The 72,089-nt window shown below is 42.5% G+C and overlaps 1 protein-coding gene across 2 annotated transcripts; it reads left to right on the forward strand.

Annotated features, from left to right (window-relative positions):
- Positions 1 to 13,905: 13,905 nt before the first annotated feature.
- Positions 13,906 to 39,238, forward strand: LOC115171396 (SEC14-like protein 1). Of its 2 annotated transcripts, none has more exons than XM_029728168.1 (16): positions 13,906 to 14,071; positions 14,889 to 15,003; positions 26,696 to 26,845; positions 27,069 to 27,200; positions 30,769 to 30,897; positions 31,265 to 31,472; positions 31,666 to 31,775; positions 31,937 to 32,126; positions 33,538 to 33,626; positions 33,756 to 33,826; positions 33,913 to 34,084; positions 34,243 to 34,377; positions 34,570 to 34,704; positions 34,907 to 35,161; positions 38,206 to 38,384; positions 38,640 to 39,238. In XM_029728168.1, the coding sequence occupies exons 2-16, from the start codon at positions 14,941 to 14,943 to the stop codon at positions 38,743 to 38,745; spliced, it is 2,124 nt and encodes a 707-aa protein (XP_029584028.1). In that variant the 5' UTR covers positions 13,906 to 14,071; positions 14,889 to 14,940; the 3' UTR covers positions 38,746 to 39,238. The 2 variants fall into 2 exon arrangements, with proteins under 2 accessions (XP_029584028.1, XP_029584026.1); XM_029728166.1 differs by having other exon boundaries at positions 14,912 to 15,003.
- The last annotated feature ends 32,851 nt before the right edge of the window (positions 39,239 to 72,089 follow it).

Here is a 72,089-nt window from a genome sequence, read left to right on the forward strand (position 1 = left end):
TTTTCATCATCCTGATTGATCCAGAAGAGATTGAAGGAAGTTCCATTTTAATTTTGAGTTTAACAAATTCAAATCCATCTCGCCATTTGAAAACCAACACATTATGGATTTACTATTAATATATTCTGAGGCCATCAATGAAATTCAAACAGGCCATGGGCCTCATTTATCAATATTGTTAAAAGCTATTCTAAACCACTACGTACGAATGGAATTTAGAATGGTCGTACGCATAGAAAGTTATTTATCAAACAATCTTACATGCGTCATACACACACTGGTAGGCAATAACCATTGATAAATACCAATTGTTCTCAGCCTCAGTGGTCATACATGACCTTGGCTGTTTGCATTTTGAAACTCCCCTAATTAAACATATGGCCAAATCATCCATTTAAAGCCTGTGTGGAATATACAACACAGTACAATGAAATACAACAGCACAACCAAAAAAAGCAAATAGCTTTTTTACTTTTCTGAGACTGAAATGGAGGTGCTGGTGTCAGAGATTGAGTACAACCAAAATGTTTTAATTGGCTCCCTGCAGTTGTGGCTTGACCAGTAAAAATTAAAACATGGCTACAAAGAGGACCATTTGACGATTCAAGTTGCTTTAGCAATGGAAAATACACTTTAAATGAGAAGGCAACACTCACCAATAAGCCATCCATCCTCAACAGCTCCCTCCTGTAGGCCTATAGGCCAACATTGCTGTTCTGCAGAACAAGTTGGGCCACTTTGCCACCACATTCAGCAGTGTATTTTACGCATCGCATCACCTGCACATAAAAAGTGGAAGCCTTTTTTGTTCACATAGTTGAAACCGTTTTGGGATGGTATTTTTGTTTTGGGTGTGGGTGCCGTCTATTGCTCTGCTCGTATTTGGGAACACATGGCATCATGGCAAAGAAACCCCTCTTGACCAACCTGTTGTGCGATGGTGTATGGAAATTGTATGTGTTGCTGTTCCTTTTGCTGATGATTGCATCCAAAACATTGGCTCATCGAGGGCTGTGAGATGCCTATCGGCAAGATCCTACTGAAAAGTGCCGTTGCCAAAAAACAAAAACCTGGGGGTGGATAGTGCTTGGATGTGCACCGGAATGGCATGTGTTTGCCTTTTTTGTGTTTGTATTAAATCTCCGCAAAAAAACTAAAGATTGGTTTTTGGAAACAATATTTGCTGATCCAATCTGTACTTTTTGCAGAAAAAGTCCCACCTGTCTCTAAAAATGCACTCTCTGCTAAATGTAGAGTGTGTCAAATCTTCAAACAGAGCAAGATCAGATATCTCTCGGTCGATTTCTTCTTTAGGATTTGGTTGGCGGATCGCATCCAACTTTTAGGTGCATACACCGCCACCTACTGTACTGGTGTGTGAGGCCATTTATGGCCTACCTACATTAAATTCTTGATTCGGTAATACAAAATTGGGGGAGAAAAAAAATTGCCCTGCCAACTACTAGCCCTCTCTAAAAAAACACCACCCCATTCCACTATTTAACCCTATCTAATCCTACTTGAGACCAACGGTCTGAGAGGACAGAACACTACCATTCAAAACCCCCTGCAACTATTCTGCAGTAAATCCTCACAATTCCAAGTACTTCTCTTCCACCACAACCTCTATTTTCTGTGACTTCTGATCCACTTCTGCATTACAATTGACCACCATGGCTATGAATGCTAAAAAGCCCACCTTACTGAAGCACATATTCTTCCCATCTCTCTTGCTTGGTCTCTGCCTACTCACAGGAATCCTCTAAGTATCCCTCACCCTTCATCTACCACTCTCTTCACTGCTTCGGCATATGACACTTTCTGTACAACTCTAACCATGGCAAACTCATTCTGCCTTTCTCTCACCAAGCACCTCCAATCTCCAGCCCCATGGGCACCCCCACAGCTAACACACACAACTTTCTCCACCGAAACTACACATTCCTTCGTCTCATGACCTCCTTCACACTTCTCACATCTAAGAATCTCCCTCCTACACACACTGCAACATGCCCATGAACTTGACAACTAAAACACTGTAGTATTTTTTGAGCAATGCTCTCACGGGATAACGTACATAATATTGTTGGGCAAAGACTCTACATCAAAACTCAGCAGGACAGACAATGTCTTCTTCGCACACTCTCCATCGGATCTGTGTCGCACCAAACGGGCGGTATCACAGATACCAAGAATTTCTTACATTTCAACTGATCCTCCTTAATGCCACCCCAATATTACTCCTTTCAATGGCGCCGTGCTCCAAAGAGCAAACCAAGACATTTATTTTCCCCAATCACGTGATCCAGAGTGCCCACTCCCTCTGGACGGAAGAAACATGATAAATCATCACTATTCCACTCCCGAGTTACACTCACCACTCAACAGTCCCCAGCCTCTTCACCCAATATGGATCAGCCAAAATGCAAGGACCCACAAATCTCACTCCCACTGGGCCAGAATCATCCTTTTCATCTTCGGGATGAGGTCCAAACTCGGCAGGCCTCATCGCATATACTACCTCCATACTCTCTTCAGGTTCCATCTCTGAGCTACTAGAGCAGGTATCCTACTTTTTGCACTTGAAGCCAACCTTCCCTCAGCTCCTTCTCGGCAGTCATCACTGCACCTGCCACTACAATTAATTCACCCTCACTCGTCACGTTCACTTTCCTTCTCTAGCTTTTCCAAAAGTTCTGTGCGATCCTCCATTCCATATTCCCTCTAAACATATTCCACTTTTTTCCTTATCCGCTATCTTCTTTTTTACCAGATCTTCCAGAAGGCTTGTGCAATCCCCACTCCATATTTATTCATAATATGTTCCACTTTCATCCTTTTTTCCTTGTCCGCCATCTTCTCCACCAAGCAGGCCTCCCTTGAGCTCTCAACTCATTCGATTTTCCATTATCTCAGTCTTTTATTTTATTTCAACAATGGTTTCACTTTCACACATACTTGTCATTTAACAAATTACTGTACTTTATATGGATTTATCGTAACAAATGCACTGATGTAGTCAAATTACATACTGTAGCTTGTCAAGATATGTTGCATGAATTCACAATGAAATGGAAAAATGATTTAATTATTACTCTCACAATTTCACACATTTTCACCATATATTTGACCCATTCTACACTTGACAAGCAGTTCCTTATTCCACCAATTTGTTCGCATGGTCATGGTGGTGCGTAAATGTACGCAAACTCTCAAGCAAACATTCATATTGATAAATCTTACACTTTGCGTTGAAATGATCCCCCGCATGGTTTACGGCACAGATTTGTGCCTATGCATGATTAATGAGGCCCCAGGGCCCACAATGTACCGTTACTGTAAATATGTAGCGAAATTTCACATCACATCCATTATTTCCTAAACAGTGTAAATGTATTGGTACTTTGGACTCCATGTTGTTTGGCTAATATCACCCATGTCTTCTAAGTCTCCTCCTGTACCCACACACACACAGTAAATGCCCCCCCCCTCCCAGACCACTTATCCACCCTGACCTTTTTAAGTGGGTATCAGTCTTAATGTAGGCTTATACACATCAATAACTTAATTAGTTATTAAGCAATTAGAATTTATGTAAGTGTTCATTCTTGGCCTCTTTCTTCTTGTGCAGAAATTATTTTCCCATCAGACATCACTTCAGATTAGACTCCTGACTGCTGTTGGAACATCATGTTGCATGTATAGTAAGAGGTTAGTGTGGGGGTGGCACTGACTGAGGGAATAAATAATCCCGCTTAAAAACAGTATCCGTACTGCAGCCATAAATGTATTATGTTAATGAATCATCCATGGAGGAATTATAATATATGATTATTTCTGTAAGTGATTTCTGGCCTCTTTAATATACAAGTAATGATAATAGATCATTAAAACTATTCCTTGAGAGACTGAACCTCCTGCACCCAGACAAGATAATTCTTAGGCTACAATCTGCCTCTGTCTTTGGCATCGTGCATTACTTTGAACACTGCTGCTGCGAGTCTGAAATAATCATAGTTTTGTTTACCAGTTTGCTGGGAGTGTGTGAGTCTGGGTTTGTGTGTCTGGCTGAGCAAATCTCCCAGATGGTAACTATGCAGTTTTTTTTGTCATTGACAAAGTACCTGCCTGGGAGTCCTAAATTGACAATCGGGTGAGGACCTCTAGTGGACTGTAGATTAACTACAGTCACTGTACAATAAACTAACCCTGAGTCAATCACCCAGTTGATCACCGATGGTGTGCTGTCTGTCTCACAGGGGACATGGAGGACGGACAGGGGGACAGCCATGCTATTGGTGTTTGGTCAGGCTGCTTTCACTGTCACCCCCCCATCAAACCAGCAGCTGAATGGAGAGATTAGCCCCATCTCTCACTCCTCTCTCACTCCTCTCACTCAGAAAAAGGCTGACCGGGTTTAAGGGACTGATAAATTGCTTCTGCTCATTCCTTCATATATCTTGACCTTTACTGCACACACACTGAAGTGTAATTTTCCTGACGCGCTAGCCCCTACATACTGTATATTGTTCATTATTACGGCTGAAATTGCTTTCATTAGAACTTCTCTCTTCATCATGGGTATTTGCATTGGGTGTAACCTTTACCTACTATGATCAGATGGCCTTTCCTCAATTATGAGTTCATCAGTGCGCACTACTGTAAAAATATTATTCTAAATGCTCTTGGACATAGCTTTAACCTGCAGTACTTTCTTCAATTAATCATTGGCTATTGGCACTAAATAGTAATTCCCTCACATTTGAACTAAAAAAGACCTCAGATAAGAAATCACATCTATGTAGAAGAAGCTGTTTCTGCAGAACAAAGAAGGGCTGGGCGGCACTAGTTAATTACCAGATTGAAGACTGAACGAAATTTAAAAGCAAGGGAAGCAAGCAATCAAACCAGAACCCCCAATCTCTTCGAAGTAATTACTAGATCCGTGCCTTCTACACCGAGCTGTCAATCACTCCACACAAACAGGCTCCAGCTTCATACTGAGGCAAATTAAAGGGATTGTAATGAGACAAAAACATTTTAGACTTTGTGTTTGTGTGTTTTAATTAGCTATTGATACAGATCAACTGGCTATCATCCTGAGTCAGTTCAGCCTCGGGCACACTTCTCTCACTCTGATGCCAATAGTACTTTTCATCTTGGACACACACACACACACACACACACACACACATTCTCTTTCTATAAGGGGATTTCCTGGGCTGTTTGTTGAGAGTGAGTGAGGGGGTATTTTAATTGGATTTTGAATGATCCATTCCACAGTGTGAGGCTTTTGGAACAAGTTTACTGTTGGTTCTGAAGTGAGTTAAATTCCTTCAAAGCCTTTTGTATTTTTCGTTTTCTGAGAGGGCTTTAGTTATAATTTCAACTGACTTCCCTTAGGATATCTTCCCCAAAACTACTATAGGAGAAACACAGAAAACTATACGGAGCTGAAAGAAAGCACAATGGTGACACTGAATCCCCAGGGGAAAGCCTTATCTACCACACTGACTCACTGCTGCTAATTAAAAAGAGGGAACATAAAGACTACAATAAGGGAGATGAAACAGGATGGTGTCACCCAGGACATGAACATCACTTGTTAAGGTTGCTATTGCCTAGATGTTCATGATCTCTCTGTTGACAATGGTAAAGATGAGGGAGAATTATAGATACAGACAAAGATGGGGACAACAAAATCTCTCTCTCTGTGTGTGTGTGTGTGTGTCTGTGTGTGTCTGTGTGTGTCTGTGAGAGAGATGTGACGCTCTGGATGTGTGTGAGATCTGGAGGTGGCGTACAGGGGAGGACAACATTCAATTAGAGCCAATTGCAGAATTACAGTTAATCAGACAGGAGAGATAATGTGTCTGTAATGAGGATGATAAGGTCAGGTTGGAGGGGAGAGAGGAGCTGAGTGTAATACTGCAGGTCTGGAACCTCCCTTTGGACAGGACTGTCTGCAGAGATGCTCACTGAGATGCTTTCAAAATGGGGATAGGAAACAATAACATCGATATAAAAGAGAACAAGGGATGGGGGCTATACCCATATGGGTGCAATGAAAGGGTTAATACAGGTGAATACAGTGAATACATCTATTGGTGCTGTGGCTACCTTAATGACATTTCTAGAGATATAGAGCTTTATTGTTTACTCAGACTGTCGTCTTTTAGTGATCATTATCCGTGTTGACAAGCACCAGCAGTTGTGGGAGTAATAGCAGAAAAATGCAGAAGCATACTTCAAATATTGGCATGGCCAGCACATTACAGGCTCCAGCTGTGCATTTCAGTGGTGTTTAAAAATAACATTTATGCATTGGTGTTTTATTAAACAGTCTGCCATTTTTGGAATTTTCTTTGAAATGACTAGGTCAAAATTATGATTATTATAATTACCTTTCGGTTTCTTTGGGATTCATGGAGAAAATAGCCCTCTGTATCATTTGGTAAATAACTGAATGTACAAACTGTTACTGTACCACGTGATTTGTGACTAAGTACCAGGTCAGTAGAGTCTGAAACAGGACTGTGAAATACATTGATACATTTTCCTCTGCTGTCCCAGCTGTTAAAAAACCTCCACTCATTTATTTTGTGCAGTATGTTGAAGGGAGGTTTGTCAACACACAAACCCAACCAGGATCCTCCTGAAAACCATGGCATATTGCCCCAGCTAGAACATTTGGTTTCTTGGAAGTTGTGTGAACATACGTTTGAGTTTTTTCATTAGTTCTGGAACGAAGCCATATGTTCCTGTCCAGTTTAACGGAACGTTTTTTTAAACGGTCTGAGAATGGAAGTGAACATTTCACCTGTTCTGGGAATGTACATTTTTAGGTTGCAGGGAGTTTGTGAGAATGTTTTACTGTGGTTCCCTTAAAGTTTTCCTGAAAGGTTTTATTCATTTCTGCTGAGAACGGAAATTATAGGTTACTTGAAGATAATTCAATTACTTTCTGAGAACATGTTTCAATAAGACTTTTATTAAAACTCCTAGCTTAGTTTGGATTAAACTCCAAGCACAGATGGGACACATGGAAATGAATTTGCTTAGGCATTAATCATGCAAACAATTAATTTTTTTAAATTGTAGATTCAAACCTATAATATTCTGTTCTCTATCCCATGGAATTAGTCCACTGCGCCTTCAGGATGGAGCTAGCATGATATGTTTTTTTTAACTCGTACAAAGTGGTTAATTTTAGTCTATTCAAGCAGACCGCATTTCAAAGGAATCAAGCACTCATTAGGATCAGGTGTGGCCAATTAGTGGGCGCAGCCAACAAACCTGAACATACTTAACAAGATAAAGGATAGAGTTTTGTTGATGCTGAGAAGAATAGAATGTGTATCTTTTTAAATAACATTCTTAGAACGTTACAAAAGTTTTGTGTTTTTTATGGAAAGTTTTCTTAACGTTCTAGGAACAATTTGAGAATATGACTTTAAATAGAACCATGAGGAAACGTTATGCTGAAGTACTGAAACTTCCACAGAAGGACATTATTCCTTAATGTTCGCTGAACTCTTTTAGAACATTCCAGTTGGACAAACTTCCTAGACCATTACCAAATTTAAATTAAATGTAACTATCTTTGAACTTTTAGGAAACGTTCTGTTAAAGTAATGAAATACCAAGAAAATAACCTTTTTTTGTCAAGTTCCTTAAATGTGCTGAGAATGTTCCAAAGCCACACAACTTTCCTTCACCATTCCCAGAAAGTTGTGGGAAGATTGTATGCAAAAGAACCATAGGACAAACACGCTCTCACCAAGCGCTAAGAAACGTATGGTTCTCAGAACATTATGTGCTAGCTGGGCGAGAAGTAATATTCTGCCTTTGTTTTGGCCATTTGTATTTTAAAGCATTCTTAACTGATGCCAAAGATGGCACAATTTCACTCAATTGATCTAAAACCAGGGGCTGTGTTATCAGATAAAAGCCCCTCAATGCCAAAACAGTGTTATGTTATAATGCAGTCTCTTTTTGTCTAGAAGATCTTTGGGAGGGCATAGTGGCACAAGATGGCATTATACACTAGGAAACTCTCTTCCAGTCAGCTCAAGTCTAACTGTTTTAACTCCATTCCCCCTTCCTGCCCCTGCTCTATGCAAATGATTTTTTAGCTTCTGCCAGAACATCTTTGATCCAGCAGCTTTGAATCCCTCTCCAGATGCTGCCTTATGAGCCATACTACTAACCAGAACCAGAGCCAGAACCAAGGCCACAGCCAGGCTGAGGCAAAGGATGTCCAGACACACACAGTTAAGACAGCTACCACCATAGCCATAAAAAAACGATGTACATTTTTGGTGAGCTCTCATTTTACAACTGAGTGCAATGTGATGATAAGGACTATTTTAAACAATGGGTTATATAATGCAATACATTATTGTGACAAACAACACAAACAACATTTGTTCAATAAAAGGGGTTTATTATTGAAAATCAAGGCAGATTTCGGACACAGTCTGACTGAGTATCCTCCACTACTATGACCATCTAGTTGAGTCGCTTGGCACAGACAAAGGCAAACAGGTTGGAACAGGTGAGATCATTCCATTGCATTCCACCGGGCCAGTTAGTGAGAACACAGTCTTCAGTGTCTTGATCATTATCTGGCTGCTCTCCGTTCCAGTGGGTGAAGTCCACCTGGGAGCCGTCAGACCACATCCACCTGCCCTCCTTGTGGGTGTCACTCAGTCCGATCCAGGTGGGACTCTCAGCAGGGTCGTAGCTCTTGATCAGGTTGTTTATAATGTAGTGTTCATCCAGGTATTGGACAGAGGCCAGGTTATCTTTCTGAGACACTCAGTGTGACTCTGCATTGGCCCAATCAACACGCATGGCAATGTACTTGTACCAGCCCATGGAGCAGGAGCCCTGGAAAAGCTTTCCATCCTGGCCAGACAGAACACCGACAGCAAGGCTCAGGAGACAGAAAAAAACAGTGGAGCACTGACATGGTGAAAAGGTGCTGGGATCTGCAGCTCTGCTCCTGTGTACGGGGCTGGTAGGCTGAGAGGTTCACTGTGCCAGGCTTTTATTTCATTTAGAAAGGATTGGACAAGGTTGGTTGCTAGGCGGGATATCACTGGTAGATCATTTCTGGACGTGGAACCCTCATCACCTCAAAATGAATGGTATGCAATGAACTATTGACCTATGTCATCTTTGAGGATGTTTAGTCAGTGTATTTGGCAAAAAAATACAGAGAAATACAGAGAAATCAGAGGTTTTAAGTGTATTTCTCTCTACCCTCACTAAGAGATATAAACAAGCTATAAAAGGCAGGACTACAAGATAAGTGCTATTGCCACATAAACCAGTTCTTATCTCTGCAGCTGGGCTCTTCCCATAATCTATGCCAAGTTAAGAAGGAAAGAAAATAAAGAAAATAAACCTAACAAAATACAAAATAAATCAACAACAGATTGGCTTCAACAGAAGAAAATACGCCTTCTGGAGTGGTCCAGTCAGAGTCCTGACCTCAACCCGATTGAGATGCTGTGGCATGACCTCAAGAGAGCAGTTCACACCAGACATCCCAAGAATATTGCTGAACTGAAACATTTTTATAAAGAGGAATGGTCCAAAATTCCTCCTGACCGTTGTGAAGGTCTGATCTGCAATTACAGAATACGTTTTTTATTTATTTAATTTTTTTTATTATTTATTTATTTATTTCACCTTTATTTAACCAGGTAGGCAAGTTGAGAACAAATTCTCATTTACAATTGCGACCTGGCCAAGATAAAGCAAAGCAGTTCGACAACATACAAAAACACAGAGTTACACATGGAGTAAAACAATATACAATCAATGATACAGTAGACAAAAATAAGACTATATACAATGTGAGCAAATGATGTGAGATAAGGGAGGTAAAGGCAAAAAAGGCCATGGTGGCAAAGTAAATAAAGTATAGCAAGTAAAACACTGGAATGGTAGATTTGTAGTTTGAAGAAAGTTCAAAGTTAAAATATAAATAATATGGTGCAAAGGAGCAAAATAATAAATAAAATAAATAAATACAGTAGGGGAAGAGGTAGTAGTTTGGGCTAAATTATAGATGGGCTATGTACAGGTGCAGTGATCTGGGAGCTGCTCTGACAGCTGGTGCTTAAAGCTAGTGAGGGAGATAAGTGTTTCCAGTTTCAGAGATTTTTGTAGTTCGTTCCAGTCCTTGGCAGCAGAGAACTGGAAGGAGAGACGACCAAAGGAGTTGGCTTTAGGGGTGACCAGAGAGATATACCTGCTGGAGCGCGTGCTACAGGTGGGTGCTGCTATGGTGACCAGTGAGCGGAGATAAGGGGGGACTTTACCTAGCAGGGTCTTGTAGATGACCTGGAGCCAATGTGTTTGGCGACGATTATGAAGTGAAGGCCAGCCAACGAGAGCGTACAGGTCGCAGTGGTGGGTAGTATATGGGGCTTTGGTGACAAAACGGATGGCACTGTGATAGACTGCATCCAGCTTGTTGAGTAGGGTATTGGAGGCTATTTTGTAAATGACATCGCCGAAGTCGAGGATTGGTAGGATGGTCAGTTTTACGAGGGTATGTTTGGCAGCATGAGTGAAGGATGCTTTGTTGCGAAATAGGAAGCCAATTCTAGATTTAACTTTGGATTGGAGATGATTGATGTGAGTCTGGAAGGAGAGTTTACAGTCTAACCAGACACCTAGGTATTTGTAGTTGTCCACAAATTCTAAGTCAGAACCGTCCAGAGAAGTGATGCTGGACAGGCGGGCAGGTGCAGGCAGCGATCGGTTGAAGAGCATGCATTTAGTTTTACTTGTATTTAGGAGCAGTTGGAGACCACGGAAGGAGAGTTGTATGGCATTGAAGCTCATCTGGAGGGTTGTTAACACAGTGTCCAAAGAAGGGCCAGAAGTATACAGAATGGTGTCGTCTGCGTAGAGGTGGATCAGAGATTCACCAGCAGCAAGAGCGACATCATTGATGTATACAGAGAAAAAAGTTGGCCCAAGAATTGAACCCTGTGGTACCCCCATAGAGACTGCCAGAGGTCCGGACAGCAGGCCCTCCGATTTGACACACTGAACTCTATCAGAGAAGTAGTTGGTGAACCAGGCGACGCAATCGTTTGAGAAACCAAGGCTACTGAGTCTGCCGATGAGGATGTGGTGATTAACAGAGTCAAAAGCTTTGGCCAGGTCAATGAATACGGCAGGTTGAGATTATTGTTATTAAATCCAAGGGTTCACATACTTTTTCCACCTTGCACTGTGAATGTTTACATGGTGTGTTCAATAAAGAACAGCAGATAGCCTAGTGGTAAGAGCACTGGACTTGTAACCGAAGGTTGCAAGATCGAGTCCCCAAACTGACAAGGTGAAAAATCTGCCGTTCTGCCCCTGTTCCTAGGCCATCATTGAAAATAAGAATATGTTCTTAACTGACTTGTCTAGTAAAATAAAAAATACATGGAAATGTATAATTGTTTGTGTTATTAGTTTAAGCAGACTGTGTTTGTCTATTGTTGTGACATAGATGAAGATCAGATCAGATTTTATGACCAATTTATGCAGAAATCCAGGTATTTCCAAAGGGTTCACATACTTCTTCTTGCCACTGTAGCTGATATGGCTGACTTGCTTAAACAAATGTGATTTCTACTGACAATTGAGATGTACAAACTATGACATGAGTGGATAAGAGGCAATCCGTAATTTCGATTAAGACATGAGCGAGCTAGGACGGACGTAGTCAGGAACTATTTGTTCAGCACCTTTGAAATGTACAGCGACAGAATTCAGAACATGGGTCGTTCTTACAGTAATCTCCCTGTACACCAAGTCAGAACCGTGGGATAAATAAAGGGGGCATATAAGCAGACAATGAAAGTTCTTACAATATTCAATGATTACATTTCTCTAAAACAGGCTACATGTGCCCCATCAAGTCAGAACAGCAGGGTAGGTTATGAGGGAAGAAATGGATCAAATTATTAGGGTTGGGTACATGGGCCACTAACAGCTTACTACACAACATACACTTAGTATTACTTTCTCCTTGGCATATTCCTTAATTTATGCAGCAGCATACAATATATTTTGGACTCACCTTGTTGTGCTGTGCTCCCCTGAACAGGAAGATGGCGTGGCGGTCCTTCTTGTGGGCTCTAGAAAGAGGGCAGAAATTCCGACTTGGAATTCTGAGTTGGATGACCATTCAAAATGATTTGTATTTAGTAAGTCTGCCAGATCAGAGGCAGTAGGGATGACCAGGGATGTTCTCTTGATAAGTGTGTGAATTTAACCATTTTCTGTCCTTCTAAGCATTCAAAATGTTATGAGTACCTTAGGGTGCCAGGGAAAATGTATGGAGTAAAAAGTACATTCTTTTTTTTTAGTAAAGTAAAAATAAAAGTTGTCAAAAATATAAATAGTAAAGTACAGATACGCAAAAAAACGACTTACGTAGTACTTTATAATATTTTTACTTAAGTACTTTACACCACTGCCAGTAGATTGCCAACATGATGCATGATGATTACTGCTTGTCTAGCTTGCTAGCTTTTGAAAGTATGACATGATCAACCCAATCAAAGTTACGGTAGATATAACTTGATTTGACGTAATTCTATCTATGGCCAATGACCTTGAGCCTTCTTGAGTGGGCACTTCTAATGTAAGTCTATGGCAGCACCCAGCACCCATTGTTTGCAAACTGATATGTGACGTGTATTAATGTCAAAATAACTGCCCCACCTGCTCTGAATTACGCAACGTCACTGTACCTCCTGTACCGCTTCAGGATCTTGTCAGGGTATCTCTGCATTGAAATTGCCATCGATAAAGTGCAGTTGTGTTTGTTGTCCGTAGCTTATTCCTGCCAATATCATAGCCCCACCGCCACCATGTGGCACTGTGTTCACAACGTTGACATCAGCAAACCGCTCGCCCACACAACGCCATACACGTGGTCTGCGGTTGTGAGGCCGGTTGGATGTACAGTGCTGCCAAACTCTCTAAAACGTCGTTGGAGGTGGATTATGGTATAGAGATGAACATTCCATTCTCTGGCATGGCAACAGCTCTGGTGTACATTCCTGCAGTCAGCATGCAAATTGCACGGTCCCTCAAAACTTGAGACATCTGTGGAAATGTGTTGCGTGCCAAAACTGCACATTTTAGAGTGGCCTTTTATTGTCCCCAGTACAAGGTGCCCCTGTATAATGATCATGCTGTTTAATCAGCTTCTTGATATGCCACACATTTAAGGTGGATGGATTATGGCAAATGAGAAATGCTCACTAACAGGGATATAAACACATTTGTGCACAAAATTGGAGAGAAATATTTTTGTTTATATGGAACATTTCTTGGATCTTTTATATCAGCTCATGAAACATGGGAAAAACACTTTATATGTTGCTGTTCATATTTTTGTTCAGTGTATTTTCTATGCAAACTTAAATGTTGACAAAAAAATCACTGGACAAGTTAATGGAAAAAGCTATACTGTCCTGATGTAGTGTTAATAGTGAATCTCTATCGCCATCTACAGACCATTTTCTTAAAATGTAACCAGTTCACACAGTATATTCCCTTGATCAAGTTACATTTCATCATATTTGAGTCACTATTATTTTACTATTACTTTAACTGTAACTAATTAAAAACAAAATACAACAAAAGCTGAAATTAAATTGATTAACATCAGTATATTTCCATACAAACACATGTATTTTTTAGGATATGCTACTATGATGGTTTCATTCATTCATGACAGCATATACAATGTTGCAACCTTTTATTTGACTGTCAATGGTTTCAACAATGTTACCTTAGCTTATTCCCAGTAATGTCTATCCTCAGTTGAAAACACATTGCTCCATGACAATGTTATACAATTATGTGACGTAGTCAAGAGAGGCGGAGTTAGCTACGCCGGTCGCTTGCCTGGATTCAACATCAAACACGTCTCAGAAAGTTGCTTTATTTACGTATTTGTTGGAGCGTACCATGGATTTAATATAAGTAGATCGTCTACTGACAAACTTTACTTGACTCATCTCCGAAAGTCATCGATCTGGTAAGTTTTAGGTCAATTTTTCGCCGTTTAGGCCTAGTCATTTCGCTAATGTCTGAGGGAGTAGAATTCGTTCTGAAAATGTCGACCATCTAAATATTATTTTTTTGCCGATTTGACTGTCATCAAAATGAAGTTGTCAAGAGACATAAATAACTTGCCGCTTTCGTATCGAGAAACAGGCTAGCTAGTGTTGTGGGTTGTAATAGTTATAGTTGGATATAACGTGTCAATTTCCTGAAAGTGTGATAATGTAGCCACTGTACTCTTGTAAATTTTTTGTTTTTGTAACTAGAAAGCTATGCCATCAAAACCACTCTTTATTTTGAAGTCCAAGTTACAGCTAGTCTACTGTACTGTATCTGTGTAAGCTGTTCACTGAATAAAATGGACTAACTTCATTACAAATAAGAAAATAACACAATGCCACTGAGTCCGTAGGCTTAGCCCAGATGCTAGATGACACTTCTCACATCCCAGCTAGGTAAATGATTTTGGTCTGGCTCAGTAGCTGATTGTATCATTATGGTCATCATCCTGTGATTACCGTTGATCTCAGCATGTTAACCGATCAATCAGCTACTACTGTTTATGACCTAAAGAATAGTGCCTTTGCAATTGAGGACAATCAAGCGTTTTGCATCAGGCCAGCTGTCTAGTTGGTTTTAGAGCTGATGATACAGCATTTCTCTTTGTTGTCTTTACAAATCCCATTCCTCTGACCTTTGCTTCATGATGATGTGAACTTGTGATGTGCAGAGGATGTTTTGTTAGTTACAGTTCTTCAGGGCTGTGTCAAGTGATCTCTAACTCACACTAGGGTTTGTCTATTGTACATTTCAGGGCAGAGCTCCAGAGGTTGAGCTACAGCCATGGTGCAACAATACCAGTCACCTGTAAGGGTCTACAAATACCCCTTTGAGCTGATAATGGCGGTAAGTTTTATACATTTGTGTGTTTAGGCTGCTGCTTTGTCTATGCGTATATGTGTGGGTGGGTAGTGTGGGAAGTTTGTGAGAGGTTGGAGTGCTCATGTGCAAATTAGACCCAGGCAGTCAGACTGCCAGTGTTTTGTGTTGCAGGAACAAAGTGTGGTTTGGCTGCATAGAAACCTATCTCATCTCATACAATATATCTCTAGACACTGTATTACAGTGTTCCTGGGCACTGTATTATGTCATGTTCTAGTGTTTTGTTGGTGAGATCATTGTTTATCCACCTTTTTGTTGTGGAAACACAGTCTGCAGTATTTCTGTTCACCCAACCTAATTAGTCGTGGCAGCAGATAACACAATATCATATTTATTATTGAGTATGAAACTGTAAGAGTACGATTTAATTAGTAACTTTTTGCCTTTAGTATTTTTGCAGGCACCTTGACTAAAGCGATACTCTCTGTTAAATGCAATACCATATATTAGCTTTTCCACTTGCCCTGATGTAATATGCATCATTCTTGATTTCAGTCACCGATCACCACTGCATAGATGTACTGTACTGATACAGCAGTAGTTCTGCAGATGGTTGCAAAAGTCATAGGAAATACACCAATCCACAATGTCATATACACTACTGTTCAAAAGTTTGGGGTCACTGAGAAATGTTCTTGATTTTGAAAGAAAAACACATTTTTTCCCCCATTTAAAATAACATCAAATTGATCAGAAATAAAGTGTAGACATTGTTAATGTTGTAAATGACTATTGTAGCTGGAAACGGCAGATTTAAAAAAAAAAAAATGGAATATCTACATATGTTGTGTTAGCTAATCCAAGTTTATCATTTTAAAAGGCTAATTGGTCATTAGAAAACCCTTTTGCAATTATGTTAGTACAGCTGAAAACTGTTGTTCTGATTTAACTTCTATGGGCTAGGTGGGACACCTGCAGGACACAGCCAGTTAAATATCAGGGCGGAAAATTTAAAAACAACAAAATGTCATAATTCAACTTTCTCAAACATACAACTATTTTACACCATTTTAAAGATAAACTTCTCGTTAATCTAACCACATTGTCCGATTTCAAAAAGGCTTTACAGCGAAAGCAAAACATTAGATTATGTTAGGAGAGTACATAGACAAAAATAATCACACAGCCATTTTCAAAGCAAGGACATGTCAATAAAACTCAAAACACAGCTAAATGAAGCACTAACCTTTGACGATCTTCATCAGATGACACTCCTATGACATTATGTTACACAATACATGTATGTTTTGTTCGATAAAGTTCATATTTATATCCAAAAACAGCATTTTACATTGGCGCGTGATGTTCAGAAAATGTATTCCCACCAAAACGCCAGTGAATGTGCACATCAATTTACAAAAATACTCATAAATGTTGACAAATATATAACAATTATTTTAAGAATTATAGATGGACTACTCCTGGATGCAACCGCTGTGTCAGATTTTAAAATAGCTTTACAGAGAAAGCACATTTTTCAATATTCTGAGTACATAGCTCAGCCATCACGGCGAGCTATTCAGACACCCGCCAAGTTCGGGGCAACCTAAACTCAGAATTAGTATTAGAAATATTCTCTTACCTTTGCTGATCTTCGTCAGAATGCACTCCCAGGACTGCTACTACTTGTTCGAAATAATCCATATTTATGTACATATACCGCGTTTTGTTCGTGCGTACAGATCACTTATCCAAAGGCATAACGCGCGAGCACGGAACGAGAGACAAAAAGTCAAAATGTTCCATTACCGTACTTAGAAGCATGTCAAACGCTGTTTAAAATCAATCTTTATGGTATTTTTTACGTAAAATTGCGATAATATTCCAACCGGACAATAGCATATTCATTCAAGAAGAAAAAGGAGGGGTGTGCTCGCAGGACCGAGCATATCCGATCCCTTTGTTACCAGGTAGTCCACTCAGAAACTGAGCTTCTATTATCTGCCCAGTGACAGGAAAATGCTCAAACCACTTTCTGAAGGCTTTAGACAGCCAATGGAAGCCTTAGGAAGTGCAACGTCCCCCACAGACACTGTAGTTTCGATAGAGAATCAAAAGAACTACAATTCTCAGACTTTCCACTTCCTGCTTGGAATTTTCTCAGGTTTTTGCCTGCCATATGAGTTCTGTTATACTCACAGACACCATTCAAACAGTTTTAGAAACTGCAGAGTGTTTTCTATCCAAATCTAATAATAATATGCATATTCTCGTTTCTGGGCCAGAGTAGTAACCTGTTTAAATTGGGTACGTTTTTCATCTGGCTGTGAAAATACTGCCCCCTAGCCCAGACAGGTTAAAGAAGCAATTCAACTGGCTTTCTTTAGACTAGTTATGTATTTGAAGCATCAGCATTTGTGGGTTCAATTACAGGCTCAAAATGGCCAGAAACAAATAACTTTCTTCTGAAACTCGTCAGTCTATTCTTGTTCTGAGAAATTAAGGCTATTCGATGCAAGAAATTGTCAAGAAACTGGAGATCTCGTACAACGCTGTGTACTACTCCCTTCACAGAACAGCGCAAACTGGCTCTAACCAGAATAGAAAGAGGAGTGGGAGGCCCCAGGGCACAACTGAGCAAGAGGACAAGTACATTAGAGTGTCTAGTTCGAGAAACAGATGCCTCACAAGTCCTCAACTGGCAACTACCCGCAAAACACCAGTCTCAACGTCAACAGTGAAGAGGCGACTCCGGGATGCTGGCCTTCTGTCATGAGAATTTTCAATCCCAATGATAATAACTATCAATCAATAAGCTTTGACCAATCCCCAAGGTTTGTAAGACACTGGGTTAATAATAATTAGTCAAAGACTCAGCTTCTGCAAAAGGTTCGTACAGTTTATTCAGAGAACATTTTGAAGTCCATAATACAAAGACATCCATTTTATAGTTCACTCCATTTCTGTCCCTCACATCTCTACCAAACCTTATTGGACTTACGTTTAGTACTTTAATTATACATGCTACATAACCTAATAATCACTAATAGTTAGGTTTCAGGGTAGAATTATTTAATCATTACCTTTAAACATATAAATTCCCTTATCACCTTCTAGGCAGAGTTGCAACGAAAAGGCCATATCTCAGACTGGCCAATAAAAAGAAAAGATTAAGATGGGCAAAAGAACACAGACACTGGACAGAGGAACTCTGCCTAGAAGGCAAGCATCCCGGAGTTGTCTCTTCACTGTTGATGTTGAGACTGGTGTTTTGCGGGTACTATTTAATTTAAACTTTTGAACAGTTGTGTGTGTGTGTATATATACAATCTATGTTTAACCATGATATTTATATTTATTAAGTATCCCCATTACTCTTCCTGGGGACCAGAAACATTAAGGCAGTTATATACTATTTAAAATATTACATGACATTACATTTCATAACACTTTTCACAACACATTAAGTGTGTTCCCTCAGGCCACTGCTCTACTACCACATATCTACAATATAAAATCCATGTGTACGTGCAGGTCTTATCATGTGTCTGTGCCTGTGTGTCTCTTCAGTCCACGTTGATCCATAAGGTGTATTTCTATCAGTTTAAAAAAAATCTGGTTCTACTGCTTGCATCAGTTACCTCCAGTTACCTGATGTGGAATAGAGTTCCATGTAGCCATGGCTCTATGCAGTTCTATGTGCCTCCCATAGTCTGCCCCTCTCTCACCACGCCACCAGCTGTCTGTCTCAGGATCATCTGTCAGAGGCCCCATCATGCTCTATGGGTTTTATGTTTAAGAGCATTGGTGTGGCTGCCTGGGAAGGTTATCTATTTTGGATGTACTAGTCTTCTCATTCTGATATGGGGTGCATTCTGGCTTGTGACACAGAACAAGCAGTACTCCAGTCGTCGCTCCTCCTCCCATATCATTTCTTCTCTCATTTCTATCTTCTCTCGTCTCTCCCCTGGGTCTAGTTGTACAGTACTGTCTGTGTCTGCTGCTCCCACTGTGACTTCCTGCTTAGCTGCGGCTGACTGGCTGCTCTCTGAACTAGGCCCTGGGTGTCATTAGGCCTCCCCTCGCTGTGCTTGGTCCCGTCTGCTGCCTGGCCTACCGCCACAGCTGGTCTGCCCTGTTAGGGCTGATAGGACTACTCCATCCGGGGGAAGTTGTGGCTTAGTACAGTTTCACTCAGACAGAACACGCTGTATGAAGGGTTGTTTATATCATATCAACCCCCACGTCTGTTCAGTGCACAGCCTCAGTGTTTTACGGTGAATAGCTTGGCCCAAAATCCATTCAAATGCAATCACTATATCTTATGATTTATATCCCCTTTTATTTTCGAAACTCTTGAATTTAAGCTCTTGGCTCTGTCTTGGCTCGGCATCTGTTTACCTTGTTTCTGCTCTGTTTGAGACGCTGTGCCACTTCCTGTTCTTTGGGGTTATCTATTAAGCCAGAAGCAAGTTACATTGTATAATAAGAAGGTCAGTGCTGGAAAAGGTCATTACTGAACAAAAGCTTAGCTCGTTAAAAACACTGAAATTGTTTATTTTGTAAGTGTCCTGTGTTACGCAACCTGATTACAGTGGAAGTCAGGTGCTCTGTTCTTTCTCTAACTGCAGCCGTGGCTCTGCTTCACCAAAAAACACCACCTTTGACCCCCAGGAGTTCTTATCTCAGTTCTAGTCTCGGCAACATCTGTTAAATGTCTGGTAATGTTTTGTTATACTTCCATTCACACACTGTCAGCGTGATTCAAAGCCACTTCAAAGATGGTCAGTTTATTTTAAGGTTGCGGGGCTGCCTGGCTGTAAAAAGGCTGTTCTAATGACAGCAGTTCACACTAGATAGAGGGCCATGCCAGACTAGAGGCTTCCTCTGTCCTCTGACTGACCGTCCCAGTGACTGATCCTTGGTTTGGCTCACTGACAGCCATTACAGTATCACTTCTGTCCTGACACCATCATCACACCAAACCTGGCATGTTGGTTTACCGCTTATCACTGCCGACAACATTCCTCCGTTCTCGGGAACGTTTATGTAAACAGACTTGTTTTTCATATTCAAATCAAAATCAAATAAAATTTTATTGGTCACCTTCACATGGTTAGTAGATGTTAATGCGAGTGTAGCGAAATGCTTGTGCTTCTAGTTCCAACCAGGCAATAATATCTAACAAGTAATCTAACAATTTCACAACAACTACCTTTTACACACAAGTGTAAAAGAATGAATAAGAATAAAACCCCAAAGATCAAGCAATGCAGATGTAGCACGGTGGCTAGGAAATACTCCCAGGAAAGGCTGGAACCTAGGAAGAAACCTAGAGAGGAACCAGGCTCTGAGGGGTGGCCGGTGCTGGAGAGAGAGGGTGGAAACAGCAGGTCCGGTTCAAGGTAGCATGACCAGCGAAAAGGTCAGGGTTCCATAGCCGCAGCAGAAACTGGATCAGCAGCACGACATGTTAGCACGTCTGGTGAACAGGTCAGGGTTCCGTAGATGGGTTAGCTGACAATGTCACAAAAACGTTGTGCGCGCTTCCATGGGGCAGAAGTCAGCGTGTTGTTGTGATTCTGGATGGCCAGATTTGTTAGCAAGAATGACAAACTTCCATGTGAGGAATCGTAAATGGCTAATTTCAGCTTGCTGTTGATACCATCTCTGATTTTGGGGAGGGGTGGCTTTAGAGGGATCATAGCTAAGATCACACAGTACACCAGATAGGACAGACTGACCCTAGCTTCTGGGCATATAGACTATTGCAGCATAGATACTGGAGACTGAGACAGGGGGGGTCAGGGGACACTGGCCACTTCCAAAGTTACTCCCGGACAGGTCCAACCAGGCAGGATATAACCCCACCCACTTTGCCAAAGCACAACCCCCACACCACCAAAGGTATATCAACAGACCACTAACTTACTACCCTGAGACAAGGCAGAGTATAGCCCACAAAGATCTCCCCCACCGCCCGAGCCTGAGGGGGCGCAAAACCGGATTAGTAACTGAACCCACTTAAGTAGGGTAGAGTGGAAAAAAGCCTGGCACAATGCACCCTTTCAAGGGACGGCATGGGAGAGAGCGACGAGCAAGCCAGTGACTCAGCCCCCGCAATAGAAGCAGAGAATCCCATTGGAGAGAGGGGGGCCAACCAGGCAGAGACAGCAAGGGTGGTTTGTCACTCCAGTGCCTTGCCGTTCACCTTCTCACCCCTGGGCCAGAGTACGCTCAATCATAAGGACCTACTGAAGAGATGAGTGTTCAGTAAAGACTTAAAGGTTGAAACCGAGTCTGCGTCTCTCACATGGATCTGTAGACCGTTCCATAAAAATGGAGCGCTATAGGAGAACGCCCTGCCTCCGGCTGTTTGCTTAGAACTTCTATGAACAATAAGGAGGCCTGTGTCTTGTGAATGTAGCGTATGTCTAGGTATGTACAACAGGACCAAATGGGTAGGAGCAGGTCCATGCAATGCATTGTAGGTTACCAGTAAAACCTTGAAATCAGCCCTAGCCTTAACAAGAAGCCAGTATTATTGACTAATGACACACAATCCAGACACAAAATAATGGGTATGTTTTATCTATCCTGAAGCAAGATTTAGGCCTAAATATTTAGAATATGCATGTAGGCTCAGAACGTCTGAGGCAGTTTGGTTTTCTGAATGCAGGCACTGTTAGAGACGATGGACAATGCACCCAACTATCTAACTGTAGGCTTCTTGGTTTATGCACTGAAGCCTATATATTAGTGTAGTGTTTTGGCTTGGTAATGGGGAAGAAGGAAATGGACTCCGTATCTTATGTTCCCAAGCATTGAAAGATAGTTGTTACATGTCTTGGTTGTGTAACTGTAGTCAACTGTATATCCTTCTGTCATGTTATTCAATCAATATTCACGGATGATGTCTTCGTGCCTCGTCATTCTATCGATCAGACTGCACACCAGCTTTGTTTGATCCATAAAGACTTGCACTGTCATTAACCATGTTGTGATGGAAACAGGAAGTACCGGTCCAATTTTATAAATGCCTCCAGGTCATTTGTTCGTTGGGATCTTTTTGTATCTGTAAAATTAATTATGTGAGAAATGGAGTAGGAAATTCCTTTTTATACGTAAATATTTATAAAATAAGCATCATATTGGAGCCATATTATGGTATTTGGTCCTCCCACTACGACTCGGGAAACCATGCACTTTATTAGGCTACAAATGAAATAAGTTATGATGAACTTCACAGGGTGGTGAAAGTGCACTGTGAGGAGATTGATACTTCTCTCCAATAAATATTGAGGGTTTTATTCTGCTGACGTGATCAGTGCTTGACTGCCATTTGACAAATACAAATATTCTCGGTCTTATCCATAATAATGTCATCATGTAGACTACCTTCGCTGTAACTGTGAGCTGTTCCCGAGATTACATGTGCAAAGACCAGAGTAGGCACATTTGCTATTTAATACAACAGTTTTTGTTACAAAACTATAGCCAGAGTAGAAAATGCGATGGAAACCCATTGAACTTTAGATTTTTATTTGGTACATTAAAACTTAAGCAAAACAATACATGTTGTGTGCACTACGTGATCACACACTGATCTTTATCAACAAGTCTGTTTGGTGGAAACGCCACTGGTGGGAAATGTTCTATTCTAATAATTGCATGAAAATCTGTCGCCAATTGGATGGAAACCTAGACAGTGACTCTGAAAAGGGTGGGTGTTTTTATGTGTGTAAGCAGATTGACCTCTGTGTACTCTGCACCATTGTGCTAATTTGGGGTTTCACCCTATCAGATTCCAGAAAAAATCAGCTTTTCGTTTATCTGACTTTCATTTATCTGCATGTCCAGCCCTTATATTTAACCTCACAGTCAAGTATTTTACCATTTTCTTTTCAGGACAACCAGGGATACAAGTAGAACACTAAACAATTTTAAGTAAACAGTTGCATTCATGAGTTTTATTGACAAATGTCAATAACAAAGCAACAGTAAACATGTTGTCCCCCACGAAAGATGCATTGTAAATGTTGCATCATCTCCATGGATTGATGATGAACTGGGTGAGGCTTTTTCTCAAAGAAATATGTTAAAAGTCTTAGCAGCCAAATCAAAATCAGAAATTGATGAACAGAATTATAGAACACTGCGTAATTATGCAGTTAAATTGAATCGAAGGGAAAAAAAGTTATTTTTCAACAATGCTTTTATTGACTGTAAAAATGATTCTAAAAAGGTATGGAATACAGTTAAGGGTTTACTTGGTACATCTATCTCATCATCATCTAGTGTGGAGGTTGACGGGAGAATAATAACAAAACCAGTTGATATTGCCAATCACTTTGCAGATTTTTTCACAAAGAAAATTAATTTACTGAGCAACAATGTAAACATACATTCTTCCAAACAAGCTATTATCCAATGGATTGATGATCATATTATGAGCAACAAGATCTGCTCTTTTAGTCTGCAAACGGTGTCAGTGGAGGAGGTGTTAAACCTTTTGAAGTCATTACCTGATGGGAAATCTACAGGTTATGATCTTATGGACAATTTTTTGCTTCGCTGTGCTGCTCCCCAGATTGCAGTTCCACTGAGATACATATTTAATTGGTCACTGGAAAAGGGGATGTTTGCAAATGTATGGAAGCATGCTAAACTTTGTCCTATTCCAAAAGACTGCAAAGAACCCGCTACTCCTGCCAATAGTCGACCAATTAGTCTACTCCCTACACTCAGTAAGATATTGGAGGGTATTGTGAGTAGACAAATATGGGAGTACATGGAAAATAATGATCTGATTACAGCCAATCAGCATGCTTATCGCAAAAATCATTCCACTACCATTGCATTGGTTGACATGACTGACCAGTGGCTCAATGCTATGGATAATGGCAAGTTTGTGGGGGTACTATTTTTAGATTTCAGTGCAGCATTTAATTTAGTGGATCATGAGATACTTTTGACAAAATTAATGCACTATGGTTTTAAGGAGGTAGCATTGAATTGGGTACAGTCATATCTAACTGACAGGAAACAGTCCACCTATATCAATGGTTCATTTTCTTCCCCTCATGCTTTAAACTGTGGAATACCGCAGGGCAGCTGCCTTGGGCCACTTCTTTATTTAATATATACCAACGACCTTTCCTATGCCCTAGCTGAAACTCAAGCTACTATATTTGCAGATGATACTACAATTTATGCAGCAGGACAATCGGTTCAACCGGTACAGCAAGCTTTACAAGGAGATTTGGAGAATATTAGGGAGTGGGTTTGCCAGAATAAACTTGTTTTAAACACCAAGAAAACCAAAGTTATGTTGGTCTGTTCCACTAGGAAAAGGCCAAAACAGCATGGGATACAATTAAGTATGGGAGGAGTACAAATTGAAGAAGTGGCAGAAACCAAACTATTAGGAGTGCAGCTAGACAACTGCTTATCATGGTCATCTCAAATAACTAATCTATGTAAAAAAATAAATATTAAAACAGCATGTATAATCAGAAGGATAGCTAAATATTTACCAGGAAAAATTCTTAAGCAAATAACACAAGCTTTAATTGAGAGTCAAGTGAACTACTGTTCTGTGGTCTGGGGAAATGCATCATCAAGTGAAGTTAGGAGGCTGCAGATTGCACAGAACAAAGCAGCAAGGATTGTTTTACGGTGGAGATATGGTTTTTCTGTTGCAGTCATACGCAATGTTCTTGGTTGGTCATCAATCGACAAGATAATTGAAAAAAACATGCTTATTTTATTTCATAATATACATCATTTAAAACGGCCAAGTACAATTCACAACGGTAATCAGTTGGCAAGAGACAGACATTCCGTAAATACTAGGAATAGATTGTCCACCATCTATGCGTTATCCAGACAGAAAAGAGAAATAGGCAAAATAACATTTCGATTTAGAGCAATAAAAAAATGGAATAAATTAACTGAGCAAACCAGAAACCTTTCAATATATAAATGTAAACATTATTTTAAAACAATTTAAATATAATACACAGAAATGTTGTGGGATCACAGTAGATGAAGAATCCATATTTTTTAGATTGATTATTTATTGGGTTTATTACGTTAGTATATTATGTATGTTTGTAATAGTGTGTTATATGTGAAAATGTGTTCGTATATATAAATAGTATTTTAATATTTAAGGACTCTTGGAAGATTAGTCCAAATGGGGACTAAAAGAGATCCAAATAAAATAAAATCAAGTCATTCACCCAAGTTTCGTCAACGTCGGGCCATTGCTGTGGAGATCGTGTGTGACTAACGTACGGACAGACGGCTGGACGGACAGAGACCGATCCAAAGTCCCCTCCCCGATTTCATCGTTGGGGACAATAAGGTCCGCCAAAACAAAAACCTCATCAAATGAATTTATACGAATGCTGTATGTACAGAAATTGTTTGCGCACTGAAATGAATATCCAACAAGTCACTGACAACTGTGTGGAGTTTGGAGTTGGACAGCAACACTGTGAGCTTATTATTATTTCATAGACACTATGTAGGCCCTGGGCTCCCGGGTGGCGCAGCGGTCTAAGGCACTGCATCTCAGTGCTGGAGGCGTCACTACAGACCCTGGTTCGATTCCAGGCTGTATCACATCCGGCCGTGATTGGGAGTCCCATACGGCGGCGCACAATTGGCCCAGTGTTGTCCGGGTTTGGTCGGTGTAGGCCGTTACTGTAAATAAGAATTTGTTCTTAACTGACTTGCCTAATTAATTAAAATAAATGTACTGGGATCTGCTATGTAGAAGAACCCTTTACCTTCTAACTACTCTTGTGCAGAGTCGGCAGGTTCTGTGTTTGTGAGAGTCTCAGATTTTCATATATAGTTTAGCTCAAACCAGCTCTACAGCCATTAATACAGCCCCCATTAATCATACAGACTAATGGTTGGTACCACAGACTAATGGTCAAATCCAATGGTACAACCCAGTAGTCTGTAGCTGAAACACATGTTTTAAAGGGGATAGAAGTCCAAAACGTGCCAGCGTTACAGTGGGACTCATTGAGTTAAGGGTAGAGTTCAGTTGAGAACCATCATGTGTCATCAACATGGGTGCTCTTTGTATTGGTCAGGTGTGGGGGGGTGACATAACTATCTCAGCTCTTGACATTGACTCTGGTTGGACTCTGTGGTTGTCACATGACCTACTAACTTATCTGGTGACCTTTGTCCAGAGGGAGTCCTCCAGGGGCCTTAGCAGCTTTATAAAGATATCACTCAGACCGGGGGCCAATCTTGACAGAGGAAGCCTGGTAGGTCTGTCTTGGCCTGATCGTCATATAAGCCATGAAATCAAAGAGAAAGCATACTTTAAAGAGCCAGATGACTGTTGGATTATCAGCACTTAAAGCTGGGATCCTTAATGGTGAAACTGCCACGTCTGTTTGCAATATTACAACAACGAAGACGTTTCTGCAAACAACGCAGACTGTTTTTCTGTCGGTCGTCATTGCAGGCGTGATAGAACAGCAGCATGTAATGCAATTTATTTTAGCTTGATGCGCAACGCTCCCCACCTCTGCTTCGCCATGGAAACAAAAACAGTAACAGTGGCCTTTTTTTGATCAAAGTAATTATAACCCAGAAAATACTTTCACTGTATGTCATGGATTGCGTTTTCTTTTCATCATGTGAGTAATATTGCATATTTTCTTCCTCCTTCCCTCTCTCCCATTAGGCCTATGTCCGGAGGTTTCCAAACTGCCCCCTGATCCCCATCTTTGTGGACAGTGAGGTGGTGAAGGAGGAGCACAGTGATGATGGTGCCACTGTGTTCATTGAGAGGCGGTGTAAGGTGGAGGCAGACGCCCCCCGGCTGTTCAAAAGGGTATCTTACCTTTTAACCTTTCACCTTTAACTTTTCCCTTGAGCAGTGAAGCTACTCAAGCTAGCAATGTATAATAGTGTCTGTTTGATTCTCTTATTTTCTTATGTGAAGGCTATTAGTGATTATTTCCCCTCAGACCTGAGTATCCTGGTAGGGACGTTGTGTTGAGGTTGTGTTAGTGTTGTCCAGAGTTGATTGACCGTGGTCTACTGTGTGTGTCTAGATGGCTGGTGTGGACTACCTGTACTTCATCCATAAGAACACTCTGGACCGCAGGGAGAGGGCGCTGCACATCGAGGTCGTCAACGAGACCTTCTCCAACAGAGTCATCGTCCATGAGATCTGCAACTACACGGTGTGTCCCACAACTATAATAATCGGTTACATGGGCTGCGTTTTACACAGGCAGCCTAATTCTGATCTTTTTTACACTCATTGGTCTTTTGACCAATCCCATCAGATCTTTGCACATGAGATCTTTTTCAGAGCTGATCTGATTGGTCAAAAGACTAGCAACATATAGAAGTCGTGTGTGTTTGACGCTCTTTATTTTCTTAAATGTGTGAAGGCTATTAGTGATTATAATATATTAGAATTGAGCTGCCTGTGTAAACGCAGCCATACTCTCTCTCTATCACTGCAACAGGATTTGTGGCCCTTTACACTCGTACCCATATATGGGTTGAAAAAGTCAGATTTGGGGACTGATAAGCACCTATTAATGACATCAGAGCTCAGGCTCTGAACTTCACAGCTCAGTATGGGTTTTGAACTTGAGCACAGCACTCGACAGGAAGTTGCCCCCATCCCTCCTTCTAATTGGACAACTTGTGCACATTTTTAGTTGTCTGAGTGAGGAACATGCTGTAAATGAAGACGACTCGATGTATTTTTAAGGATGAGACGTTGAAGATGGTAATAAATACCGCTTTGATGTCATACAAGCCAAACACCCGTGAGTCCATATCTGCACATCACATTTCCATATCATAAAACTCATGTCATATACAGTGTCAGTGCTTATGATCACTGTTTGATGTACAGTTACAAGATGACATGGCATCATACTAGAGGTTGACCGACTATGATTTTTCAACGCCGATACCGATTATTGGAGGACCCGAAAACGCCGACACTGATTAATCGGCCGTTTTTTATTTTTTTATATTTTTTTATATATATATATATATATATATATTTTTTGGTACTTTTTTTTTTTATTTGTAATAATGACAATTACAACAATACTGAATGAACACTTATTTTAACTTAATATAATACATCAATAAAATCAATTTAGCCTCAAATAAATAATGAAACATGTTCAATTTGGTTTAAATAATGCAAAAACAAAGTGTTGGAGAAAGTAAAAGTGCAATATGTGCCATGTAAGAAAGCTAACGTTTAAGTGCCTTGCTCAGAACATGAGAACATATGAAAGCTGGTGGTTCCTTTTAACATGAGTCTTCAATATTCCCAGGTAAGAAGTTTTAGGTTTTAGTGATTATAGGAATTATAGGACTATTTCTCTCTATAAGATTTGTATTTCATATACCTTTGATTATTGGATGTTCTTATAGGCACTTTAGTATTGCCAGTGTAACAGTATAGCTTCCGTCCCTCTCCTCGCTCCTACCTGGGCTCAAACCAGGAACACATCGACAACAGCCACCCTCAAAGCAGCGTTACCCATGCAGAGCAAGGGGAACAACTACACCAAGTCTCAGAGCGAGTGATGTTTGAAACGCTATTAGTGTGCACCCCGCTAACTAGCTAGCCATTTCACATCGGTTACACCAGCCAAATCTTGGGAGTTGATAGGCTTGAAGTCATAAACAGCGCAATGCTTGTAGCATTGCGAAGAGCTGCTGGCAAAACGCACAAAAGTGCTGTTTGAATGAATGCTTACGAGCCTGCTGGTGCCTACCCCCACTCAGTCAGACTGGTCTATCAAATTATAGACTTAATTATAATATAATAAACACACAGAAATACAAGCCTTAGGTCATTAATATGGTCGAATCCGGAAACTATCATCTCGAAAACAAAAGTTTTTTTCTTTCAGTGAAATACGGAACCATTCTGTATTTTATCTAACGGGTGGCATCCCTAAGTCTAAATATTCCTGTTACATTGCACAACCTTCAATGTTATGTCATAATTACGTAAAATTCTGGCAAATTAGTTCGCAACGAGCCAGGCGGCCCAAACTGTTGCATATACCCTGACTCTGTGTGCAATGAACGACTGACACAATTTCACCTGGTTAATATTGCCTGCTAACCTGGATTTCTTTTAGCTAAATATGCAGGTTTAAAAATATATACTTCTGTGTATTGATTTTAAGAAAGGCATTGATGTTTATGGTTAGGTACAGTCGTGCAACGATTGTGCTTTTTTCGCAAATGCGCTTTTGTTAAATCATCCCCCGTTTGGCGAAGTTGGCAGTCTTTGTTAGGAAGAAATAGTCTTCACACTGCATATACCCTGACTCTGTTGCAAGAGGTGACACATTTTCCCTAGTTAAAAGAAATTCATGTTAGCAGGCAATATTAACTAAATATGCAGGTTTAAAAAATATATACTTGTGTATTGATTTTAAGAAAGACATTGATGTTTATGGTTAGGTACATGTCGGAGCAAAGACAGTCCTTTTTCGCGAATGCGCACCGCATCGATTATATGCAACGCAGGACAGGCTAGATAAACTAGTAATATCATCAACCATGTGTAGTTAACTAGTGATTATGATTGATTGATTGTTTTTTATAAGATAAGTTTAATGCTATCTAGCAACTTACCTTGGCTTCTTACTTCATTCGCGTAACAGGCAGGCTCCTCGTGGAGTGCAATGTAAAGCAGGTGGTTAGAGCGTTGGACTAGTTAACCGTAAGGTTGCAAGATTGAATCCCCGAGCTGACAAGGTCAAAATCTGTCGTTCTGCCCCTGAACAAGGCAGTTAACCCACCGTTCCTAGGCCGTCATTGAAAATAAGAATGTGTTCTTAACTGACTTGCCTAGTTAAATAAAGGTGTAAAAAAATCTGCAAATCGGTGTCCAAAAATACAGATTGTTATGAAAACTTGAAATCGGCCCTAATTAATCGGCCATTCCAATTAATCGGTCGACCTCTACATCATGCCCTGGGTTGTTCTGAACAAAATGAGCATATGTTTGTCTGTTGTGAAGAAAAATCTCAGTGGAACGTGTACTTGAATGCATGCGTGACTCCTTTCTGTGCGCACCAACATTACGATCTGTTTCTTTGAATTACCCTGTGAAAGCCTAACACTGTAAAATCCTATTTAATAACTTAGCTTGTCATGGTGGCAATAGAGCAAGCTTTCAATCAATGCCCTCCTGACCCAGATTGCGATTTATAATGGGACATTTTTGGATTGTGTAAGCAACAACAGTAATTGTGATGGTAGGAATGCAGGGCTGTGTTCCTTACATAACAACTACAAGAGAGCCAAAATAAAGCACCTTAGCACTGTTATTTGTTTCTTAAGTGCATGGAAGTTACGTAGGAACTGCACACTTTGGAGAGATGTGTAGCTGCTTGGAGACACCAGTCCTCTCACTCAAACCCTTGTCATTTCTTTTCTCTTATGTTGCACCTACCCACATTTTCCAGGAATAGTCTCATCATGTTACTGAATGTATCCAGAGTATTTTCAGATCAACAAATGCGCCGAAAAATATAGTACATGTAAAATCATCAGTGTAATGTTTGTGGCCTAACAATTTTCCCATATTCTCCAAACTGTTCCCTTTCAATTGCTACCATGCTTATATGCTTTTCATGTTTCTTCTGTAAGAAACATTTCAATTTAGCCCTATCCATACAGGCCAATTCCCACCAGTGTAAAGGGTTCATCCATTTGGCGTCTGTTATGTGATGAGTTGTGCTTCCTCCACAGGTTCACCCAGAGAATGAGGAGTGGACGTGTTTCGAGCAGACAGCCAGTCTGGACATCAAGTCCTTCTTTGGCTTTGAGAACGCGGCCGAGAAGCTAGCCATGAAGCAGTATGCCAACAGTATTAAAAAGGTGTGTTCATGTGTCAGTACAGTATACATGTCCGTGTGGGGGATGGATGAGGCTATAGGATATACCATCATCATCCAGCATGCTGCTCCCCCATATAGACCCAGTGTTACATGAGCATGCTTGCGCAGTCTATTTCCAGGCCTTCTGTGATCCAGTCTGGCAGGTCTGTGTAAACTGTGTGTTAACCAGGATCTTCTCACATTTGCCCGTTGGGCCAAATATCCTGCTCAGCTTTGTCACACAATGGTGTTTGCTCGTCTGCGGACAGGCGCGTGTCTAAACAAACCTGCAGTATTTGCCCACAGTGTTTGCTCATTACACTAGCTACCTGTACTGTCCTTATGCAGTCACGTGCTCTGTCCTCCAGGGCAAAGAGATCATAGAGTATTACCTGAAGGAGTTGGAGGATGAGGGGGTGACCCACGTCCCCCGCTGGAGCCCCCCTCAGGCCCCCCCACCCACTGCCAGGCTCCAGCTGCCACTCACCAGTGCCCCTGCCAATGCCATCCCTGTGCCCACTGCCAAAGAGACCCCCTCTGCCAGCCCCACAGATCTACCGGCTGGCTCCCCAGATGGTCAGTGTTCCGAGTCAGAATCAACACAATAATAAACACACACAATCTGAAGGATCTGTCACGGCTGAAGTCCCAATCCCATTCCACTGGCTCTGAAAGCAAACATTCTGGCCTTGCCTTGGGCTGCATTGGGCTGGTAGACTGTGGGTATGCATTGGGGTATGTGTGTGAATTGACTGTGTTTCGGTTGCAGACAAGTTGGATGCAGACTACATCAGGCGTTACCTAGGAGACCTGACGCCGCTGCAGGAGAGCTGTCTTATAAGACTACGCCAGTGGCTGCAGGAGACCCACAAGGGAAAGGTGAGACGTGTATGAACACACCAAACACTCAAACTCTGACTCAAATAACTGCAAACAAGAGCAAAACTTGAATCCAAAGAACATAGATGTAAGTAAAAGTCACATCCGACTCACACACACCACAACATCTGAATAAACACAATCTCCTCTCCCTCCCCTAGATCCCTAAAGACCAGCACGTGCTGCGTTTCCTGCGGGCCCGGGACTTTAACCTGGAGAAGGCCAGGGAGATCCTGTGTCAGTCGCTCACCTGGAGGAAGCAGCACCAGGTGGACTTCCTGCTGGACTCCTGGGAGAGACCTCAGCTGCTACACGACTACTACACCGGGGGCTGGCACCACCACGACAGAGGTAGGTACCTCTCGGAGCAGGATAGGGTTTTAACGGCAGGGTTGTGTTCAATGGGCACAGACAGAAGATGAAAATATATTTTAAAATGGGAAATGAGTTCTTATTGCACAAATTCAGGAAGTACTGCACCACCACAGTTTCACAGTGTTTTCTTCCGTTTGGTTTCTAGTGAATGTGTCCCTAGCAGGCAACAATTGCCTGCTATGGTGCATTTCTGTTGAACTGTTTTGTGTTGATAAAAACAGCTGGACGTAATGACATCACACCTAAAAATAAAAGTTTTTTTGAAAAAACACATTTAATTGATTGAAGTGTTTTCATTATCCATTTTGGCAAATTGTGCATTAATACGCCTGTATGCCCACTCCCACCCACTCCCACCGATCCGTTTCATGTCTCAGGTAGCTTGCAAATGTCAGCATGGATAGAATGCAAGAAATGACTAATATTTCTCATGTGCCGATGTATGCCACGGACCGTGCCATGGTGAAACTTGCACTCCTCTAGCTCAGAAGTAGTTGGATGGTGAAACAACCAGAAAAGCAAGGCAAAGCAATTCAGGCATTCTTGAAATTCAGGACAATACTTGTCCTGCAAAGAACATTATTTGTATAGTTGAACATTTTGATTTAGCAAGCAGTAGGCATTTAGAATGAAGTGTTGAGTGGAGCTTTATAGTTACATGATCACGTCACGTGACCCGTGTACCGTCAAAATGATTGGGCAATCATTATTTATTCGAAAGCACCGTTTTGTCGCAATAAAGAATGTTGGACAAAATAAAAATCCACCCCTGTCAAACAGATACAATGTTGTTGATCTTTAGAACGTTTCTCCTACAGCTGCCGTTTCCATTACACTGCCACAAGGTTTTTATATTTGTATAAACCTGGGTCAATGGAAACCTGCCTATTATGTGTCAAGGGAAATCTCCCAGTCTGTGGGCATGAGTCAGACGGGTAGCTGTTGGTCGCGTTTTCCTGCTGTGTCATCAACTGACAGATTGCTATAGCATATGATGTGGTTAGCAGAGACGTAAAATACCTGTCCAGGCATTGTAAGATCCGGCATGTGTCAGAAACATCTGGGCAGAGGAAATTACCCATTATCTCCACTTAGCTGATAGCCAATCGGACATCTACGACCTCAGACCAGGAAGTGGCCCATAGTAACCATAATAACAATAACCCCCACCTAAAAGCAAATACAACTGGTAGTAAAACGCCTATATTTACATAAATGACTTTAATGTGAGTTATAAATGGATGATATACTGTAGATGTGATTATGGTCAACACAATCTAATTCTCTATTGATTTAACTGAATACTGTCCATTGCGTCATGATCATTACTGATCCTCTTGTAGCTTTAACAGTGAGGTCATGTGTTTGTGTCCATGTCTGTCTATAGATGGACGCCCTCTGTATATTCTGCGACTCGGTCAAATGGATACCAAGGGTTTAGTACGCGCCTTGGGCGAGGAGTCCCTTCTGAGACAAGTGAGTATGACACACACACACACACACACACACACATCCAGATGCTGGGTATAAACACACACATAAATACATAAACGCATACTATATGCAAATGCTCTCCCTTCCTCTCACCTCTTCACTCTCCCACAGGTCCTGTCCATCAACGAGGAAGGTCTGAGGCGCTGTGAAGAGAACACCAGAGTCTTTGGCCGACCCATCAGGTAGCTACCATTTCATACTCACTCCTCTTATGTCTCTCATCCCTGAATACAGTATGTCCAATAACCCTCCTGTCTCTATCTGTCAGCTGCTGGACGTGCCTGGTGGACCTGGAGGGGTTAAACATGCGTCACCTGTGGCGTCCGGGGGTTAAAGCCCTGCTGAGGATCATAGAGGTGGTGGAGGCTAACTACCCAGAGACCCTGGGATGTCTGCTCATTCTGAGGGCTCCACGGGTCTTCCCTGTGCTCTGGACCCTGGTGAGAGTTTTAACATCACACATTGTGGTGTACATTACATTGTACAGTGCTCTCTCTCTTTCTCTCCAACTTGATCATATTCAGTTGTATTCAATTGCATGTGCAGAGCAAACATATGAGACGTCCTTTGACCCTGAGTGTTTGTGCTCTGTTCTCAGGTCAGTCCATTCATTGACGAGAACACCAGGAAGAAGTTCCTGGTGTATGCTGCGAATGACTACCAGGGGCCTGGAGGTCTGGTGGACTACATCGATAGAGAGGTCATCCCTGACTTCCTGGGAGGAGACTGCCTGGTGAGTCTGTCTGTCTGGCAGACCAGAGTCTCATCTGGCTGTTGTATACAGTACCCTTCTACATGCATATGAATTCATAATGGCTAATGCTGCTAGTACATAATATAGTTACCATTTTCCTAGCTGTGTGTGCTGATAGAACTTGGGGCTGATTGTGTCTGTTTCTTGTGTCGTCTGTCATGTCATATCCAGTGTGAGATCCCTGAAGGAGGTATGGTCCCCAAATCTCTGTACAGAACAGCAGAGACGCTGGAAAGTGAGGAGCTGCGGCTGTGGACAGACACCATCTACAAGACTGCCAGTGTCTTCAAGGGGGCCCCACATGAGGTAACCTGATCTAAACAGTAACTACAGTATGTGTTTTCCAGCTTCTCAGTTGACTGTGCTTAAACAGTGGGTTGAGTTGCTCCCCCTAGTGGAGAAATACAACACACCAGCAAAAAGCTGTAAAAACCTATTACAGTGATTTAATGATCTTTTGTCTGTACTTTTGTCCTACTGTGTTCACTCACTACCAATCCTGTTCCAGCTGCTGATTGAAATCTCTGAGCCCTCTTCTGTGATCACCTGGGACTTTGACGTGTGTAAAGGGGACGTCATCTTCAACATCTACCACTCCAGGAGGGCCCCCCAGCCCCCCAAGAGGGACGTCCAGGGGGCCCACGGCAGCATCGTGTCGCCAGCCACCAACAACATGCAGCTGATTGACAGATCCTGGATTCTGGGGCAAGACTACAGTATGGTGGAGACAGCACTTACCTGCAAGGAGGGAGAGAGTGTTCAGGTAAGAGACTGAAACAGGCACCGTCACATCCACAGCTGGTACAGGTGGGTCTGATGATTGGTAGTACCTCATTTTGATTTGTGTAAGTGGGTGTGTTCAATTGGCTGTGTTTCTGAACGTTTCCGAATATATGTGTTCGTGATAACATGTACTGCTTTTTATTTGTATACATTTTTTTAACCTTTTACTTAACTAGGTAAGTCAGTTAAGAACAAATTCTTATTTTACAATGACGGCCTGCCCCGGCCAAACCCAGACGACGCTGGGCCAATTGTACGCCACCCTGTGGTACTCCCAATCACGGCCGGTTGTGATACAGCCTGGAAACGAACCAGGGTCTGTAGTGATGCCTCTAGCACTGAGATGCAGTGCCTTAGACCGCTGTGCCAATCGGGAGCCCCCAAAAAACATGTTTCTGCCCAGTTTCGAACCGGGGACTTTTCGCGTGTGAGGCGAACGTGATAACCACTACACTACGGAAACTAACCACTAACCTCAGGGCTGAATCCTAAGACGTGAGTGTAACTGAAACATCCACTGATGTCAATGGGAGTTCTGTGCTGTGCTCATATCTGGCCTCTTCATCCCTAGGCAGTATCTCTGACCAGTGTTTCTGTTAGCTGGTAATTGCTGGCTTTCGATGTTTTTTACATTTTGTTTATATACACTGCTCAAAAAAATAAAGGGAACACTTAAACAACACAATGTAACTCCAAGTCAATCACACTTCTGTGAAATCAAACTGTCCACTTAGGAAGCAACACTGATTGACAATACATTTCACATGCTGTTGTGTAAATGGAATAGACAACAGGTGGAAATTATAGGCAATTAGCAAGACACCCCCAATAAAGGAGTGGTTCTGCAGGTGGGGACCACAGACCACTTCTCAGTTCCTATGCTTCCTGGCTGATGTTTTGGTCACTTTTGAATGCTGGCGGTGCTTTCACTCTAGTGGTAGCATGAGATGGAGTCTACAACCCACACAAGTGGCTCAGGTAGTACAGCTCATCCAGGATGGCACATCAATGCGAGCTGTGGCAAGAAGGTTTGCTGTGTCTGTCAGCATAGTGTCCAGAGCACGGAGGCGCTACCAAGAGACAGGCCAGTACATCAGGAGACGTGGAGGAGGGCAACAACCCAGCAGCAGGACCGCTACCTCCGCCTTTGTGCAAGGAGGAGCAGGAGAAGCACTGCCAGAGCCCTGCAAAATGACCTCCAGCAGGCCACAAATGTGCACGTGTCTGCTCAAACGGTCAGAAACAGACTCCATGAGGGTGGTATGAGGGCCTGACGTCCACAGGTGGGGGTTGTGCTTACAGCCCAACACCGTGCAGGACGTTTGGCATTTGCCAGAGAACACCAAGATTGGCAAATTCGCCACTGGCGCCCTGTGCTCTTCACAGATGAAAGCAGGTTCACACTGAGCACGTGACAGACGTGACAGAGTCTGGAGACGCCGTGGAGAACGTTCTGCTGCCTGCAACATCCTCCAGCATGACCGGTTTGGTGGTGGGTCAGTCATGGTGTGGGGTGGCATTTCTTTGGGGGGCCGCACAGCCCTCCATGTGCTCGCCAGAGGTAGCCTGACTGCCATTAGGTACCGAGATGAGATCCTCAGACCCCTTGTGAGACCATATGCTGGTGCGGTTGGCCCTGGGTTCCTCCTAATGCAAGACAATGCTAGACCTCATGTGGCTGGAGTGTGTCGGCAGTTTCTGCAAGAGGAAGGCATTGATGCTATGCACTGGCCCGCCCGTTCCCCAGACCTGAATCCAATTGAGCACATCTGGGACATCATGTCTCGCTCCATCCACCAACGCCACGTTGCACCACAGACTGTCCAGGAGTTGGCGGATGCTTTAGTCCAGGTCTGGGAGGAGATCCCTCAGGAGACCATCCGCCACCTCATCAGGAGCATGCCCAGGCGTTGTAGGGAGGTCATACAGGCACGTGGAGGCCACACACACTGCTGAGCCTCATTTTGACTTGTTTTAAGGACATTACATCAAAGTTGGATCAGCCTGTAGTGTGGTTTTCCACTTTAATTTTGAGTGTGACTCCATATCCAGACCTCCATGGGTTGATAAATTGGATTTCCATTGATTATTTTTGTGTTATTTTGTTGTCAGCACATTCAGCTATGTAAAGAAAAAAGTATTTAATAAGATTATTTCTTTCATTCAGATCTAGGATGTTGTTTAAGTGTTCCCTTTATTTTTTTGAGCAGTGTGTGTGTCTATATATATATATATATATATATATATATATATATATATATATACATATATATATACATATATATACATACATACATACATACATACATACATACATACATACATACACACACACACACACACACACACACACACACACACACACACACACACACACACACACACACACACACACACACACACACACACGAAAGCTGACAAATAAAAACATTGCAATGCATGGAAGTTGGCTCAAGTTGTCTTTGAATCCCATCATCTGTCTACTCTGGCTGTCTGTCTTTAGTTCACACTCTCACTAGCAAACTTGCAACATTTTATCAACAAAGTTTCCTGTGCCAGTGAGTCTAACAGACAAAGCTGTGTGAATACAGAGGATAAATATTCAAGTATTTTATTACGTTTTGCTAGAATCTAAAAGACAATTTACAGAGATGTCATACAAGTCCACCAAGGAGGAGAATTTAGATGAAGTCATTTAGCCTCCCTCTTCTAGCCTCATGCCTGGTCGAGTAGCCAGAGGGACAGAGGGAGAAATGCAAGGAGCTGACGTTCAGTTGGTAGGCTATCCTTCCTTCCTCCTTGCGTAGCTCAATAATCATTACAGTCACTTCCATGTGGTGTCAATCGGCAGTGGGCACGCCTTCTGCCCACTGTATTTTCCTACATGTGAGGGAATTCTAATGGGTTTCTATTACATAAAGTCTGTCATTTAGATATTGAATGTGCTATTCGCTATAGCCGGCATTTGAATGGAAACGCTGCCTCTGACCCTCCACCTCACCTGTCCCCTCCTCCTCTCCCCAGGGCTCCCATGTGACGCGGTGGCCCGGGTTCTACATCCTCCAATGGCGGTTCCACTGCTCCCCGGCCTGCTCTACCTCCAGCCTGCCCCGGGTGGACGACGTGCTGGCCTCCCTGCAGGTCTCCTCCCACAAGTGTAAGGTCATGTTCTACACCGAGGTGCTGGGCTCCAAAGACTTCAGGTCAGTCACCATTCACTATACTATACTGTATAACGCAGTGTATTATTATAGTGATGCTTAGTGTGTAGGGCTGCTGCATGTTAGTGAGTAAATGTTTTAGGCTAGCTTGTTTTTTTAGGCAGTGTGTAGTTGTGTGGGGGAAATGTATTTGTGGTAATTTATAAGGGTTTTTATAAATATTCTTAGGGAAACAGTACACTAAGAAAAGGTGTTCGATGGATTTTTAATCTACTGCCTGTCTGTCTGTCTGTCCAGGGGCTCTATGACCAGTCTGGAGTCCAGTCACAGCGGCTTTTCCCAGCTGAGTGCCGCCACCACCACCTCTAGCCAATCACAGTCCAGCTCCACCGTATCACGGTAGCATCCAGCCAATAGGAGGTGAAGGAGTTTGAGTTTTGCAACATGGAGATCCCATTTAGGATCTAACTGACTTCTGATACTGTTGACTTCTGCCCTGTTGCCTTAAAGAAAAACCAGTGCCGTACCAACACCTGCCAATGAGGACTTAACCTTACCCAAGGGGATGAGAGAACTGTTATGAACTGTATGGAACAAGGATAGCCTATCCTTAATGCCATGTGGTGGAACAGTGGAGTTCCTACCTGTGAGCACCTTCTAGTACTTGGATTTAAAGCACTGGAATATATTATTAAGATATACATGTACATTTTTTAATCTGTATCTATAATTTGTGACATTAAGATTGCTCTGGAAGTGGAACATCTGCTGAATGAATAAATGCATATGGAGATGTCTTGCAAACCATCATCATCCTCTTTCTTTTTTAAGGGAAGTGACAGAAATGTTTCCCATTTTATTGAAACTGAACAATAAAGCACTTCCTATTTTCAGCATTTGTGTAATACAATGATGACTACTGTTTCAGATGGTACTGTTGAAGTTACCCTTATTCACCATAGGATGTCAGTGTGTTACATGAGGAACGGTGCTACACACAACCATACTACAGTAGCCCTTCTCCAGCCAGTGATTGTCGTACCAGCCACTCTGTCACTCCTTCCTTTGTACTCAACCTTTTAAAGTTGTGTTGCTGAAATAGAGAAAGGCATAAGTTATAACTGATATGGCCTATCAGCGATATTACTGTGAGAGGTTCCTAAACCTCCGTCATGTCTTTTCTAAAACACTATTTGACCTTGTGTCAACAAGGTGGTACAGGCTACTGGGTTGTTACATGTTTATTATTTCCTGCTCATTTAAATGCAGTATTGCGTTCCTCCGCCCGCCTTGTGGTTGTGCGCGGCTGTGATTTACATAAAACTTTTAATTTCCATAAACTCATCAGATGCCTCGAGCTAAAGCCGACTAATTTATTTTTCCTTTTGTCGTTCCATTGCCCTTGACTGTATTGTGTTATACAGTAGCTGCTGATACGTGCACAATGAAATGGCTGGCGGCTGCAGTGCTTGGTTGAGAGGCGGCCTGCTTGGCAGTGCTTGGTTGTTGGGCTCCCTGCTGGGTTGTCAGTGTTGGTAAAACAGGAAGTGTGCTGTCTGTTGTTACCAGGGGGATGTTTGCTGAATATTTCATTCCGCTCCAATGACCTCCTGGGACACATGTTGTCCACAAACTCCGACTCGGGGCCACACTTCCTCAAGTCTCATTGGCCAGTTAATTATTGAACTTTGTGCCCTTTACAGTCTAATTCCATTCTCTTGATCGGGTAACCATCCGCATTGTGTTGGGGTCGACCAAATCTCTGTCATATCCAAGCTATGTTGAGAAACATTAGTATTCACCTTTATTTTCCAAACACATTTACATGTACAGGAATTTAACTTGGTGAAATGGTGCTGTACAATAAACAGGCAGACAAACTAGCTCTGCCTCAATGTAAGAGCACAGAGTATACAATATACAGTTGAAGTGGGAAGTTTACATACACCTTAGCCAAATACATTTAAACTCAGTTTAAATGTCAATTCCTGACATTTAATCCCTGTAAAAATTCCCTGTCTTAGGTCAGTTAGAATCACCACTTTATTTGAAGAATGTGAAGTCAGAATAATAGTAGAGATTTATTTCAGCTTTTATTTCTTTCATCACATTCCCAGTGGGTCAAACGTTTACGTACACTCAATTAGTATTTGGTAGCGTTGGGTCAAACGTTTCTTCCACAAGCTTCCCACAATAAGTTGGGTGAATTTTGGCCCATTCCTCTGGTGTAACTGGTGGTGCTGGTGTAACTGAGTCAGGTTTGTAGGCCTCCTCGCACGCACACACCTTTTTCAGTTCTGCCCACAAATGTTCTATAGGATTGAGGTCAGGGCTTTGTGATGGCCACTCCAATACCTTGACTTTGTTGTCCTTAAGCCATTTTGCCACAACTTTGGAAGTATGCTTGGGGGCATTGTCCATTTGGAAGACCCATTTGCGACCAAGCTATAACTTCCTGACTGATGTCTTGAGATGTTGCTTCAATATATCAACCTAATTTTACTTCCTCATGATGCCATCTATTTTGTGAAGTGCACCAGTCCTTCCTGCAGCAAAGCACCCCCACAACATGATGCTGCCACCCCTTCATGCTTTCAAACATAACGATGATCATTATGCGCAAACAGTTCTATTTTTGTTTCATCAGACCAGAGGACATTTTTCCGAAAAGTACGATCTTTGTCCCCATGTGCAGTTGCAATTTCAAAAAGGCTTTACAATGAAAGCAAAACATTAGATTATGGCAGGAGAGTACCCTGCCAAAAATAATCACACAGCCATTTTCAAAGCATGCATATATGTGACAAAAACCAAAACCACAGCTAACCTTTGATCTTCATCAGATGACACTCCTAGGACATTGTTATACAATACATGCATGTTTTGTTCAATCAAGTTCATATTTATATCAAAAACCAGATTTTTACATTAGCATGTGATGTTCAGAACTAGCATACCCACTGCAAACTTGTGAATTTACTAAATTACTCACGATTAACGTTCACAAAATACCTAACAATTATTTTAAGAATTATAGATACAGAACTCCTTTATGCAATCGCGGTGTCAGATTTTAAAATAGCTTTTCGGCGAAAGCACATTTTGCAATATTCTGAGTAGATAGCCCGGCCATCACAGCTAGCTAATTTGACACCCACCAAGTTTGGCCCTCACCAAACTCAGATTTACTATTAGAAAAATTGGATTACCTTTGCTGTTCTTCGTCAGAATGCACTCCCAGGACTTCTACTTCAACAACAAATGTTGTTTTTGTTCGAAATAATCCATAGTTATATTGAAATAGCTCCGTTTTGTTCGTGCGTTGAGGTCAGTATCCGAAGGGTGACGCGTGGGCGCATATCGTGACAAATTCAAAATATTCCATTACCGTACTTCGAAGCATGTCAAACGCTGTTTAAAATCAATTTTTATGCAATTTTTCTCGTAAAATAGCGATAATATTCCAACCTGGCGACGTTGTATTCGTTCAAAGAGAGAAAGAAAGAAATGGAGTCCTCTCGTGCACGCGCGCTCCAGTGTCAGTGTTCCCTGCCTGACCACTCACAAACACTTCTGCTGTTTTTCGCCCAGAGACTGCAGAGCTCTCATTCCACTTTCTGGCGCCTTCTTAGAGCCAATGGAAGCCTTAGAAAATGTCACGTTACAGCAGAGATGCTGTATTTTTGATAGAGATGCCCTAGAAGGACAACAAATTGTCAAACAGGGCACTTCCTGCATGGAATCTTCTCAGGTTTTGGCCTGCCATATGAGTTCTGTTATACTCACAGACACCATTCAAACAGTTTTAGAAACTTTAGAGTGTTTTCTATCCAAATATACTAATTATATGCATATTCTCGTTTCTGGGTAAGAGTAGTAACCAGTTTAAATCGGGTACGTTTTTTATCCGGCCATGAAAATACTGCCCCCTAGCCCCAACAGGTTAACAATCAATTTGTGGAGTGGTTGACAAATGAGTTTTAATGACTCCAACCTAAGTGTATGTAAACTTCCGAATTCAACTGTATATATACAAGATATACAGACAAACTAGCTCCGCCTCAATCTGTAAATGGCCCATCCAGCTACCTACCTCATCTCCATATTGTTTAATTTACTTTTTTGCTCTTTTGCACACCAGTATTTCCAGTATTTCTACTTGCACATCATCATCTGCACATATATCACTCCAGTGTTAATTTGCTAAATTGTAATTACTTCGCTACTATGGCCTATTTATTGCCTTACCTCCTCACGCTATTTGCACACACAGACTTTTCTACTGTATTATTGACTGTAACGTTTGTTTATTCCATGTGTAACTCTGTGTTGTTGTTTGTGTCACTGCTTTGCTTTATCTTGGCCAAGTCGCAGTTGTAAATGAGAACTTGTTCTCAACTGGCCTAGCTGGTTAAATAAAGGTGAAATAAATAAAATGTAAGAGCACGGAGTATACAATGCACAAGATATACAGACAACCTGTAGAATCAGAGTTTACACATCAACATGCGGTATGTACAATCTTATGTAAGCTAAGAACTACAAGCTTCACTAAGCTACATTTTAAATTATGTATGTAGAGATGTTTACCTTTTTAAATGTTTTTAAATGTACTGGATGATGTGCGGTGGGAAATATCTATGAGTTTGGTGCATATGAGGATGTGTAGAGAGTGCAAAGACCAATGTGCAGTTCTAGGATGATAGTGCAGGGTCCATCGTCCATGAATGAGAAGATCATCGTGAACCAGGTGGCGGGAGGTTTTGGTCATGATTGACCTGAACCATCCTCTGGTGTGCCTTCTTGGCGATTGCTGTGATGTTGTCCTCCCACTTGAGGTTGTGGGCGATGATGGACCCCAGGAATTTGAACGTCTCAGCCATGCTTACAGCTGAGCCATTGATTTTAAAGGGGAGAGATGGTGATTGACTTCAGGAAATAACCTTCACCATCTCCAGGGTTGTGTATGCATGGTCCATGTTGCAGTGGCACCTCAACCATAGACATGCTGCAGCGGTTAGAGAGGACCTCTGTAGACAGTATGCTGAGGATGCACACACAGTCCAGACTGGGGAGGAGTGCTGCTATCTTGCCAGGATGAGTCACTGATGTTGATCTATTATGAGCATAGTGCTGGGGAGGGGGGATGATTCTATACCATGTGCCACTTTCCAGAGTTGGCTGAAATCTCTTAGGAAGCCATTGATATAGAGTAGAGTGATACCATCATGTCATTGCTGCCTGCCACTCTGCACTTTGTTTCCTGTATGCTCTGTGCTATTCATGTTGAATAGCTAGCTGTACCTTATTTACTGTGCCTCATTCTGTTTGATGTCAATAGGGCATCTCATTGTATGTGTTTGCTTTTCTATGTCCCTCTCTGTCTCTTTCTCTCTATTTCTCTCCATTTCTCCCTCTTCTCTTTCGGCACCCCAGGCTACATTCTGTCCATCTCTCAGTCCTGTGCTCCATATGACCATAGTAAGTGTAACCAGACAGACGGCTAGAAAGTCATGCTCCTGAGTGTGGCTTCTCATTAAAAACCAGGGCTGTGTTTCCTTCGCTTCCATCTGAAAAGCCTGACCTTCCTGTTAATTGAAAAGGAGAATTCCGGATGAGTCTGGAAAATAATGTTTAGGGAAGAAGAAGTTGAACAGAAACGTTTAAAGTAATGCCTGTGCCATGTTAGTTTGCGGTGTCTAAAGTTTCTACAGCTCTGACTCAGTGCCTCAGCGCTTTGATTGAGGTTAGTCTAATAAGAGAATACTGATCACAGTTTTTAGCCATGGGAACACATATTCTCAGAGAACATTGAGTATCTCAGTTGTATTAAAAGCTGTCGAATAACCAAATTCATATTCTGTAATACACCATGATGGCCTGATTCATTTGTCCACAACAAGATAGATACATTCAAGTCTGTTTCTCTGTGATTCCTCATCCTATCTCTCATATCTTACAGCATTGCTTTCCCTGGAACAATAGTGCCATCAATCTATCCTCAATTTAGGACAATTTTCCAAGCATTGCCCTTGTTTGCAGCTATCTGTCTCTGTTATGTTTAAGTACATTTTGTATTGGTTCCTGAAGATCAATCCTGGTGTTATTTCTCTGGTGTGTTTTCTTGGCCGACCGCCGTCCAGACTTGACATTTCCGTTCCATAACCCCTTAAACTGAGGGCGGGACTGGTGCGTCAGGTATAGGCTGGCCCTTCCTAAATGTTACGAGAACATCAAGCCATCCATTTTCCCTGACGTGGGGCACCCATCAATTTCAGCCTGAATGCCAGGCTCAGCTCATGAATATCTTTTGTTTCTTCAATTATTAATGGCTCAGGTTGGTATGTTGTGAAATAGCAATAGAGAATGTACACTCTTTGAATTACAGTAGGTACTGACTAACTGAAAAACATTCTGAACTTACTACAAGACATGAAAGTCAATATAGCTAGAATATTCTTTTGCATATGATTTTCTGTAAACAGATTAGACTGAGAGCCCAGCTGTGTAGCTCAGAGCAGTCTGCTCTCAGTCTGTGTTCCCTGACCCATTAGAATGAGCCCAGTCTAGATGGAACCATGGTTGGTGCAGAGGAGGGAAAAGTCTGCTGTGATTACCTGGACAGATCTGTCTCTGCCGGCAGGGCCAATCAGACCGTGGGGAAGGGAGGAGAGGGCGTTGTCTAAGACATCCTTCTTCTCCTCCCGGCTTACCTGCCAAGCCTCAGTGAACACAGGCTGACTGTACCGGCAGGCTGCGGACCGCATGGCAGCCCTCAATACTCTGGGACAAGGTGGATGACTGAAATAGAGAAAAATAAAGGGTTGGAGGTCGGATGATAGAGAGAGAGACCGAGACACAGAGAGATTCAGGACAGCTAGCTTCTGGGCATCCTTTGGGATTGGCAGGCTGCCTGTTGGCCCTTTTCTCTCCCGTCTCATGCTGTGCTGAGATGTTATTTTGGAGGGTGTATTGCAGGACTCCTGTCAGGGGCTTCAGTTTTGCAGCTTGTGGCTACGTCTGTTTTAGTGGCTGGGTGTCTCAACAATGCCACTGTTCTGTCCCACTCTCCTTAGTCCTCTGTCTGTTCATCCAGTGAACTCTTCCCCTTCTCAGTCTCTATGGGTAAAAAGTATTCAACTGTGTACGGCAACCTCTGGAAGTGTTCTGTACAGGTAACTGCCAAAATAATGGAAACATTTGAGCAATTGAGGGTTACAAAGTATTTTGAAAGCAGGTGCTTCCACACAGGTGTGGTTCCTGAGTTAATTAGGCAATTAACATCCCATCATACTTAGGGTCATGTATAAATATGCTGAGCAGGCCATTATTTTGGCTACCATGGCTATGCCCACATAAGATAACAATGCACCCATCCACAGGGCACAGTGGTCACTGAATAGTTTGAGCATGAAAATGATGTAAACCATATGCTATGGCCGTCTCAGTCACCAGATCTCAACCCAATGTAACACTTATGGAAGATTCTAGAGCAGTGTCTGAGGCAGCGGTTTCCACCACCATCAACAAAACACCAAATTATTGAATTTCTCATTAATGAATGGTGTCACATCCCTCCAATAGAGTTCCAGACACTTGTAGAATCTATGTCAAGGTGCATTTAAACTGTTCTGGCTCGTGGTGGCCCAACACCCTATTAAGAGTGCATCTAAGGGCTCAGTACAGGTACAGGTAACTGCCAAAATAAAGGAAACACCAACATGTTGATGTTTCCTTTATTTTGGCAGTTACCTGTACCTGTACTGAGCCCTTAGATGCACTTTCCATGCAGCTGTAATGAAGCAGAGACCAGGGAGGGAGAAGTGAGAGAAAGTAGAAGCAGCACAGCTCTGTGAGGAAAATGCTTTTTGGCAGCGATGATGTCTTCACCCTCTTACTATACTGATGGGGTCGTTACTGTAAGCCAGGCCGTAACCGCTCCCATGATGCATACTGGCAACCAACTCAATCTGTCTGTGTTTGTAGCCCGTGTGTCTTCCTAGCTCGTATGAACAAACTGCTTCATCATAACTGTTGATTAAGATCATTCATTTCAGGCTGTGGAGGGTTGCCTTTCCTCTCTGGTGTTTGACAGTAAGTACACCATCAGTCTGGGCCTGATTACACATTGTTAAGGCCAATGGAGGAGACTGATAGGTCCGTTGGCCCAATTTGCTATCCACTGTGACACTAATTGTCCATCTGGTTGAGGGGCTGTAGTCCAGGGTAGTGGTATGGGTAGACTCTGGTCAGGAAGGGTTATTGGGCTGTACGTTCATAGAGACAGGGGGGACATCTTCATTGTCTAAAGTGGCCTCCTCCCCTCGTCTCCTCTCCTTCATCTGAACTAATCTTATAACACAGGATAGGTGAAAGCAACCTGGTAGGTGTCTGTTGGGAATTTGCTTCACCTGCCCTGCTCATTCTAATCAGTGCAAAGCAAGGAAAGGAGATGGACAGAGGAAGCCACTGTAGACAATTGAGATGCACCCAACGTTTCCTCTGCTGTCCAAAAGAGGAACAGTCATTCTTCCCAGAGATGCAGATGGGGCTGTTGTTATTGTCTGTCCGTGGGGACTGTGAGAAGAGTGGTTCTGACAGCAGACTGACAGTAGATGGAGTCTGACAGGCCCTGCAGTGCTTGAAGGGAAAATGTAATCTGTCTGGGACAGAATTACATTACTACATTAGATATGTGCCACCATGTTCTTGCCAGTAATGGCCTGTTTAGGAAATGAACAAGCTCCACACTCAATAACTACCCATATTGGCTGGCTGGGAATTCTTGACAGGGATGAAGGCTTGAGCCCCATCACCATGCAGCCTGAATGGACTGCTGTAAATAGCCTGTCAAGATAGGATAAGACTGTACATCCAGAGTCTTTGTGCAGTGTTGATCTGCTAAACCTATTATGCACTTATTGTGGAAAGGACAATCCTGTCTGATTGATGATCTGGCGGAGGAGACAGGGAATTACTACACATGCCTATTCAACATGTTTAACTTCTATGGGCTACGTGGGACGCTAGCGTCGGGACACAGCCAGTGAAATATCAGGGCGGCAAATTCAAAACAACAAAATCTCATAATTCAAATTTCTCAAACATACAACTATTTTACATCATTTTAAAGATACACTTGTCCTTAATCCAACCACGTCCGATTTCAAAAAGGCTTTACGGCGAAAGCATAAAGTTAGACTATGTTAGGACAGAGCGTCAACAAGAAAAACCACACAGCCATTTTCCAAGCAGGAGAGGCGTCACAAAAACCAGAAATACAGCTAAAATGAAGCACTAACCTTTGACGATCTTCATCAGATGACACTCCTAGGACTCAATGTTACACAATACATGTATGTTTTGTTCGATAAAGATCATATTTATATCCAAAAACCCCATTTTACATTGGCGCGTGATGTTCAGAAAATATTTTGCCTCAAACTCCCGGTGAATGAGCACAACAATTTACAAAAATACTCATCATAAACGTTGATAAAATATTAAACTGTTATTCAAAGAATTATAGATAAACATCTCCTTAATGCAACCGCTGTGACAGATTTCAAAAAAGCTTCACGGGGAAAGCACACTTTGCAATAATCTGAGTACAGCACTCAGAAAACCAAACCAGCAATACAGATACCTGCCATTTTGGAGCCATCTAAAATCATAAATAGCATTACAAATATTCACGTACCTTTGATGATCTTCATCAGAATGCACTCTCAGGCATCCCAGGTCCACAATAAATGTTGTTTTGTTCGATAAAGTCCATAATTTATGTCCAAATACCTCCTTGTTGTTTGCGTGTTCAGTAAGCTACTCCAAATGTAGGAAGCGTGCCGAAAATTTCACAACGAAAAGTGAAAAAAGTTATATTTACGTTCGTAGAAACATGTCAAACGTTGTATAGCATCAATCTTTAGGGCCTTTTTAACATAAAACTTCAATAATATTCCAACCGGACGATTCCAATTTCTTGAAAAATGTTATGGAACACAGCTACCTCATCACGTGAATGCGCGCCAGTGAACTCGTCATTTTCTGAGTCACCAACTTCCCGGGCTTCTTGTTCGCTCTCTGTTCACTGCAAAAGCCTGAAACAAGGTTCTAAAGACTGTTGACATCTAGTGGAAGCCTTAGGAAGTGCAAAATGAACCCTAAGTCACTGTGTGTTAGATAGGCAATGACTTGAAAAGACTACAAGCATCAGATTTCCCACTTCTTGGTTGGATTTTTCTCAGATTTTTGCCTGCCATATGAGATCTGTTATACTCACAGACATCATTCCAACAGTTTTAGAAACTTCAGAGTGTTTTCTATCCAAAGCTACTAATAATATGCAAATATTTGACTCTGGGCTCGAGTATTAGGCAGTTTACTCTGGGCACGCTTTTCATCCGAAAATGAAAATACTGCCCCCAATACCTTAAAAAGTGAATCACTGTTTAGCTGGGCTCAATCTTTTTTTTCTATATTAGATGGTATTTGTCAACACAATCTGCATTCAATGGAGAGTTCTTTTCACTAGGAGTTGTCCAACTGCAGGTGTCCAGTCTGGTCATCTGGTCATGGTAGTGTGTCTGTGTCACCTTGGCAACGGTGAAAAGAAGAAAAAGCGTCCCAACAAGCCAGTTAGAGCCTGAGAGTGAAGGAGGGGCTTACCACTAGATATACATCTCAGACAATTACCCATGAGACTTGATCTTGCTGCCAGGCTCTCCTTAAAGCTGATATTAGCATTAGTCTGGATACTCCATGTTTTCCTGCATCCCATCTAAAGAAGTTGTCTAAGTCTGATGGATCATGGGAAATGGCCTTTTGTCAGTGTGTGTACGTAGTATTTACTTTTCCCCCAGTCACTCTCAGCAGGCGGGCTAGGAGGAGTGGCTCGCCACAGCAGACATGATGGATGCTGTGTTGTTTAGCGGTGAGCATATATGCAGGTCTGATAGGAGACATGGAGCATCTGTTCGATGGCTCTGGCTGTATGGTTAACCTGATGGTAAACATGCCTGTGTGTCTAGCAGACGAGCACCGAGAGACAGCCAGGGGACTGTTATGGATGGCATGACCAATCACATGACCAATCTTCAACCTATAAAGTTCCCTTGTCATCTTCAATTTGCTCTCTGGATCAGGTGAAATAACTCAACTATCTCTTAACTGAATTGATCTGAGTGAACACATTGCTACTTCTATTTTGTTGACACTCTTTGTGTGTCCTCACTGGACATCACTAGGCTCTGTGGCTGGGTGTACTGAGTGATGAACCTCACCGTCAGCCTCTCAAGGCAAATGCTTTCAAGCCTGTTCCATTAAATTGCCATTACACCCTGATGCACTGATAAAACTAAGCAGATCCAAATGGGCTCTCTCAGTCCTCATCTCTGTCCTCCTCTCTGTCCTCCTCTCTCAGTCCTCCTCTCTGTCTTCCTCTCTGTCCTCCTCTCTCAGTCCTCCTCTCTGTCCTCCTCTCTGTCCTCCTCTCTGTCCTCCTCTCTCAGTCCTCCTCTCTGTCTTCCTCTCTCTGTCTTCCTTTCTCTGTCCTCCTCTCTCAGTCTTCCTCTCTCAGTCCTCCTCTCTCAGTCCTCCTCTCTCAGTCTTCCTCTCTCAGTCCTCCTCTCTCAGTCCTCCTCTCTCAGTCCTCCTCTCTCTGTCTTCCTCTCTCAGTCCTCCTCTCTCAGACCAACACAACAATGCGGTGAACTACACTAAACAGGGAGTACATTAATATACCCCAGTATTGCCTCGCTCAACCACATTTTCTGGCTTTTTTATTGGTATCAATTCGCTATGAAATGTGCAGGTCCCGTCCAGGTTATAGAGAGCAAACGTCTGACTTGGCAATTGATTTCTATGATGTCCTGTAAATCCAGGAGTGCTGAGGAATTACATGCGGTAAACGGAGTTAAAAGGCTCGTTAACATCCGGTGTTGAGGAGGACTATGATAGGTGACCTTGTAAAAAGCACAATAAGATCATGCTCTCGTGTGTCAAGTTTCATGTGAATCCCCCTGTTATCAAAGTGGAAAACTGTAGTGATGGAGTGCTCAACAGTGATATCTATTGGTAGGATGTAGGACATACTACTGAGGAAATAATTGATCAGCATTAATCAACGCTTTAATCCAAAACATTTTAAGCCACAGTTAGATATACTGGATAGTACAGGAATATAATTCAGATGTGCCAAATATTGATATGCCATCGTTGTGTTAGGGTTTGGGAGCAACTACAGCTCTGTGGTTGAACAAGCTGCTAAGCTGTTTTTCAGCCATCTGGTTGTGCTGTTTCACTTCTCATCAGCAGCTCTGTACTCTGCACTGCTGCAATGTCTGGACTGGATGTCACCTCTCTGCTTTTCTGCACCAGACAGGAGCCCCATGTTTGTGTCTGTACAATACTGTATGTCCTCATGATCTCTCTCTCTCTCATCTATCTTTTTCTGTCGTCTCTAAGCCCTCAATCTTTTCATAAGAATGGTTTTGAGCAGTGAGCCCAACAACCTCATGCATATTCTATGGGTTTCTTATTCCACGTAGTCAAACAAAGCTTTTTATCTCCACTTTATTATCCGCGTCTTACAGATGCAAACGTTTCTGTCTGGCTGTCAGACCCTGTTCTCTCACTCCTGTCATATCATCCACTGCATTAATATATTGTTTTTGATCACAAACTGACTGAGTGCCATTGGTGGGCATTTTAATCATTCTGAGCATGACTCAACAACAAGTTCATGGTTAGAACCATAGAATTAGGAATTAGAATCATAATAGCGTTTGAATAGGATCTCTATGGTTAGATCAGTCTGTTGGATCTTCAACTGAGACAATTAGACCATGCCTGGTTAATCACAACAGAAAGAGAGAGGGGTGAGGGGGGTCAGTCCTTGAGTACAGTACCATCACTTTAAATTGATGGAAGTCTGTAACCTATACTTAAGCAGCAGTTTACATTATTCTTAGCAGTACAGTCAGAATTGTATCCCATAACTCGTACTTGTAAAGTGAATAGTATGACAAGATGCCTTGGCGTTCCTCTCCTTTGTTCCAGCATATGCTTCAGTGTAATCTGATTGATCCTAGCGTCAGTTAGAATCAAGGGTAGCCGGATCCGGATTAAACACATCTCACACTCTCAGTAGATGAAAGGGTCCAGACTGGGCCTCTGTGGCAGGGACCGGCGTAAGGTGTGCTCATGCCAAGGCTGGGGATTTCCTCTACTCAACGTGATTAGAGCTAGAGAGGAAGTCTTCAAAGTGGCACATGCACAGTGACTGATGGAGTACACTACTGATCTGCAATGCAGATGTACACCTGATATATGAGAGGATTTAGATAAAGAGTTTGGGGATTTGGGATATCTTGGTACTCCTGGTTGACTTGAACTTTGCTGAGCTTAGTGTATTCGTCCCCTTGTGTGATAACGGAGATGATTCCAAATGGACCCCCACTGTCCTTTTCCCTCTTTCTGAATGCAGTAATGGAAATGATCCATTGCGGCTTTAAATGCTCACAGTCCTCACTCAATTCTGTACTGATTGCCTGCACAGAATAATAAAAATTCATTATGGTCTTTGCCTCAGGTGAGTGTTGGAAATTTGCAGAATTTCATTGTAATGTTCCCGAGGGCTGCAGTGCTAAAATGTAATTTCAGTTTTAATAGTTTCCCCAGACCTTGCCTTGTGCAGAGCAATAGAAAGGAACAGTTACCAGTGTTATTATCTAGCCCAGCCCCATTACCCTAAGGTTGTGTCCTGATCTGGGCACTTCCACCTCAGCTCTTTGTGTTCAAGCCCTTCAACATGTTGCTGTGTAACTATCTCAGTTCACTGCTAACAACCTGTCTCGTTTAACCATTTGATTTGAAGATTCAGATACCAATCCAATCAGTTTGTTGCTCACTGAAAATCAATGGTAACACTTTATTTTAAGGGTCCGTTATAAACCATTTATAAGGCATTTACCAACAGTTTGCTCACCATGTATTATTCATTACTCCTGCATTTGTAAAAGTTAGTAAGGTACTTCACAAATGTATATATATTTCCTTAAACATCCTATGTTGTGTGCTTATTCTTTTACCAGGTACTGTTGGAATATCTACCAATAGCATGCCCAGCTTTTTGTGAGAAATTACACTGGTCACTCAATACATAAAGTATTAATAAAGCATAAACAGCGCTCACTTTAGGGGCTGCAAAAATACTTGACTAATGATTAGTAAATTGTTTATAAATGTGGAAGTAATGATTAATAAATGGTGAACACATACTTTATAAATGCCTTATGAATGGTTTATTACGGACCCTTAAAATAAAGTGTTACTAAATCAATGATGTTATTGAGGTGTCTGTTCCGATCTGAACCAGGCAAGCTGTAGCCCCATCTCTCCCCTGCTGTCATCGCAGTTGTCTGAATGACACACATTCAGTCTGCTTAACAAAAAGTGCTTGGATTGCTGGTTTCATGCCATGCACTGCCATCTGTTTGAATGAATTAAGCATGTTGTTTTTAGCCATTATACCACAGGATCTCATAGCAGCATGTATGAGTCCAGGTTGCGGTTCCTGAGGTATATTTGATCTGTACATGTGCCAGCACAGGTAACACAAGCCTCCCTCTTATGGGCGAGTGAAGTGAGTTCGGAAAAGATGAATGTTTCTCTCTCTCTCTCTTAGAAATAGTTTTCACATACAAACTTTATATGTCCAAAGTCAGAATCAAATAGTATTCCAAAAAATATCATGGTCACTGTGGTAGAACGTTTATTTTGATTGTCGATTTTTTTTCTGCATTTATCAAAAGTCCCATCAGTAGCCTGATTTCAGATGTGTCGAAGGGGTGTCAAATGGGAGTGTAGGTACGAGTGTCAAAGGGGACTGTAGGTACGAGTGTCAAAGGGGACTGTAGGTACGAGTGTCAAAGGGGAGTGTAGGTACGAGTGTCAAAGGGGACTGTAGGTACGAGTGTCAAAGGGGACTGTAGGTACGAGTGTCAAAGGGGAGTGTAGGTACGAGTGTCAAAGGGGACTGTAGGTACGAGTGTCAACGGGGACTGTAGGTACGAGTGTCAAAGGGGAGTGTAGGTACGAGTGTCAAAGGGGAGTGTAGGTACGAGTGTCAAAGGGGAGTGTAGGTACGAGTGTCAAAGGGGAGTGTAGGTACGAGTGTCAACGGGGACTGTAGGTACGAGTGTCAACGGGGAGTGTAGGTACGAGTGTCAACGGGGACTGTAGGTACGAGTGTCAACGGGGACTGTAGGTACGAGTGTCAACGGGGAGTGTAGGTACGAGTGTCAACGAGGAGTGTAGGTACGAGTGTCAACGGGGAGTGTAGGTACGAGTGTCAACGGGGAGTGTAGGTACGAGTGTCAACGGGGAGTGTAGGTACGAGTGTCAACTGGGAGTGTAGGTACGAGTGTCAACGGGGACTGTAGGTACGAGTGTCAAAGGGGACTGTAGGTACGAGTGTCAAAGGGGACTGTAGGTACGAGTGTCAAAGGGGACTGTAGGTACGAGTGTCAAAGGGGACTGTAGGTACGAGTGTCAAAGGGGACTGTAGGTACGAGTGTCAAAGGGGAGTGTAGGTACGGGTGTCAAAGGGGAGTGTAGGTACGAGTGTCAAAGGGGAGTGTAGGTACGAGTGTCAAAGGGGACTGTAGGTACGAGTGTCAAAGGGGACTGTAGGTACGAGTGTCAAAGGGGACTGTAGGTACGAGTGTCAAAGGGGACTGTAGGTACGAGTGTGCACATATGAATCATACTTAGTCGAGCATGAGCCATGATTGGAGCCTTATGTGGGAATCATAGGCGCAATCTACTGATAAGATGTGACTGATGTTAGAATTGATCAGGCTAGGGTCTGTATTCTCTATACTTACATTAGACTTCCTATCTATGTTAGCACTATATTGTTTATTTGTGGCTCCCACCTCACACCTATAGACTGAAGACCATGTGCCAAATGTACAGATGTTTAACAGATACTTTACCAAGGTCTGGATAACAAACAATAGGCATATTGTTTTTGTGTTGAGGATACTGAACTTACTTTTTAATACCTGAATCAATCAAAGCCATGCTCTCTCTGTTGTAAATCCTTTTTTATGAACTACAATCAATTCGCTATTAATAAAACAATCAGTGTTTGCTGCCCTCCCTCTGAATCCTGCCAGCCTATTAAGTCTATAACGAGGTAATACCTGCTGGAGTTATTGTTTTCTTCTCCCGTCTTGCTAACCTGCGAGCCAAGCTGTGCTTCCCAGCTGGCGGGGGAAGGGTTTTTTAGTGACAGACAGAGCGGGGGAAGGTGATTTATGGGTTTGGCTCCTGTGGCCCAAATTAGTCAGACCAGGGTTCAATTGCACAGCAATGCAAGCGGGCACCTGTGCGAGTCTGGGAATGAGGGTCAGTGGGGTGAGGCTGGGGCGGCAGTTTGAGGGCAGTGCCCAGCTCACACTTCCTCACACTGACTGACTGCCTGACTGACTGACTGACTGCCTGCCTGACTAATGGGAGGTCTAAGTACCAAACTCTACCTGCCTGCTACTACTGCTGGGCTGGCTCTGTGGCTGGCTGTGATGTTTGGTCTCACAGCTACACTCTAGAAAAACGGGTTCCAGAAAGGTTCTTTGGTTCAAGGAAGAACCATTTTTGGTATCCATTCCATGTAGAATGGGTTCTACATGGAACCCAAATGGGTTCTACCTGGAACCAAAAAGGGTTCTTCAAAGTGTTCTATGGGTACAGCTTTAAGAACCCTTTAAGGTTCTAGATAGCACTTCTTTTTCTAAGAGTGTACTGTTAAGGTTACAACTCTGGGAATAACTGGCCTCTGTTCCATCCACACTGGTTAATTGATGCTACTTTGACCTCTCCAACTATTGGTCCAGGGCTGACCAGTGCATGTGAGGTTTGGAGACCGCTTTATATCAATGGATGAAGGAAAAAAATATATAAATGTCAAATGAATGGGGACTTAATATTAATGACTTGTCAAGGGTAGAGAGTGGCATGTAGAGTCTGGGTTTGAACTCTATCTAACCTGTCCTAGCATTGTTAATACACCATCTGTGTTTGAACTGAGCCCCATCATAGCAGTTGCTATTTGTTTGGTATAGATTATTACAGAATATTATCCCTGCTCTGTTCTCACTTTTGTTGATATCAAAAACAAGACTAATGGAAGAGAATGTGGTTGTATGACTGCTCTCATACAGTATAGGCTTGTTCATCATGATTATTTATAAGCTGTACTTGCTGTTTGTTTGATTAGTTGTTGTTCAAACCCGTGATGAGCTCAGCATTTTCATTACATTAGGGCTTTTCCCAGAAACACTTTCAGCATTTCAATGTGGGTCAGTTGAGTGTGTTTTCATTTCACCCATTGAGGGCTGAGGCGTAGCCTATAAAACACATCACCCTCTCTATGAGGTGTGGAACCAGGTGTCTTTCAGCACCATTACACAGTAAATAGCCTTCTGAGGAGAATGTGGTGTTTTATTGACTTGGGAGCCATCTCATGTTTTCCTACACAGTATCCTGCTGCCGTATTATCCCATGGATCAATATTGCACCTCCAACCAGCCAGGCAAGGAAAGCATCAATCTGCTCAGCACCGTGTGTGGAAACAAACACATATCTAGTTCTACTCCTCTATATGCAAGTCATTGGCCAGATGCCTTCTTTGTATGGGCAGATCCTACTGGGTGGACTGTGTGTGGAGTAGTGTTAAGGCTGCGTGGTGTTGGGAGGAAGAGGACAGGGAGAAGATAGACATCCTAGGTTGACTCCTTCCTGCCTGGGTTGTTTTTGATTGTTCTACTGATCCAGCGTTGCTATATCCTCAGCTCTGGCTGCATTATCTGCAAAACTATAATGGCATTAGGAGTGGGAACAGGATGGATGGATAGTGGGGTGTAAATTGGATGGTTGATTTAAATATCCAGGCCAGCATTGAGAGAAGAACAGGGTAGCTGAGGACAACGGTAGAAGGTAGGGAAGGATTCACGGAGTAGGGTTGTAAATTCTGGTAATATTCCCTCATATTTATCTGAACATTTACGGGAAACTATTACTGGAAATTATCTATTTAAGCAATAATACACTCGAGGCCATGTGTTATGACATTTTACCATGATAAAACGTCATAACACATGGACTCGAGTGTATTATTGCTTTTATACAACAGGTTACCAGCATTAAAATCAACATTATTTCCCAAACCATCAATTTTTCAACAAAAGTTGATGCTACATTTACTAACTCTTCTTCTTGTTTCATTTCTTTAAAATCCTCCTCCTCCTCTTCTTGTTGGCACCATTCATTAAACGTTAGTGGATAAAACAAATCAAAAGTAACTTTAAATCATCCATGACGAGTTACAGGTGCTAAGACTAGTAGTTGTAAAAGTAGTAGCGTAGTGCGTTGCTAGGTAACGATGCCTCTATGAACGCGGCCATGTGTATGTTGTCTCATATATCATGGGCAGGAGAGGCTCTAACAACGGGAATTCCAAACCAGCCATTGTATAAGCGTTTATACATTTCTCATAGAAACAAATCAGAATTCAAAATGGTTGGGAATTTCTAATCGCATTAAGATACTGTAAATGACACATGGTTGATACACTTAAAAAACATCAGATGAGTAAACCAGATAGAAATACATCAACTAACATGTTTTTCTTTGTGTGTATTTGTGCGTGTGTGCGTGTGCATGCATGCATGCATGCGTGTGTGCGTACGAGCGCGTATCATATGTTTGCATTTGAAAGAGACAGGCGTAAGGGCGTTGTTTACAGAAGACCAAAGCATAAATGAACTTATACAGTGTACATTTTGCTTTTGGACATGTTTGATGTTTATCACAAACCAGAGATGGAAGCATTGATGTTTTCAGCACTTGCAAGTATGAGGGACTGGGCTTTTGAGTAGTTTACAGATGAAGGCTGCTGTCGCCGCCCCCTCCCTCCCCCTCGGCTGCACTGTTGGAGCCTTTGTGAATAGCATTACGTCAGAATCTTCAGGGACAACAAGAGCAACGGCAAAGATCTGAAGTACATGAGATGGAATGCCAATATGAGACGAGGAGGGGGAGGACAGGGCTGAACACTGAGGTGAAGAAATAGAGAGATCCAAGGCCTCTAAAGGCATTAGAATAACATATGCATATCTGTAACTAAATTGGCACAATAGCGGCAGATATGTTATTACAATGGCACGACAATGTTCAGCCATTCTATTAGTGAATGTGGAGCTAAAATCCATCATGCTAAGTGTAGCTACGATGGTTCCCTTTGTCTATTATGATGAGTGCTTCCATCACATCCGAAGATTGTGATTTGTGTATCGTCAAAGGGAAAACTGTGTGTGTGTGAATGGGAGGGATCTTTGTTCATTCCCATTCATGTACTGTATATGTGAACGTGTATATTGTATATTCAGGGTCCATGAGGAGCAATCTGTGTTATTTTGTTTCCAGGCGCAGTACCTTCTGGTAGAGATTAGGCTGTACTCTGCTCTGGGAATCTGGGATCTCTATCAAACCTCTCTCTGTGCTGAGGACCAGATTCTTTGTGTGTGCTCTGCTCCACCCAGATGACATCGCATGATTGTAACACAACTTTCTACCCTCTGCGGACACACTCGCACACACCACACACACACACCTCCCTCTCTACATGTCTGGAGCCACCTGTCTCATCCACCTGACACAAACAGATGCGTCTCTGCGATGTAAACAGAATGCTTTGGATTACCTTTGCTGTCTTCCAGGTATATAAGAGAGTCAAACCTTCCTCTCAGAACACTGTGCTGGCAGCTGCCACCTGCTGTTGTGCAAATGATGTAGATAACACCAGCATATGTGATTTATGATAAACAGGTAAATACTCAGTTCTTGACTTGGGCAGGAGCTCACTGGAGCTGAGTACCGGCACCTCTTTCAATCCAAATAAATAATCCTTATCTATTTGCGTTTTGAAAAATATTATATAATCGGACAGGATCTCCCTTACCTGTGTCTTACATTTTACTCTCACCATGGTAGCTGCAGTATGTATTTGCTTTGCTTTTCAATCCAAGAAACACCACCAATTGTAATGTTTTGTATATGTGTTAATGACTGGATAGAAAGTCAGTGGGCATTAGAACCATTAGCGATTGGAACTGGTAGTTACCTTGACTTTGCTGAGGAGTCCAGTGACATTAACTTAAAATCCCTCCCATTAGAGAAACAATCCTCCGGGGTTATTAATGGCTGAATTAGCTCTGAGGGATGGCAGGGTTAATGCTGAGCTGTTGTATTGCCTGTAGTTACTAATGATGGTGGAAATATGGTCATTGAATGTAGTGAACATACACCAGTGTTTTGATTTGCTATCCTTCAGTCTATTCTAGTCTGAAGAAATAGCCGTTTGTTATGTGGCAAAGAAAGGTTCTTAATTCATTGGTGTTGTAAGATGATGCCATGTTTTACAAAGTATGTGAACTGGTGAAGTCTCAAGGGTTCTCTTTGACATGTGTTAGTAACACTTGACTGGTTCAGATGCCTTACAGGTCAGTGCATAAATAATCATTTACAAAACAACTTTACAAAACTCACAGTAGATTTCATACGTACCCTACATTGGCTTGCCCACATCTTTGGCCAGGCCAGGCCAAGGGTTGTGTTGCCAGCTCTGATCTTTAAATATCCCCCACTTTGAGATGTATCATCACTTCACTCTTCTTCCAGTCAGTGAAGCTGGCCACAAATGGCACCCAGACAGGCTTTGTCTCCCAGGCCATTACTTAGAGGGTCTGAATGGCAGAACAGAGAGGGGGCTGACTGATGCCAGGGGATCAGAGTCACACAGACATAACGATGAACAAACACCATGACGAGGCACCAGGAAGTCATTCACGCTCTGCAACCCTCTTTATGTATCAGTAACCAGCCTCCACTCAATTTGCCACTCAGAAGGCCTCCCACACGTGCCATTACCCACAGCTAGTTTACACTACACAACACAGTAGCCTGGGTCAAGGGAAAAATAACACCATCTATTACAGCATGTGTACCCTTTCTTTCCTACAAGGTACAGTATGAGTCACCCGTGAGTTAAAGGCAGTGGACTCATGCTATTCCTCTACCAATGACATCCATGGTGTAACATACGTGTGTGTGTGTGTGTGTGTGTGTGTGTGTGTGTGTGTGTGTGTGTGTGTGTGTGTGTGTGTGTGTGTGTGTGTGTGTGTGTGTGTGTGTGCGTCTGCGTCTGAGTGTGATTGCACAAGTAACGTCTCGTGGGCGTCGGTATGATTCATTATTTTACAGCACACCTTCCTCTGCAGCCTATGATTCATTATTTTACAGCACACCTTCCTCTGCAGCCTATGATTCATTATTTTACAGCACACCTTCCTCTGCAGCCTGGATTCATTTGTTAGAGCACTACTCCCATTTGTTTTGTCAAGAGAAGAATAACATGAGTGAATACACGGTAGAATGGCTTTGATTGATGAGGAGCGCCATGAAGTGTTTATCAAGCAAGGATATGTTACCTTGGACAGTACTCATTTTGTCCCACTTCTGAAAACAAGAGCTCAGCAGAGAGGGCTACAATGACTATTGCATCTGACAGTGTGGCATGTTTAACATACAGTACTGCTGTCTGTCTCTGGATCCCACAGCCTTTCCTCTTTAACTTTGCCTGCCATCACATGCCAGCAAAGTTACTTCACCTTAACTCGTAAGAGTTGTCTTGAATTAAGGGTTGGGAGAAAATGGCAGAGAGAAAGTATGAACATTTTGCAAGTACAGTCTAACTTAGAGGTGTTACTGATTCATGCAACTCCTCACATACTTTTATTTTACTGTAGCTCAAGCTGTCTGCTCTCCATGTCCTCTCCGTGACAGATGTCTGTTTTCTAGACGAGCTAGAAGTTAACCCTAAACAACTCCCTCTGTCAGGCTGGCACAGAGTGTTGAGGTGGAGGAGCTCCGCGGACCCTTCGTGTCCAAAAGTAATTCAGCCATTCATTATAGCCATTGGCACTCTGTAGAGTTGCTATTTTCTCTAGTTTTCTCGTGTCAATTAACTCATGACATTCCTGGATTGCTCATTATATTAATAAAGTAAGACTTAATCAACAAATAAGATAGTCAGTGTAAAAAAATTTAAGGGTACAAGACTGTGTAGATATCTGGCTGTGTTGGCAAAATCACTACATATCCCATGGAGCCAAGTGGGGAGAGGTACGTTTGTATCTCAGTATGTACCTCAGTCAGCTAACCCTACGCCAATGATGCCAGGGGATCGCAAAACTGTACTTGGATCCACGTTAAGTAACAATGATATCCTTCCCCACCATTGTCTTACAACACAACAGGTAGCTCGAACCAGTCATGGCTATTCCACAATACAATAAATCATTTTCAAGTCTCTTTCCAGCAAATTTCTTAGTTACATGATCCTATAACTAGCAAATTAGTTTTTAAGTTAAGGTACAGTATTTATGAAGTTTGGCAATGAAAACTACCGTAGTTGAGCTAGCCAGCTAGTTTAGCCAGGGACAACAAGCTCGGGACAGGATATAGCTGGGTGAACATGCACACTAGGCTAATTCAGGACACAGATGGTAGTTTGTATGCCCTGATATTCAGAGCAGGTGGGGAAAAGTTTGATTAAAACAATTCAGAGACTGAAATGAATACTTCAGATGACAACTATTTAAGGAGAGCAAATTGATATACAAATCAGCTGTAACTGTCAATAGTAAAACAAAGCTTAAAATTATGTTTGAGTGAACCTGAATCCAGAAAATGTATGGTGAAGTCTCTTCCGGACACGGTAGACTCCTCCTCACCACTCTATTTCTCCTCCTCGTCAGGAGTGAGAGGGCAGGTTCTGGAAATATTTCTCTGTAGTCCAAACTAAGTGAGGGGAGAAGCTCTTTTAATTACCAGGCCTGCCATATTTCATTTTAAAGGTCAAACACTCTCCTCCAAACAGGCACAGTCCTGCCTCCATCTCTGCAAAATGAGTTTCCCCTCAGCAGAGCATTATCAATATTAAAGCAGCAGAGGCCCTCTAAAGGCTAGATATGTCAGGTATGCTGCAGCAGGAAAAAATGTCAGGTAAATGTTTATGTGGGGTCATGATATTTTTGTGCCTTCCCTCAAAATTGGTTACCAGGATTTGGAGGGAAAATGTTTGCTCTTTTTCATCGACTGCATTTGCTGATGTCAGCACAAACTTTTGTCATTTGTGAGTGCTTTGTCTGTTTGTGAGCCAGTGAAGTCCAGTTTAAAGTAATTCACTGAGTTTGATCCTATGTCTTTGTTTTTGCAACTTGCTCTACTAGAGCATATAATGCAAATAGATTCAAATGGAACCATTTCTTCAAAAGAATTATTTAATTTTGTGTGAAATGCAAATGGTAGCCTCTTCTCTAACTACTCTACTGAAAGCTGACCTAGGTAGTCAAGGTTGGAGGGCATGTCAGGCTTTTCCCACGGGGAAATAATGATGAAAGAATCAAATAACGTTAACAATAATCCCTGTGTTAGTGTTAAGCTGTGGCATCGCAGGCACCACGAGACAATAACGTAATTACAGAGCGAGTCACGCCATCAGGGATTAAATGGGCCTCTGACCCAGCCCATAGGGCTCGTCTTGTGTGGAATAGAGCACTGCACTGGTCTTACTGGCCTGTATCAAAGCCTGGTTATCTGTCATAAGACCACCGCCTAAAGCAGTCTGTATCTCTATAAATCCACTATTAGTTAAAAGCATTAAATGGTTTTCACTGTTCACCCAGTTTACTCTGTAAAGCCTGTAAGGATACACTTTACATGATAACACTGACTCATTCGAGGCCTTTCATATATGTGTATGTCAATTCGATATCAAATTATTGTAGCCATGGTGGGATTATCAAAACAGACCTACGTCCATAGAAATTGGAACGTCGTGGCTGACCTGTTTTTTCATGAATATTTGATTTATGAGCTAGAGATTAGATCAGTCACGACACAATTTAGCACTGAGCTGGGGAGGGGCTGGGGTGAGGACACACTTGTTAGTGTGTTGCACACATCAAAGAAAGTGAATTGCAATGGATTGTCCTCATTTACAGTTGGTCTGGGTTGAAAATATTTTTCTCTGTGAGGCAGGGAAGAATGATATTTACCACAATGAGAGAGAGAATGGTTTCATATCAGGCCCTTGTTTGATCTTATTGACGTTGAATAGCAGCTCTCTGAATTTCTGTCTCGATACAGCAAACACGCTGCATGACAGCATAAAAAATAGTTGTTTACAGGTTTAAATTTGTATTATTTTCTCCATCCAATCTGATAAACGTGTTAATATTATGCACTAAAGCGGAATCAAGATAGGAGGGTGTTCAGAACTTTGACCTTGAATAAACAACACATCGAGTCACTCAAAACAAAACAAAATGTTTAATTGTGATTGTGGGACCATTAGAGGACATCCCTAGTGACCACAGAGACTTCATTTTAGAGCTGTCCTTTCAGCACCTCCACAGGACCATGGACAGCAACCAGTGACAAGGCTCACCTTCACCACCACCCTACCTAGGCAGGGCTATGGACAGATCCTCAGTACTTGTGGTGCCTATTATTTCTTCACAGGTCTTGCTGAAGCTGGTTTACTTACCCATTCAGAATCTACATTAATATAAATGCAATGAAGCAAAACTAGTTGTCCTCAAAAGGACTGAACTTTTCAACGAGTGATAGATGTAATTTTATATCAAGTAGTAAGTTCTATGAAATTCTAAAGTAGAGTATGTTTTGAAAACAAAAGTCTCAAGTACTGCATCTGTCCTTACGTCCACTATACATAACTTGGTAAAAGGCCTCAGGGATGTCAGTTCTGTAACATCAATAAGGAATTAGTTCACTCAGTCCAAAATAAAATAATCTGGTTTGTTTTGCTTCTTCTCTACAATTACCTTGGATTTGCATTTTTATGGCACTGTCTCTCACTTTCAAGTCCAGTATTTCTTCACAGTTTGACTCACACAATAAATCTGTGGGGGAATGTGTTCTTGTCTTGCTGTAAATGGATTTAGCCTATCATAAATTGTTTGTAGTGTATGTAGCCTGATATTGTAAACAAACTCTACAATCCAAGAAATATAAGGACACAAATAGCAGTTTAATGGAACATTTCCCCATGTATTCACCTATTGTCCTGTTGTAACATAGTTATAATGTTATGTAATGACCAGACTGCTTGGTTGACAAAGTGACCTTGGATTAGGAGCCGGTCCCTATGGTGACCTGGGGGGAGAGCCACATCCTGGGATTATTGCTGTGTCACACCACTCCTCTGCCTGTGTCATACCAGGGATTATTCAATATCACTGTGCCAGGTTTTAGGACCTGCGCAGGGTTGATGTCAAATGTGTTTTGAATGTGCTCTAGTTCAATGATCATATGTAATCATTACGGACGTAACACAAATGGGTCACTCATTCATTGTAAAAGCTTCTTTAATAAAGATACTACATTGTCTTATTACATTTATTTAACATTACTTTTAGAAAGAGGCTTAATGGACAACCAGTCAGTGCATGTTTTCAGTACCAGCCTTCGTGCCACTCTCCCCGTCTTCCACAGCAGCCATGTGAGCATCTCTAAGCTGTGTTTACTAGTTTGGGTCTCTGACGCCCTCAGCATCTGTCTCATCAGCAGCTCAGCTCTCAGCAGCCTTCATCAGCTTTGTCACTATTCCTCTGGTGGGCTGAGACTGACAGTCAAGTCCCTCTCAGAACCAAGAGGCTGTCCAAGAGCCTGGCTTTTGTAGAGCAGGTGTAGTGCTGACTGAGATCAGACAGAGAACAATCTGTTTTAGGCCACATGCTTTTGACTGCAATGAGCATCTTTAATGGAGATTTTGTGTTGTCACTGCAAACACATTCTTTGTGCATTACGAAAACACTGTTTACTCCCAGGTTCCTACTGGGCACCACCCGTAGAAAGGCTGTTCATATGTATTCAGCTCAGGTTTTGATTTGAAATGCACGTCTTTCGAATTTGACTCACCTTGACCTGCCGTAGCCTACTGAACTTTGATTCTACTGGAGTTTGTTTTCCCCATTTAAACACAGTACACGCTTCCTGCACTCTTGACCTGATCTTGTCTGTTTACAGTTATAAGATCTGATCACAATCAGATCACAATGGATCTTTTAATCATCTACACCTGTCTAAAAAATGTTGGTACAATCAGAATGTGGACAAGATCAGAACATAGGACGCATGTTAGAACTAGGTATAAACAGGGCGTATGTATCTTAGTCAGGAGCCAGATGTTTTGCTACATGATGTGTCTGTGATGACTCACACCACCAGGACTGTGGGGCAGAACTGGTACTTATACTCTGCTGAGGTCATCCCTGTGCTGGTATGCATTGTTTAGCAAGGTACAGTATGACTGCTCTATATTTCTGTAATGGAGTTGCTGTGGAGTCTCTCAGTTGGATTTGGCCCTGTGGCTCCAGACCCGGCCTCCAGATGATTGATGTCTCTCTTGGTTGGTGGGAAGCTCTGGTTCTGGCCCTGGAGAGATTTAATATGTTCTGTGTCTATCCAGGTTATTGCTGTCAGAGCAGGGTGGTGCTTGGATAGATTGAGTCACCTTGTGTGGATACACACACGCATGTACACACACATACAGTAATTTACTAAAGGCCCTTTTCCTGGATCATTAGTCCAGCATGTGTTCTCTCCATCCACCTGTGTCAGAGACTACGCCTAATTGCACTGATCTTTTGCTCCATGCAGTATTGCAGAGAAACACACAGGGGCTTCGGTCTGTACTCAATAAAAACCTAACTTTATTGACATTTCCTTGACAACGACAATTGCTCTAGAAAGATGGCCCTATGAGAGTCACTGATGAAAAGGGCAAACAGGGCATGTGATTGTTCAAGTCTCCTATTTCCCATGTGCCACAGGGAGGCTGTTGAGTTTGAATGGGGATGAGGAGTAGTATATTATTATTCCCTGGTCCAACAGCCCCAGCCTGTTTCGTTCTTTCCAAACATAATTTCACAGTCCTCTCTCTCATCTGTCCTGTATGCTCTTAAGAGAGGCACAGTTAGCCGCTGCCATCCTTCTTCCTCTCCTCTCCCTCCATCCTTGTCACAGGTCCCCCAGCGCTGCTTGGGCGATGACGTCTACAGTCTTCACGATCAGTTATTCTGTCTTTATTGCTTAAGTGGCTGTGACGCTCTAGCCCAGTCCCAGTGTCTAACCACCAAAGTAATTAAGTCTTCTAATGAATCATCCACTGGACTCACACACCAATCATCTGCACTCTGACACACTAGACACCACACACACCAATCATCTGTACTCTGACACACTAGACACCACACACACCATTCATCTCACATAATGGTGCAGATTAAATGTGTGTTCATTCACTTACAAGATGGTTTTCAATGTGTTTTTGTCTTTTTCAGGGAATGTGAGTGATTCAGTCTTCTGTATAGAAAATCAGTAATGGGGTTTTGTTTAGAGATGACTAATGTCTGGATGATGTTTCTTAACTGACCAAAAAGCCATATCCCAAGGACAATGACTGTGAAGTGTACTGTACTCCTGTACTGACTACGTGAGCACTGTTACAATAGGAAGGACAGACAATGACACTTCTCCTTGTCTGACTCAATGACATTTTAAGGACCCTGGGACTAAACACCTCCCTCTGCAACTGGATCCTGGAGTTCTTGATGGGCCGCCCCCAGGTGGTGAGGGTAGGCAACAACACGTCTGCCGCGCTGATCCTCAACACTGGGGCCCCTCGGGGGTGTGTGCTCCTTTACTCCCTGTTTACCCACAACTGCGTGGCCAAACACGACTCCAACACCATCATTAAGTTTGCTGATGACACAACAGTGGTAGGCCTGATCACTGACAACGATGAGACAGCCTATAGGGAGGAGGTCAGAGACCTGGCTGTGTGATACCAGGATATCAACCTCTCCATCAATGTGAGCAAGACAAAGGAGCGGATCGTGGACTACAGGAAAACAGGCCCCCATTAACATCGATGGGGCTGTATTGGAGCGGGTCGAGAGTTTCAAGTTCCTTGGTGTCCACATCACCAACAAACTATCAGGGTCCAAACACACCAAGACAGTCGTGAAGAGGGCACAACAACACCTTTTCCCTTTCAGGAGACTGAAAAGATTTGGCATGGGTCCCCAGATCCTCAAAGCTGCAGCATCGAGAGCATTCTGACCGGTTGCATCACCGCGTGGTATGGCAACTGCTCAGCATCTGACCGGCTACTCACTGTTTATTATCACCCCTACCTACATGTACAAATTACCTCGACTAGCCTGTACCCTCGGACATTGACCGGTACCCCTGTATATAGCCTCGTTATTGCCATTTTATAGTTTTACTTTTTAAAATTATTTTAGTTAATTTGTTAAATATTTTCTTCTTGAACTGCGCTGTTGGTTAAGGGTTTGTAAGCATTTCATGGTAGGGTCTACACCTGTTGTATTCGGCGCATGTGACGAATAAAGTTTGATTTGATGTTACCCAGTATTCTTCCCCAATGAGCTGACCTGGGGTCATTTCTAGTGGTGCCAGTCCTTCTTCATTAGAGGCATTAATTGGCAGCTGATTATCTCTGTGGTGTCTTAAGGGCTGTAGCAGCCCATTAGTGAAGTGATCATCCTGGCTCCCACTGAACTGCCAATTAGATGGACATGACACAGTCTAGTTACACTCTAATGGATCACTTCCTCCAAGCTCTCAATAGCTATCCACACACAGTAAATGGTCTAAGTTAAGAAATGGGACCAGGCAGTCATCATGTCCTCAAGCCTATAGACAGATCAAGACATCCCTGTCCAGTGTGTCCACATTGTCTTGGAATGCATATAGCATCATCACTGTATACATCCCTGTCCAGTGTGTCCACATTGTCTTGGAATGCATATAGCATCATCACTGTATACATCCCTGTCCAGTGTGTCCACATTGTCTTGGAATTCATATAGTATAATCACTGTAAACATCATGTCGGTGCTGTAGGCTCACCTGCTGTATCTGTGAAGCTGGCTGGTGTTCCATGTGTCCATGCTGCCAGAGACTCTCTATCATTGCAATCCCATAATGAGCAGCCATGTTGTTCTATTGACTGTAGTAAGAGGAGGCAGAATGACAGTGGAGGAAAGGAGCAGTGTGTGGGGGAATGCAGCCAGGAGATGTAGAGGGTGGGAGGGGGGATTGACAAGGGGAGATGGAATCAATGTGTCCGTGAGGAGCTGCAGGTACACTCACATCCACTCTCTTTCTCATACACACTTTCTTTCTAACACACACACACACACACACACACACTCACACACATACACACACACCAGTGTCAGACTGCAGGACTCTCATTAGCTGTGTTACAGTGAGTCGGTGTGTGAGCCTGTCCAGAGCTGCAGAGACTGTTCAGGGACGGAGGGGACATTGTTAAAATAATTTTCCATTCCAGCAGAAGCACACCATTGGATGTCGTATAATGGTCTCCACATAGCGTGACAAAAAAAGTATGTTGACTTGGGAAGTTAGTAATGAGACTTTCCAGAGCCATCCAGTGTCCCAAGGCTAGGATCATAAGTGGCCGAAGTGGCCTATATTAACTCTGGTTGTGACAGTCTTGCCCACTGACCCTTTGGAGCAGTGGGATCACTGAGGTCTGTGACTGCAGGGGCCTGCTCTGGGTCTGTGACTGCAGGGGCCTGCTGTGGGCCAGCTCTGGGTCTGTGACTGAAGGGGCCAGCTCTGGGTCTGTGACTGCAGGGGCCTGCTGTGGGCCAGATCTGGGTCTGTGACTGAAGGGGCCAGCTCTGGGCCAGCTCTGGGTCTGTGACTGCAGGGTCTAGCTCTGGGTCTGTGACTGAAGGGGCTAGCTCTGGGTCTGTGACTGCAGGGGCCAGCTCTGGGTCTGTGACTGAAGGGGCCAGCTCTGGGTCTGTGACTGAAGGGGCCTGCTCTGGGCCAGCTCTGGGTCTGTGGGAGTCAGTGCTGATCACAGCTATGCCTGTGTTCTGCTAATTCCCATCAGAGGACAGAGACGTCACCAGGCCAGGAGCCAAGTGCTAAGCAGGGCCACCGTCTCTGTCTCATAAGGCCAGGTGTCCTTGACCCTGATAGGGCCTGTGGCGTGCTGCTGGGTCACAGTGTGTGCATAGGGTTAGGGAAAAAAGGAAACACAATTATTCAGTCACTTCTACTCTTATCTTCCTATTGACGTAGATAAGTTCAGGGCTGCCATAAACTCTAAAACTGTTCTTTTCTTTTTAGTTAATGTAAATTTGACTGTTTTCACATCCACTTCAGTAGCATGTGGGGGTGGGGGGGTGGGAGGGGGGTTCTCTGAGGACATGGATTATTCATAGAGGAGAGGCGGTGATGACGCAGTCTGTGTGTGTCTCAGACTGGCGATGATGATGCCGGTTGCGTCAAGTCACCCGAAAAGGCAGTTGTGTGCACAGAGTTCAGAGAAGTGAAGTATCACTTGGGTGGATGTTTGTGGTGCATATGAATATTTTGGAAACATCAGTAAGCTTCTTGGAACTTTTTAATCTCTCAATGATTGCATTACTCTCACCGTTCAAAAATAAGCACCAGGCTTTCAGTAGAAGATGAGGAAACTCATCTAAAAATAATTACATGATGAAACTCATCGAAAACATATCCCTGTGTTATTAAGATTCACAATGATATGCTTTAGACAGTCATGATTACCCAACAGTACATGTGCCGCAATCGCCTGTGGTTTGTGATTCAGAATGGCTATACATTACTCTTTCACTTTACAGATCAGAAGAATGTCTCAAGGTAGGTCGTCTACTCTGGTCGATCATTGACTGGCCCTCTCAATAGTCTTACATTCTATAAAACACACCACTACTACAATACAGAAATTGTTCTAAGTCTCCTGACTATTGGAAATCTGAAGTGTGAATAAGGAAGAATGGTTCTGTGCTTTGGTGAGGTTAGGAGTGAATACTGTCTCCTTTGGTGAGGTTAGGAGTGAATACTGTCTCCTTTGGTGAGGTTAGGAGTGAATACTGTCTCCTTTGGTGAGGTTAGGAGTGAATACTGTCTCCTTTGGTGAGGTTAGGAGTGAATACTGTCTCCTTTGGTGAGGTTAGGAGTGAATACTGTCTCCTTTGGTGAGGTTAGGAGTGAATACTGTCTCCTTTGGTGAGGTTAGGAGTGAATACTGTCTCCTTTGGTGAGGTTAGGAGTGAATACTGTCTCCTTCTTTCTCCAAAATACAGTCATTTCTCTGAATGATTTTGTCCTATCCCTTTCTATCCAACTCACAATTCTTACCCCCAATGAACGTCTATTCAGCATACCCTCATAATATCTGCATTCTACATGAATGTCGTTTGAGAGTTAACCTTAACTCTAATTTCTGTCTGCCTGAAAAATACTAAAGTCTGATCTGGGAGGACCAGCTGGAACTGGACACTAGTAGAGAGCTATAGGTACCAGTTGATAAGGATCAGCCACTGGTCTGTCCGTCTTCAGAACTGGTTTATTGCAGATATTGGGTTCAACACACCACACTCCTCTGTAATGATGGCTCACAATAAAACTGAGAGTGTATAAGAGTGGTTCTATGAAGAAATTAAGCTAGATTCCAGTAATGACCATACAGAGCATTGGCCGTAGCACAGTTGGACAATATCATACAGATACATATGGCCTCTAATAGGTAAACTAGCTTAGCATATACTATGGCCTGTCCTGTCGTATCATAGTAGTATGGCCTGTATACAACCAATAGACTACCTTAGCGTAGTATGTATATCAATACACACATCTATGCACTACAATGTTCAGTTACTGATTACTAATGCAGAAACAATAACGGAATGCAGTTACAGCATAAAGATCCAAATACAGGTAAGCATATAACTGAAAACATGACCATAATGCAACCAGATTCTGCATGAGCACGAGACCACGACCACTGTGGAATAGTAACTGCGCCACGAGGAAGGCTAAGGCTAAATTAGGCTACTTGTTAGACAAGGCTAAATACAGTGTACAGTAGCACTACATAAAGGCTTTACATGTTAATAAATATGACTACAAGTACACAGACAATATGAACATAATAATATGAATAGGCTATCCTAAACAAGGTGTGTGGTACACAGCGTAGACGAGCTAGCATGACTAGGCTAGCTGGCTAGGAATAGCACACATATAAAAGGAATAACTGGTAAATATCTTGACTGCCTTAGCAACACCCAACTAAAATACCAATGACATGTCAACAGTTCTTACACTTAGATGAACGCACTAAAACACAGGTCAAATACAGATTGGTGAGGATCAGTCCAAGACGTTCATTCTCTTCTGACCACGATCTCACTCTGATGGCAGCAGCAGAGGTCAGTGAGCTGCATGGGAATGGTGATCTATGATTGGCTGATACAACTGGGGTGACTTGTAGGTACCACTAATAAGAAAATAAGGGGTGTTGGGAGAGTACAGCTAACTAATAGTTCAGGCGTGCTGAAACTAAGGCTGGTCTTTTTAACACTGCCTGCCCATGTCAGGGGTGTGTACGGGAGGCAAAGTCAGGCGCAGGAGAGCAGAGTGTAGTAAACAGGCGCACTTTAATTCCGGTTCAAAAATGACAGCACATGAAAACAATAACGTGCCAAAAACACGGAACATAGCAAAAGTATGGCGCCTGACAATAATCACATAACAATAAACAATTACACACAAAGACATGAAGCGGAACAGAGGACTAAATACATGCAGTGTGATTATGGAATGAGAACCAGGTGTGTAATGGCACAAGACAAAACAAATGGACATATGACAAATGGAGCGGCGATGGCTAGAAAGCCGGTGACGTCGATCGCCGAACACTGCCCGAACAAGGAGAGGAGCCGACTTCGGTGGAAATCGTGACAGCCCTGCACTTCCATCTATGTGTCTGTCCTCCTCCATCTGTATGTGGTTCTGGCCAACATCTTCTCCTGGCCACTATTTAATCCAAGTTGTCAACACTGTCTGGGCTGGTTTGATTGTGACTCAGCCCTATGAAATCTTTAAATTCTCTAGATTCTTTCAAAGAGTTCCATTCAGTACAGAAGAGACTGTGGTACATACATCCCTTTGTGTTCTAGAGACTAGAGTACTTCTTTCTCTCTTTTTTGGCTTTGCAGCTAGCTTTCGTCATACTTTAGAAAACATTTCCCAACAGAATCTGTTTTCATTTGAAGTTGTAATCCTTTGGAGTGAGATCCCAATTTTTCAGTCCTAGAAAAATGATTAAGGTTGCAGCTTTTGTTCTTATCTTCATATTTTATTTTTGTTTGGGTCTTTATGAAAAGGACCAATGTGCCCAACGTAGCAGATGTTGAACTTTGTTCACATTCTGCCTGCTGCCACTAATTTATAGTTTCTGTTTTATTTGTATGCATGAGAGTTGCTGTTAATTTCCTGTTTTTCAGACACATAGAATTGTCAGTATAGCTCACCTGTTTCTGTTTCTGTCTGGTTAGGTGTGAAGCTCCCCCTCCTTCCTCCCTCTTCCCCCCTTCTGGCACCAGCCCTGTCACACCTTCTCTGTATGTTCACACACATAGCAGGGCACCAGTAGTCTGTGCTCTGTGCCCAAACCCAGGAATAGTGAGGAGGTGCAGGGTGGTGTGCTGGGTGGGGGTGAGA

The sequence above is a fragment of the Salmo trutta genome, chromosome 32 (assembly GCF_901001165.1).
Source record: "Salmo trutta chromosome 32, fSalTru1.1, whole genome shotgun sequence".
In the NCBI taxonomy this organism is placed as follows: Eukaryota; Metazoa; Chordata; class Actinopteri; order Salmoniformes; family Salmonidae; genus Salmo; species Salmo trutta.

Coding starts and splice junctions, on each gene's coding strand:
- LOC115171396 (XM_029728168.1), top strand. CDS start 14,941: ATGGTGCAACAATACCAGTCACCTGTAAGGGTCTACAAATACCCCTTT. Junction 30,898..31,264: donor ATGCCAACAGTATTAAAAAG/GTGTGTTCATGT, acceptor TCTGTCCTCCAG/GGCAAAGAGATCATAGAGTA. Junction 34,378..34,569: donor TCCTGGGAGGAGACTGCCTG/GTGAGTCTGTCT, acceptor TGTCATATCCAG/TGTGAGATCCCTGAAGGAGG.